This window comes from Haematobia irritans, chromosome 4, assembly GCF_050003625.1.
Source record: "Haematobia irritans isolate KBUSLIRL chromosome 4, ASM5000362v1, whole genome shotgun sequence".
NCBI lineage: Eukaryota > Metazoa > Arthropoda > Insecta > Diptera > Muscidae > Haematobia > Haematobia irritans.
Genome location: NC_134400.1, coordinates 139,914,351 through 139,986,439, shown reverse-complemented (window position 1 = coordinate 139,986,439; position 72,089 = coordinate 139,914,351). Strand labels below are relative to the sequence as shown.

General features: G+C 33.3%; 2 protein-coding genes across 2 annotated transcripts; both read right to left on the bottom strand.

Moving 5' to 3' along the window:
* Nucleotides 1–48,312: 48,312 nt before the first annotated feature.
* Nucleotides 48,313–49,543, bottom strand: LOC142235787 (uncharacterized). The gene is made up of 2 exons (XM_075307045.1): nucleotides 48,638–49,543; nucleotides 48,313–48,435 (listed from the first exon to the last, which is right to left on the bottom strand). Exons 1-2 carry the CDS (start codon nucleotides 49,541–49,543, stop codon nucleotides 48,313–48,315), a joined length of 1,029 nt encoding a protein of 342 aa, XP_075163160.1.
* A 135-nt stretch (nucleotides 49,544–49,678) lies between these two features.
* Nucleotides 49,679–53,602, bottom strand: LOC142235786 (uncharacterized). The gene is made up of 2 exons (XM_075307044.1): nucleotides 51,586–53,602; nucleotides 49,679–51,531 (listed from the first exon to the last, which is right to left on the bottom strand). The coding sequence occupies exons 1-2, from the start codon at nucleotides 53,600–53,602 to the stop codon at nucleotides 49,679–49,681; spliced, it is 3,870 nt and encodes a 1,289-aa protein (XP_075163159.1).
* Between the last annotated feature and the right edge of the window lie 18,487 nt (nucleotides 53,603–72,089).

The following is a 72,089-nucleotide window of genomic DNA, read 5'->3' as shown; positions in this document are numbered from 1 at the left end:
AAAAATTGAAAAATCCACCCAAAACCTAAAAAAATTGAAATTTTTATATGAAAAACTTCTTTTGCCCATATCTCCTTAAATATGCGTCCTAGAGCGAAAAGGACTTTAATTCATGACCACCCCAAAAAATTGAAAAATCCACCCAAAACCTAAAAAAATTGAAATTTTTATATGAAAAACTTCTTTTGCCCATATCTCCTTAAATATGCGTCCTAGAGCGAAAAGGACTTTAATTCGTGACCACCCCCAAAAAATTGAAAAATCCACCCAAAACCTAAAAAAATTGAAATTTTTATATGAAAAACTTCTTTTGCCCATATCTCCTAAACTAAGCGTCCTAGAGCGAAAAGGACTTTAATTCGTGACCACCCCCAAAAAATTTAAAAATCCACCCAAAACCAAAAAAATTGCAATTTTTATATGAAAAACTTCTTTTGCCCATATCTCCTTAAATATGCGTCCTAGAGCGAAAAGGACTTTAATTCGTGACCACCCCCAAAAAATTGAAAAATCCACCCAAATCCTAAAAAAATTGCAATTTTTATATGAAAAACTTCTTTTGCCCATATCTCCTTAAATATGCGTCCTAGAGCGAAAAGGACTTTAATTCGTGACCACCCCCAAAAAATTGAAAAATCCACCCAAAACCTAAAAAAAATTGAAATTTTTGTATGAAAAACTTCTTTTGCCCATATCTCCTTAAATATGCGTCCTAGAGCGAAAAGGACTTTAATTCGTGACCACCCCCAAAAAATTGAAAAATCCACCCAAAACCTAACAAAATTGAAATTTTTATATGAAAAACTTATTTTGCCCATATCTCCTTAAATATGCGTCCTAGAGCGAAAAGGACTTTAATTCGTGACCACCCCCAAAAAATTGAAAAATCCACCCAAAACCTAAAAAAATTGAAATTTTTATAGGAAAAACTTCTTTTGCCCATATCTCCTTAAATATGCGTCCTAGAGCGAAAAGGACTTTAATTCGTGACCACCCCCAAAAAATTTAAAAATCCACCCAAAACCTAAAAAAATTGAAATTTTTATATGAAAAACTTCTTTTGCCCATATCTCCTAAACTAAGCGTCCTAGAGCGAAAAGGACTTTAATTCGTGACCACCCCCAAAAAATTTTAAAAATCCACCCAAAACCTAAAAAAATTGAAATTTTTATATGAAAAACTTCTTTTGCCCATATCTCCTTAAATATGCGTCCTAGAGCGAAAAGGACTTTAATTCGTGACCACCCCCAAAAAATTGAAAAATCCACCTAAAACCTAAAAAAATTTAAATTTTTATATGAAAAACTTCTTTTGCCCATATCTCCTTAAATATGCGTCCTAGAGCGAAAAGGACTTTAATTCGTGACCACCCCCAAAAAATTGAAAAATCCACCCAAAACCTAAAAAAATTGAAATTTTTATATGAAAAACTTCTTTTGCCCATATCTCCTTAAATATGCGTCCTAGAGCGAAAAGGAATTTAATTCGTGACCACCCCAAAAAATTGAAAAATCCACCCAAAACCTAAAAAAATTAAAATTTTTATATGAAAAACTTCTTTTGCCCATATCTCCTTAAATATGCGTCCTAGAGCGAAAAGGACTTTAATTCGTGACCACCCCCAAAAAATTGAAAAATCCACCCAAAACCTAAAAAAATTGAAATTTTTATATGAAAAACTTCTTTTGCCCATATCTCCTAAACTAAGCGTCCTAGAGCGAAAAGGACTTTAATTCGTGACCACCCCCAAAAAATTTAAAAATCCACCCAAAACCAAAAAAATTGCAATTTTTATATGAAAAACTTCTTTTGCCCATATCTCCTTAAATATGCGTCCTAGAGCGAAAAGGACTTTAATTCGTGACCACCCCCAAAAAATTGAAAAATCCACCCAAATCCTAAAAAAATTGCAATTTTTATATGAAAAACTTCTTTTGCCCATATCTCCTTAAATATGCGTCCTAGAGCGAAAAGGACTTTAATTCGTGACCACCCCCAAAAAATTGAAAAATCCACCCAAAACCTAAAAAAATTGAAATTTTTGTATGAAAAACTTCTTTTGCCCATATCTCCTTAAATATGCGTCCTAGAGCGAAAAGGACTTTAATTCGTGACCACCCCCAAAAAATTGAAAAATCCACCCAAAACCTAAAAAAATTGAAATTTTTATATGAAAAACTTATTTTGCCCATATCTCCTTAAATATGCGTCCTAGAGCGAAAAGGACTTTAATTCGTGACCACCCCCAAAAAATTGAAAAATCCACCCAAAACCTAAAAAATTGAAATTTTTATAGGAAAAACTTCTTTTGCCCATATCTCCTTAAATATGCGTCCTAGAGCGAAAAGGACTTTAATTCGTGACCACCCCCAAAAAATTGAAAAATTTCAATTTTTCAATTTTTGAATTCGTCTTTATTAGTCTTCATTTCTCATTATAATTACAATGTTTGGATGAGATTTTATCTTTTAGATATTGCTACAAATAAAATTATTCATCAGAGATATTAACAATATGTTTCAATCTATATTTATCTATATATTTTTAAAGGGAAAATTAGGATAAAACCTTTATATACACTATCATAATCAGTTCAAATATTTTGGAATATGTATGACTATACAGGGATATTGCGGGAATAGCCACGATAAACATACGACTTCCAATTTGATAATTCTAATGATTGAAGTATTAATAAAAGTCTTATTCGCAGCAAGACCTTATCAGCGGATAAGGAGAATATTTTGCTTTGTTCATGTAATTAGAATTAAGCATGGCAAGAAATTCTTCCAATTTCATGTATCCTGTTTCGTTGTGGAGTATAGATGTAGAGTATCTCCAATGCTTATTATTTCCCAAAAAATTGAAAAATCCACCCAAAACCTAAAAAAATTGAAATTTTTATATGAAAAACTTCATTTGCACATATCTCCTTAAAAATGCGTCCTAGAGCGAAAAGGACTTTAATTCGTGACCACCCCCAAAAAATTTAAAAATCCACCCAAAACCTAAAAAAATTGAAATTTTTATATGAAAAACTTCTTCTGCCCATATCTCCTAAACTAAGCGTCCTAGAGCGAAAAGGACTTTAATTCGTGACCACCCCCAAAAAATTGAAAAATCCACCCAAAACCAAAAAAATTGAAATTTTTACATGAAAAACTTCTTTTGCCCATATCTCCTTAAATATGCGTCCTAGAGCGAAAAGGACTTTAATTCGTGACCACCCCCAAAAAATTGAAAAATCCACCCAAAACCTAAAAAAATTGAAATTTTTATATGAAAAACTTCTTTTGCCCATATCTCCTAAACTAAGAGTCCTAGAGCGAAAAGGACTTTAATTCGTGACCACCCCCAAAAAATTTAAAAATCCACCCAAAACCAAAAAAATTGCAATTTTTATATGAAAAACTTCTTTTGCCCATATCTGCTTAAATATGCGTCCTAGAGCGAAAAGGACTTTAATTCGTGACCACCCCCAAAAAATTGAAAAATCCACCCAAAACCTAAAAAAATTGAAATTTTTATAGGAAAAACTTCTTTTGCCCATATCTCCTAAACTAAGCGTCCTAGAGCGAAAAGGACTTTAATTCGTGACCACCCCCAAAAAATTTAAAAATCCACCCAAAACCTAAACAAATTGAAATTTTTATATGAAAAACTTCTTTTGCCCATATCTCCTAAACTATGCGTCCTAGAGCGAAAAGGACTTTAATTCGTGACCACCCCCAAAAAATTTAAAAATCCACCCAAAACCTAAAAAAATTGAAATTTTTATATGAAAAACTTCTTTTGCCCATATCTCCTAAACTAAGCGTCCTAGAGCGAAAAGGACTTTAATTCGTGACCACCCCCAAAAAATTGAAAAATCCACCCAAAACCTAAAAAAATTGAAATTTTTATATGAAAAACTTCATTTGCACATATCTCCTTAAATATGCGTCCTAGAGCGAAAAGGACTTTAATTCGTGATCAACCCCAAAAAATTGAAAAATCCACCCAAAACCTAAAAAAATTGAAATTTTTATATGAAAAACTTCTTTTGCCCATATCTCCTTAAATATGCGTCCTAGAGCGAAAAGGACTTTATTTCGTGACCACCCCCAAAAAATTGAATAATCCACCCAAAACCTAAAAAACTTAAAATTTTTATATGAAAAACTTCTTTTGCCCATATCTCCTAAACTAAGCATCCTAGAGCGAAAAGGACTTTAATTCGTGACCACCCCCAAAAAATTGAAAAATCCACCCAAAACCTAAAAAAATTGAAATTTTTATATGAAAAACTTCTTTTTCCCATATCTCCTAAAATAAGCGTCCTAGAGCGAAAAGGACTTTAATTCGTGACCACCCCTAAAAAATTGAAAAATCCACCCAAAATCTAAAAAAATTGAAATTTTTATATGAAAAACTTCTTTTGCCCATATCTCCTTAAATATGTGTCCTAGAGTGAAAAGGACTTTAATTCGTGACCATCCCCAAAAAATTGAAAAATCCACCCAAAACCTAAAAAAATTTAAATTTTTATATGAAAAACTTCTTTTGCCCATATCTCCTAAACTAAGCATCCTAGAGCGAAAACGACTTTAATTCGTGACCACCCCCAAAAAATTTAAAAATCCACCCAAAACCTAAAAAAATTGAAATTTTTATATGAAAAACTTCTTTTGCCCATATCTCCTAAACTAAGCGTCCTAGAGCGAAAAGGACTTTAATTCGTGACCACCCCCAAAAAATTTAAAAATCCACCCAAAACCAAAAAAATTGCAATTTTTATATGAAAAACTTCTTTTGCCCATATCTCCTTAAATATGCGTCCTAGAGCGAAAAGGACTTTAATTCGTGACCACCCCCAAAAAATTGAAAAATCCACCCAAAACCAAAAAAATTGCAATTTTTATATGAAAAACTGCTTTTGCCCATATCTCCTTAAATATGCGTCCTAGAGCGAAAAGGACTTTAATTCGTGACCACCCCCAAAAAATTGAAAAATCCACCCAAAACCTAAAAAAATTGAAATTTTTATATGAAAAACTTCTTTTGCCCATATCTCCTTAAATATGCGTCCTAGAGCGAAAAGGACTTTAATTCATGACCACCCCAAAAAATTGAAAAATCCACCCAAAACCTAAAAAAATTGAAATTTTTATATGAAAAACTTCTTTTGCCCATATCTCCTTAAATATGCGTCCTAGAGCGAAAAGGACTTTAATTCGTGACCACCCCCAAAAAATTGAAAAATCCACCCAAAACCTAAAAAAATTGAAATTTTTATATGAAAAACTTCTTTTGCCCATATCTCCTAAACTAAGCGTCCTAGAGCGAAAAGGACTTTAATTCGTGACCACCCCCAAAAAATTTAAAAATCCACCCAAAACCAAAAAAATTGCAATTTTTATATGAAAAACTTCTTTTGCCCATATCTCCTTAAATATGCGTCCTAGAGCGAAAAGGACTTTAATTCGTGACCACCCCCAAAAAATTGAAAAATCCACCCAAATCCTAAAAAAATTGCAATTTTTATATGAAAAACTTCTTTTGCCCATATCTCCTTAAATATGCGTCCTAGAGCGAAAAGGACTTTAATTCGTGACCACCCCCAAAAAATTGAAAAATCCACCCAAAACCTAAAAAAAATTGAAATTTTTGTATGAAAAACTTCTTTTGCCCATATCTCCTTAAATATGCGTCCTAGAGCGAAAAGGACTTTAATTCGTGACCACCCCCAAAAAATTGAAAAATCCACCCAAAACCTAAAAAAATTGAAATTTTTATATGAAAAACTTATTTTGCCCATATCTCCTTAAATATGCGTCCTAGAGCGAAAAGGACTTTAATTCGTGACCACCCCCAAAAAATTGAAAAATCCACCCAAAACCTAAAAAAATTGAAATTTTTATAGGAAAAACTTCTTTTGCCCATATCTCCTTAAATATGCGTCCTAGAGCGAAAAGGACTTTAATTCGTGACCACCCCCAAAAAATTTAAAAATCCACCCAAAACCTAAAAAAATTGAAATTTTTATATGAAAAACTTCTTTTGCCCATATCTCCTAAACTAAGCGTCCTAGAGCGAAAAGGACTTTAATTCGTGACCACCCCCAAAAAATTTAAAAATCCACCCAAAACCTAAAAAAATTGAAATTTTTATATGAAAAACTTCTTTTGCCCATATCTCCTTAAATATGCGTCCTAGAGCGAAAAGGACTTTAATTCGTGACCACCCCCAAAAAATTGAAAAATCCACCTAAAACCTAAAAAAATTTAAATTTTTATATGAAAAACTTCTTTTGCCCATATCTCCTTAAATATGCGTCCTAGAGCGAAAAGGACTTTAATTCGTGACCACCCCCAAAAAATTGAAAAATCCACCCAAAACCTAAAAAAATTGAAATTTTTATATGAAAAACTTCTTTTGCCCATATCTCCTTAAATATGCGTCCTAGAGCGAAAAGGAATTTAATTCGTGACCACCCCAAAAAATTGAAAAATCCACCCAAAACCTAAACAAATTAAAATTTTTATATGAAAAACTTCTTTTGCCCATATCTCCTTAAATATGCGTCCTAGAGCGAAAAGGACTTTAATTCGTGACCACCCCAAAAAATTGAAAAATCCACCCAAAACCTAAAAAAATTGAAATTTTTATATGAAAAACTTCTTTTGCCCATATCTCCTTAAATATGCGTCCTAGAGCGAAAAGGACTTTAATTCGTGACCACCCCCAAAAAATTGAAAAATCCACCCAAAACCTAAAAAAATTGAAATTTTTATATGAAAAACTTATTTTGCCCATATCTCCTTAAATATGCGTCCTAGAGCGAAAAGGACTTTAATTCGTGACCACCCCCAAAAAATTGAAAAATCCACCCAAAACCTAAAAAATTGAAATTTTTATAGGAAAAACTTCTTTTGCCCATATCTCCTTAAATATGCGTCCTAGAGCGAAAAGGACTTTAATTCGTGACCACCCCCAAAAAATTGAAAAATCCACCCAAAACCTAAAAAAATTGAAATTTTTATATGAAAAACTTCATTTGCACATATCTCCTTAAATATGCGTCCTAGAGCGAAAAGGACTTTAATTCGTGACCACCCCCAAAAAATTTAAAAATCCACCCAAAACCTAAAAAAATTGAAATTTTTATATGAAAAACTTCTTCTGCCCATATCTCCTAAACTAAGCGTCCTAGAGCGAAAAGGACTTTAATTCGTGACCACCCCCAAAAAATTGAAAAATCCACCCAAAACCAAAAAAATTGAAATTTTTACATGAAAAACTTCTTTTGCCCATATCTCCTTAAATATGCGTCCTAGAGCGAAAAGGACTTTAATTCGTGACCACCCCCAAAAAAATTGAAAAATCCACCCAAAACCTAAAAAAATTGCAATTTTTATATGAAAAACTTCTTTTGCCCATATCTCCTAAACTAAGCGTCCTAGAGCGAAAAGGTCTTTAATTCGTGACCACCCCCAAAAAATTTAAAAATCCACCCAAAACCTAAAAAAATTGAAATTTTTATATGAAAAACTTCTTTTGCCCATATCTCCTAAACTAAGCGTCCTAGAGCGAAAAGGACTTTAATTCGTGACCACCCCCAAAAAATTGAAAAATCCACCCAAAACCTAAAAAAATTGAAATTTTTATAGGAAAAACTTCTTTTGCCCATATCTCCTTAAATATGCGTCCTAGAGCGAAAAGGACTTTAATTCGTGACCACCCCCAAAAAATTTAAAAATCCACCCAAAACCTAAAAAAATTGAAATTTTTATATGAAAAACTTCTTTTGCCCATATCTCCTAAACTAAGCGTCCTAGAGCGAAAAGGACTTTAATTCGTGACCACCCCCAAAAAATTTAAAAATCCACCCAAAACCTAAAAAAATTGAAATTTTTATATGAAAAACTTCTTTTGCCCATATCTCCTTAAATATGCGTCCTAGAGCGAAAAGGACTTTAATTCGTGACCACCCCCAAAAAATTGAAAAATCCACCCAAAACCTAAAAAAATTGAAATTTTTATATGAAAAACTTCTTTTGCCCATATCTCCTAAACTAAGCGTCCTAGAGCGAAAAGGACTTTAATTCGTGACCACCCCCAAAAAATTGAAAAATCCACCCAAAACCAAAAAAATTTCAATTTTTATATGAAAAACTTCTTTTGCCCATATCTCCTTAAATATGCGTCCTAGAGCGAAAAGGACTTTAATTCGTGACCACCCCCAAAAAATTGAAAAATCCACCCAAAACCTAAAAAAATTGAAATTTTTATATGAAAAACTTCTTTTGCCCATATCTCCTTAAATATGCGTCCTAGAGCGAAAAGGACTTTAATTCGTGACCACCCCAAAAAATTGAAAAATCCACCCAAAACCTAAAAAAATTGAAATTTTTATATGAAAAACTTCTTTTGCCCATATCTCCTTAAATATGCGTCCTAGAGCGAAAAGGACTTTAATTCGTGACCACCCCCAAAAAATTGAAAAATCCACCCAAAACCTAAAAAAATTGAAATTTTTATATGAAAAACTTCTTTTGCCCATATCTCCTAAACTAAGCGTCCTAGAGCGAAAAGGACTTTAATTCATGACCACCCCCAAAAAATTTAAAAATCCACCCAAAACCAAAAAAATTGCAATTTTTATATGAAAAACTTCTTTTGCCCATATCTCCTTAAATATGCGTCCTAGAGCGAAAAGGACTTTAATTCGTGACCACCCCCAAAAAATTGAAAAATCCTCCCAAATCCTAAAAAAATTGCAATTTTTATATGAAAAACTTCTTTTGCCCATATCTCCTTAAATATGCGTCCTAGAGCGAAAAGGACTTTAATTCGTGACCACCCCCAAAAAATTGAAAAATCCACCCAAAACCTAAAAAAATTGAAATTTTTGTATGAAAAACTTCTTTTGCCCATATCTCCTTAAATATGCGTCCTAGAGCGAAAAGGACTTTATTTCGTGACCACCCCCAAAAAATTGAAAAATCCACCCAAAACCTAAAAAAATTGAAATTTTTATATGAAAAACTTATTTTGCCCATATCTCCTTAAATATGCGTCCTAGAGCGAAAAGGACTTTAATTCGTGACCACCCCCAAAAAATTGAAAAATCCACCCAAAACCTAAAAAATTGAAATTTTTATAGGAAAAACTTCTTTTGCCCATATCTCCTTAAATATGCGTCCTAGAGCGAAAAGGACTTTAATTCGTGACCACCCCCAAAAAATTTAAAAATCCACCCAAAACCTAAAAAAATTGAAATTTTTATATGAAAAACTTCTTTTGCCCATATCTCCTAAACTAAGCGTCCTAGAGCGAAAAGGACTTTAATTCGTGACCACCCCCAAAAAATTTAAAAATCCACCCAAAACCTAAAAAAATTGAAATTTTTATATGAAAAACTTCTTTTGCCCATATCTCCTAAACTAAGCGTCCTAGAGCGAAAAGGACTTTAATTCGTGACCACCCCCAAAAAATTGAAAAATCCACCCAAAACCTAAAAAAATTGAAATTTTTATATGAAAAACTTCATTTGCACATATCTCCTTAAATATGCGTCCTAGAGCGAAAAGGACTTTAATTCGTGACCACCCCCAAAAAATTGAAAAATCCACCCAAAACCTAAAAAAATTGAAATTTTTATATGAAAAACTTCTTCTGCCCATATCTCCTAAACTAAGCGTCCTAGAGCGAAAAGGACTTTGATTCGTGACCACCCCCAAAAAATTGAAAAATCCACCCAAAACCAAAAAAATTGAAATTTTTACATGAAAAACTTCTTTTGCCCATATCTCCTTAAATATGCGTCCTAGAGCGAAAAGGACTTTAATTCGTGACCACCCCCAAAAAAATTGAAAAATCCACCCAAAACCTAAAAAAATTGCAATTTTTATATGAAAAACTTCTTTTGCCCATATCTCCTAAACTAAGCGTCCTAGAGCGAAAAGGTCTTTAATTCGTGACCACCCCCAAAAAATTTAAAAATCCACCCAAAACCTAAAAAAATTGAAATTTTTATATGAAAAACTTCTTTTGCCCATATCTCCTTAAATATGCGTCCTAGAGCGAAAAGGACTTTAATTCGTGACCACCCCAAAAAATTTGAAAAATCCACCCAAAATCTTAAAAAATTTAAATTTTTATATGAAAAACTTCTTTTGCCCATATCTCCTTAAATATGCGTCCTAGAGCGAAAAGGACTTTAATTCGTGACCACCCCCAAAAAATTGAAAAATCCACCCAAACCTTAAAAAATTGAAATTTTTATATGAAAAACTTCTTTTGCCCATATCTCCTAAACTAAGCGTCCTAGAGCGAAAAGGACTTTAATTCGTAACCACCCTCAAAAAATTGAAAAATCCACCCAAAACCTAAAAAAATTGAAATTTTTATATGAAAAACTTCTTTTGCCCATATCTCCTTAAATATGCGTCCTAGAGCGAAAAGGACTTTAATTCGTGACCACCCCCAAAAAAATTGAAAAATCCACCCAAAACCTAAAAAAATTGAAATTTTTATATGAAAAACTTCTTTTGCCCATATCTCCTAAACTAAGCGTCCTAGAGCGAAAAGGACTTTAATTCGTGACCACCCCCAAAAAATTGAAAAATCCACCCAAAACCTAAAAAAATTGAAATTTTTATATGAAAAACTTCTTTTGCCCATATCTCCTTAAATATGCGTCCTAGAGCGAAAAGGACTTTAATTCGTGACCACCCCCAAAAAATTGAAAAATCCACCCAAAACCTAAAAAAAATGAAATTTTTATATGAAAAACTTCTTTTGCCCATATCTCCTTAAATATGCGTCCTAGAGCGAAAAGGACTTTAATTCGTGACCACCCCCAAAAAATTTAAAAATCCACCCAAAACCTAAAAAAATTGAAATTTTTATATGAAAAACTTCTTTTGCCCATATCTCCTAAACTAAGCGTCCTAGAGCGAAAAGGACTTTAACTCGTGACCACCCCCAAAAAATTGAAAAATCCACCCAAAACCTAAAAAAATTGAAATTTTTATATGAAAAACTTCATTTGCACATATCTCCTTAAATATGCGTCCTAGAGCGAAAAGGTCTTTAATTCGTGACCACCCCCAAAAAATTGAAAAATCCACCCAAATCCTAAAAAAATTGAAATTTTTGTATGAAAAACTTCTTTTGCCCATATCTCCTTAAATATGCGTCCTAGAGCGAAAAGGACTTTATTTCGTGACCACCCCCAAAAAATTGAAAAATCCACCCAAAACCTAAAAAAATTGAAATTTTTATATGAAAAACTTCTTTTGCCCATATCTCCTAAACTAAGCGTCCTAGAGCGAAAAGGACTTTAATTCGTGACCACCCCCAAAAAATTTAAAAATCCACCCAAAACCTAAAAAAATTGAAATTTTTATATGAAAAACTTCTTTTGCCCATATCTCCTAAACTAAGCGTCCTAGAGCGAAAAGGACTTTAATTCGTGACCACCCCCAAAAAATTGAAAAATCCACCCAAAACCTAAAAAAATTTAAATTTTTATATGAAAAACTTCATTTGCACATATCTCCTTAAATATGCGTCCTAGAGCGAAAAGGACTTTAATTCGTGACCACCCCCAAAAAATTTAAAAATCCACCCAAAACCTAAAAAAATTGAAATTTTTATATGAAAAACTTCTTCTGCCCATATCTCCTAAACTAAGCGTCCTAGAGCGAAAAGGACTTTGATTCGTGACCACCCCCAAAAAATTGAAAAATCCACCCAAAACCAAAAAAATTGAAATTTTTACATGAAAAACTTCTTTTGCCCATATCTCCTTAAATATGCGTCCTAGAGCGAAAAGGACTTTAATTCGTGACCACCCCCAAAAAAATTGAAAAATCCACCCAAAACCTAAAAAAATTGCAATTTTTATATGAAAAACTTCTTTTGCCCATATCTCCTAAACTAAGCGTCCTAGAGCGAAAAGGTCTTTAATTCGTGACCACCCCCAAAAAATTGAAAAATCCACCCAAAACCTAAAAAAATTGAAATTTTTATATGAAAAACTTCTTTTGCCCATATCTCCTTAAATATGCGTCCTAGAGCGAAAAGGACTTTAATTCGTGACCACCCCAAAAAATTTGAAAAATCCACCCAAAATCTTAAAAAATTTAAATTTTTATATGAAAAACTTCTTTTGCCCATATCTCCTTAAATATGCGTCCTAGAGCGAAAAGGACTTTAATTCGTGACCACCCCCAAAAAATTGAAAAATCCACCCAAACCTTAAAAAATTGAAATTTTTATATGAAAAACTTCTTTTGCCCATATCTCCTAAACTAAGCGTCCTAGAGCGAAAAGGACTTTAATTCGTAACCACCCTCAAAAAATTGAAAAATCCACCCAAAACCTAAAAAAATTGAAATTTTTATATGAAAAACTTCTTTTGCCCATATCTCCTTAAATATGCGTCCTAGAGCGAAAAGGACTTTAATTCGTGACCACCCCCAAAAAAATTGAAAAATCCACCCAAAACCTAAAAAAATTGCAATTTTTATATGAAAAACTTCTTTTGCCCATATCTCCTAAACTAAGCGTCCTAGAGCGAAAAGGACTTTAATTCGTGACCACCCCCAAAAAATTGAAAAATCCACCCAAAACCTAAAAAAATTGAAATTTTTATATGAAAAACTTCTTTTGCCCATATCTCCTTAAATATGCGTCCTAGAGCGAAAAGGACTTTAATTCGTGACCACCCCCAAAAAATTGAAAAATCCACCCAAAACCTAAAAAAAAATGAAATTTTTATATGAAAAACTTCTTTTGCCCATATCTCCTTAAATATGCGTCCTAGAGCGAAAAGGACTTTAATTCGTGACCACCCCCAAAAAATTTAAAAATCCACCCAAAACCTAAAAAAATTGAAATTTTTATATGAAAAACTTCTTTTGCCCATATCTCCTAAACTAAGCGTCCTAGAGCGAAAAGGACTTTAACTCGTGACCACCCCCAAAAAATTGAAAAATCCACCCAAAACCTAAAAAAATTGAAATTTTTATATGAAAAACTTCATTTGCACATATCTCCTTAAATATGCGTCCTAGAGCGAAAAGGTCTTTAATTCGTGACCACCCCCAAAAAATTGAAAAATCCACCCAAATCCTAAAAAAATTGCAATTTTTATATGAAAAACTTCTTTTGCCCATATCTCCTTAAATATGCGTCCTAGAGCGAAAAGGACTTTAATTCGTGACCACCCCCAAAAAATTGAAAAATCCACCCAAAACCTAAAAAAATTGAAATTTTTGTATGAAAAACTTCTTTTGCCCATATCTCCTTAAATATGCGTCCTAGAGCGAAAAGGACTTTATTTCGTGACCACCCCCAAAAAATTGAAAAATCCACCCAAAACCTAAAAAAATTGAAATTTTTATATGAAAAACTTATTTTGCCCATATCTCCTTAAATATGCGTCCTAGAGCGAAAAGGACTTTAATTCGTGACCACCCCCAAAAAATTGAAAAATCCACCCAAAACCTAAAAAAATTGAAATTTTTATATGAAAAACTTATTTTGCCCATATCTCCTTAAATATGCGTCCTAGAGCGAAAAGGACTTTAATTCGTGACCACCCCCAAAAAATTGAAAAATCCACCCAAAACCTAAAAAATTGAAATTTTTATAGGAAAAACTTCTTTTGTCCATATCTCCTTAAATATGCGTCCTAGAGCGAAAAGGACTTTAATTCGTGACCACCCCCAAAAAATTTAAAAATCCACCCAAAACCTAAAAAAATTGAAATTTTTATATGAAAAACTTCTTTTGCCCATATCTCCTAAACTAAGCGTCCTAGAGCGAAAAGGACTTTAATTCGTGACCACCCCCAAAAAATTTAAAAATCCACCCAAAACCTAAAAAAATTGAAATTTTTATATGAAAAACTTCTTTTGCCCATATCTCCTAAACTAAGCGTCCTAGAGCGAAAAGGACTTTAATTCGTGACCACCCCCAAAAAATTGAAAAATCCACCCAAAACCTAAAAAAATTGAAATTTTTATATGAAAAACTTCATTTGCACATATCTCCTTAAATATGCGTCCTAGAGCGAAAAGGACTTTAATTCGTGACCACCCCCAAAAAATTTAAAAATCCACCCAAAACCTAAAAAAATTGAAATTTTTATATGAAAAACTTCTTCTGCCCATATCTCCTAAACTAAGCGTCCTAGAGCGAAAAGGACTTTGATTCGTGACCACCCCCAAAAAATTGAAAAATCCACCCAAAACCAAAAAAATTGAAATTTTTACATGAAAAACTTCTTTTGCCCATATCTCCTTAAATATGCGTCCTAGAGCGAAAAGGACTTTAATTCGTGACCACCCCCAAAAAAATTGAAAAATCCACCCAAAACCTAAAAAAATTGCAATTTTTATATGAAAAACTTCTTTTGCCCATATCTCCTAAACTAAGCGTCCTAGAGCGAAAAGGTCTTTAATTCGTGACCACCCCCAAAAAATTGAAAAATCCACCCAAAACCTAAAAAAATTGACATTTTTATATGAAAAACTTCTTTTGCCCATATCTCCTTAAATATGCGTCCTAGAGCGAAAAGGACTTTAATTCGTGACCACCCCAAAAAATTTGAAAAATCCACCCAAAATCTTAAAAAATTTAAATTTTTATATGAAAAACTTCTTTTGCCCATATCTCCTTAAATATGCGTCCTAGAGCGAAAAGGACTTTAATTCGTGACCACCCCCAAAAAATTGAAAAATCCACCCAAACCTTAAAAAATTGAAATTTTTATATGAAAAACTTCTTTTGCCCATATCTCCTAAACTAAGCGTCCTAGAGCGAAAAGGACTTTAATTCGTAACCACCCTCAAAAAATTGAAAAATCCACCCAAAACCTAAAAAAATTGAAATTTTTATATGAAAAACTTCTTTTGCCCATATCTCCTTAAATATGCGTCCTAGAGCGAAAAGGACTTTAATTCGTGACCACCCCCAAAAAATTGAAAAATCCACCCAAAACCTAAAAAAATTGCAATTTTTATATGAAAAACTTCTTTTGCCCATATCTCCTAAACTAAGCGTCCTAGAGCGAAAAGGACTTTAATTCGTGACCACCCCCAAAAAATTGAAAAATCCACCCAAAACCTAAAAAAATTGAAATTTTTATATGAAAAACTTCATTTGCACATATCTCCTTAAATATGCGTCCTAGAGCGAAAAGGTCTTTAATTCGTGACCACCCCCAAAAAATTGAAAAATCCACCCAAAACCTAAAAAAATTGAAATTTTTGTATGAAAAACTTCTTTTGCCCATATCTCCTTAAATATGCGTCCTAGAGCGAAAAGGACTTTATTTCGTGACCACCCCCAAAAAATTGAAAAATCCACCCAAAACCTAAAAAAATTGAAATTTTTATATGAAAAACTTATTTTGCCCATATCTCCTTAAATATGCGTCCTAGAGCGAAAAGGACTTTAATTCGTGACCACCCCCAAAAAATTGAAAAATCCACCCAAAACCTAAAAAATTGAAATTTTTATAGGAAATACTTCTTTTGCCCATATCTCCTTAAATATGCGTCCTAGAGCGAAAAGGACTTTAATTCGTGACCACCCCCAAAAAATTTAAAAATCCACCCAAAACCTAAAAAAATTGAAATTTTTATATGAAAAACTTCTTTTGCCCATATCTCCTAAACTAAGCGTCCTAGAGCGAAAAGGACTTTAATTCGTGACCACCCCCAAAAAATTTAAAAATCCACCCAAAACCTAAAAAAATTGAAATTTTTATATGAAAAACTTCTTTTGCCCATATCTCCTAAACTAAGCGTCCTAGAGCGAAAAGGACTTTAATTCGTGACCACCCCCAAAAAATTGAAAAATCCACCCAAAACCTAAAAAAATTGAAATTTTTATATGAAAAACTTCATTTGCACATATCTCCTTAAATATGCGTCCTAGAGCGAAAAGGACTTTAATTCGTGACCACCCCCAAAAAATTTAAAAATCCACCCAAAACCTAAAAAAATTGAAATTTTTATATGAAAAACTTCTTCTGCCCATATCTCCTAAACTAAGCGTCCTAGAGCGAAAAGGACTTTGATTCGTGACCACCCCCAAAAAATTGAAAAATCCACCCAAAACCAAAAAAATTGAAATTTTTACATGAAAAACTTCTTTTGCCCATATCTCCTTAAATATGCGTCCTAGAGCGAAAAGGACTTTAATTCGTGACCACCCCCAAAAAAATTGAAAAATCCACCCAAAACCTAAAAAAATTGCAATTTTTATATGAAAAACTTCTTTTGCCCATATCTCCTAAACTAAGCGTCCTAGAGCGAAAAGGTCTTTAATTCGTGACCACCCCCAAAAAATTGAAAAATCCACCCAAAACCTAAAAAAATTGAAATTTTTATATGAAAAACTTCTTTTGCCCATATCTCCTTAAATATGCGTCCTAGAGCGAAAAGGACTTTAATTCGTGACCACCCCAAAAAATTTGAAAAATCCACCCAAAATCTTAAAAAATTTAAATTTTTATATGAAAAACTTCTTTTGCCCATATCTCCTTAAATATGCGTCCTAGAGCGAAAAGGACTTTAATTCGTGACCACCCCCAAAAAATTGAAAAATCCACCCAAACCTTAAAAAATTGAAATTTTTATATGAAAAACTTCTTTTGCCCATATCTCCTAAACTAAGCGTCCTAGAGCGAAAAGGACTTTAATTCGTAACCACCCTCAAAAAATTGAAAAATCCACCCAAAACCTAAAAAAATTGAAATTTTTATATGAAAAACTTCTTTTGCCCATATCTCCTTAAATATGCGTCCTAGAGCGAAAAGGACTTTAATTCGTGACCACCCCCAAAAAATTGAAAAATCCACCCAAAACCTAAAAAAATTGCAATTTTTATATGAAAAACTTCTTTTGCCCATATCTCCTAAACTAAGCGTCCTAGAGCGAAAAGGACTTTAATTCGTGACCACCCCCAAAAAATTGAAAAATCCACCCAAAACCTAAAAAAATTGAAATTTTTATATGAAAAACTTCTTTTGCCCATATCTCCTTAAATATGCGTCCTAGAGCGAAAAGGACTTTAATTCGTGACCACCCCCAAAAAATTGAAAAATCCACCCAAAACCTAAAAAAAATGAAATTTTTATATGAAAAACTTCTTTTGCCCATATCTCCTTAAATATGCGTCCTAGAGCGAAAAGGACTTTAATTCGTGACCACCCCCAAAAAATTTAAAAATCCACCCAAAACCTAAAAAAATTGAAATTTTTATATGAAAAACTTCTTTTGCCCATATCTCCTAAACTAAGCGTCCTAGAGCGAAAAGGACTTTAACTCGTGACCACCCCCAAAAAATTGAAAAATCCACCCAAAACCTAAAAAAATTGAAATTTTTATATGAAAAACTTCATTTGCACATATCTCCTTAAATATGCGTCCTAGAGCGAAAAGGTCTTTAATTCGTGACCACCCCCAAAAAATTTAAAAATCCACCCAAAACCTAAAAAAATTGAAATTTGTATATGAAAAACTTCTTTTGCCCATATCTCCTTAAATATGCGTCCTAGAGCGAAAAGGACTTTAATTCGTGACCACCCCCAAAAAATTGAAAAATCCACCCAAAACCTAAAAAAATTGAAATTTTTATATGAAAAACTTCTTTTGCCCATATCTCCTTAAATATGCGTCCTAGAGCGAAAAGGAATTTAATTCGTGACCACCCCAAAAAATTGAAAAATCCACCCAAAACCTAAAAAAATTAAAATTTTTATATGAAAAACTTCTTTTGCCCATATCTCCTAAACTAAGCGTCCTAGAGCGAAAAGGACTTTAATTCGTGACCACCCCCAAAAAATTTAAAAATCCACCCAAAACCTAAAAAAATTGAAATTTTTATATGAAAAACTTCTTTTGCCCATATCTCCTAAACTAAGCGTCCTAGAGCGAAAAGGACTTTAATTCGTGACCACCCCCAAAAAATTTAAAAATCCACCCAAAACCAAAAAAATTGCAATTTTTATATGAAAAACTTCTTTTGCCCATATCTCCTTAAATATGCGTCCTAGAGCGAAAAGGACTTTAATTCGTGACCACCCCCAAAAAAATTGAAAAATCCACCCAAATCCTAAAAAAATTGCAATTTTTATATGAAAAACTTCTTTTGCCCATATCTCCTTAAATATGCGTCCTAGAGCGAAAAGGACTTTAATTCGTGACCACCCCCAAAAAATTGAAAAATCCACCCAAAACCTAAAAAAATTGAAATTTTTGTATGAAAAACTTCTTTTGCACATATCTCCTTAAATATGCGTCCTAGAGCGAAAAGGACTTTAATTCGTGACCACCCCCAAAAAATTGAAAAATCCACCCAAAACCTAAAAAAATTGAAATTTTTATATGAAAAACTTATTTTGCCCATATCTCCTTAAATATGCGTCCTAGAGCGAAAAGGACTTTAATTCGTGACCACCCCCAAAAAATTGAAAAATCCACCCAAAACCTAAAAAATTGAAATTTTTATAGGAAAAACTTCTTTTGCCCATATCTCCTTAAATATGCGTCCTAGAGCGAAAAGGACTTTAATTCGTGACCACCCCCAAAAAATTTAAAAATCCACCCAAAACCTAAAAAAATTGAAATTTTTATATGAAAAACTTCTTTTGCCCATATCTCCTTAAATATGCGTCCTAGAGCGAAAAGGACTTTAATTCGTGACCACCCCCAAAAAATTTAAAAATCCACCCAAAACCTAAAAAAATTGAAATTTTTATATGAAAAACTTCTTTTGCCCATATCTCCTAAACTAAGCGTCCTAGAGCGAAAAGGACTTTAATTCGTGACCACCCCCAAAAAATTGAAAAATCCACCCAAAACCTAAAAAAATTGAAATTTTTATATGAAAAACTTCATTTGCACATATCTCCTTAAATATGCGTCCTAGAGCGAAAAGGACTTTAATTCGTGACCACCCCCAAAAAATTTAAAAATCCACCCAAAACCTAAAAAAATTGAAATTTTTATATGAAAAACTTCTTCTGCCCATATCTCCTAAACTAAGCGTCCTAGAGCGAAAAGGACTTTGATTCGTGACCACCCCCAAAAAATTGAAAAATCCACCCAAAACCAAAAAAATTGAAATTTTTACATGAAAAACTTCTTTTGCCCATATCTCCTTAAATATGCGTCCTAGAGCGAAAAGGACTTTAATTCGTGACCACCCCCAAAAAAATTGAAAAATCCACCCAAAACCTAAAAAAATTGCAATTTTTATATGAAAAACTTCTTTTGCCCATATCTCCTAAACTAAGCGTCCTAGAGCGAAAAGGTCTTTAATTCGTGACCACCCCCAAAAAATTGAAAAATCCACCCAAAACCTAAAAAAATTGAAATTTTTATATGAAAAACTTCTTTTGCCCATATCTCCTTAAATATGCGTCCTAGAGCGAAAAGGACTTTAATTCGTGACCACCCCAAAAAATTTGAAAAATCCACCCAAAATCTTAAAAAATTTAAATTTTTATATGAAAAACTTCTTTTGCCCATATCTCCTTAAATATGCGTCCTAGAGCGAAAAGGACTTTAATTCGTGACCACCCCCAAAAAATTGAAAAATCCACCCAAACCTTAAAAAATTGAAATTTTTATATGAAAAACTTCTTTTGCCCATATCTCCTAAACTAAGCGTCCTAGAGCGAAAAGGACTTTAATTCGTAACCACCCTCAAAAAATTGAAAAATCCACCCAAAACCTAAAAAAATTGAAATTTTTATATGAAAAACTTCTTTTGCCCATATCTCCTTAAATATGCGTCCTAGAGCGAAAAGGACTTTAATTCGTGACCACCCCCAAAAAATTGAAAAATCCACCCAAAACCTAAAAAAATTGCAATTTTTATATGAAAAACTTCTTTTGCCCATATCTCCTAAACTAAGCGTCCTAGAGCGAAAAGGACTTTAATTCGTGACCACCCCCAAAAAATTTAAAAATCCACCCAAAACCTAAAAAAATTGAAATTTTTATATGAAAAACTTCTTTTGCCCATATCTCCTAAACTAAGCGTCCTAGAGCGAAAAGGACTTTAACTCGTGACCACCCCCAAAAAATTGAAAAATCCACCCAAAACCTAAAAAAATTGAAATTTTTATATGAAAAACTTCATTTGCACATATCTCCTTAAATATGCGTCCTAGAGCGAAAAGGACTTTAATTCGTGACCACCCCCAAAAAATTGAAAAATCCACCCAAAACCTAAAAAAATTGAAATTTGTATATGAAAAACTTCTTTTGCCCATATCTCCTTAAATATGCGTCCTAGAGCGAAAAGGACTTTAATTCGTGACCACCCCCAAAAAATTGAAAAATCCACCCAAAACCTAAAAAAATTGAAATTTTTATATGAAAAACTTCTTTTGCCCATATCTCCTTAAATATGCGTCCTAGAGCGAAAAGGAATTTAATTCGTGACCACCCCAAAAAATTGAAAAATCCACCCAAAACCTAAAAAAATTAAAATTTTTATATGAAAAACTTCTTTTGCCCATATCTCCTAAACTAAGCGTCCTAGAGCGAAAAGGACTTTAATTCGTGACCACCCCCAAAAAATTGAAAAATCCACCCAAAACCTAAAAAAATTGAAATTTTTATATGAAAAACTTCTTTTGCCCATATCTCCTAAACTAAGCGTCCTAGAGCGAAAAGGACTTTAATTCGTGACCACCCCCAAAAAATTTAAAAATCCACCCAAAACCAAAAAAATTGCAATTTTTATATGAAAAACTTCTTTTGCCCATATCTCCTTAAATATGCGTCCTAGAGCGAAAAGGACTTTAATTCGTGACCACCCCCAAAAAATTGAAAAATCCACCCAAAACCTAAAAAAATTGAAATTTTTATATGAAAAACTTATTTTGCCCATATCTCCTTAAATATGCGTCCTAGAGCGAAAAGGACTTTAATTCGTGACCACCCCCAAAAAATTTAAAAATCCACCCAAAACCTAAAAAAATTGAAATTTTTATATGAAAAACTTATTTTGCCCATATCTCCTTAAATATGCGTCCTAGAGCGAAAAGGACTTTAATTCGTGACCACCCCCAAAAAATTGAAAAATCCACCCAAAACCAAAAAAATTGCAATTTTTATATGAAAAACTTCTTTTGCCCATATCTCCTAAACTAAGCGTCCTAGAGCGAAAAGGTCTTTAATTCGTGACCACCCCCAAAAAATTTAAAAATCCACCCAAAACCTAAAAAAATTGAAATTTTTATATGAAAAACTTCTTTTGCCCATATCTCCTAAACTAAGCGTCCTAGAGCGAAAAGGACTTTAATTCGTGACCACCCCCAAAAAATTGAAAAATCCACCCAAAACCTAAAAAAATTGAAATTTTTATAGGAAAAACTTCTTTTGCCCATATCTCCTTAAATATGCGTCCTAGAGCGAAAAGGACTTTAATTCGTGACCACCCCCAAAAAATTTAAAAATCCACCCAAAACCTAAAAAAATTGAAATTTTTATATGAAAAACTTCTTTTGCCCATATCTCCTAAACTAAGCGTCCTAGAGCGAAAAGGACTTTAATTCGTGACCACCCCCAAAAAATTTAAAAATCCACCCAAAACCTAAAAAAATTGAAATTTTTATATGAAAAACTTCTTTTGCCCATATCTCCTTAAATATGCGTCCTAGAGCGAAAAGGACTTTAATTCGTGACCACCCCCAAAAAATTGAAAAATCCACCCAAAACCTAAAAAAATTGAAATTTTTATATGAAAAACTTCTTTTGCCCATATCTCCTAAACTAAGCGTCCTAGAGCGAAAAGGACTTTAATTCGTGACCACCCCCAAAAAATTGAAAAATCCACCCAAAACCTAAAAAAATTGAAATTTTTATATGAAAAACTTCTTTTGCCCATATCTCCTAAACTAAGCGTCCTAGAGCGAAAAGGACTTTAATTCGTGACCACCCCCAAAAAATTTAAAAATCCACCCAAAACCAAAAAAATTGCAATTTTTATATGAAAAACTTCTTTTGCCCATATCTCCTTAAATATGCGTCCTAGAGCGAAAAGGACTTTAATTCGTGACCACCCCCAAAAAATTGAAAAATCCACCCAAATCCTAAAAAAATTGCAATTTTTATATGAAAAACTTCTTTTGCCCATATCTCCTTAAATATGCGTCCTAGAGCGAAAAGGACTTTAATTCGTGACCACCCCCAAAAAATTGAAAAATCCACCCAAAACCTAAAAAAATTGAAATTTTTGTATGAAAAACTTCTTTTGCCCATATCTCCTTAAATATGCGTCCTAGAGCGAAAAGGACTTTATTTCGTGACCACCCCCAAAAAATTGAAAAATCCACCCAAAACCTAAAAAAATTGAAATTTTTATATGAAAAACTTATTTTGCCCATATCTCCTTAAATATGCGTCCTAGAGCGAAAAGGACTTTAATTCGTGACCACCCCCAAAAAATTGAAAAATCCACCCAAAACCTAAAAAATTGAAATTTTTATAGGAAAAACTTCTTTTGCCCATATCTCCTTAAATATGCGTCCTAGAGCGAAAAGGACTTTAATTCGTGACCACCCCCAAAAAATTTAAAAATCCACCCAAAACCTAAAAAAATTGAAATTTTTATATGAAAAACTTCTTTTGCCCATATCTCCTAAACTAAGCGTCCTAGAGCGAAAAGGACTTTAATTCGTGACCACCCCCAAAAAATTTAAAAATCCACCCAAAACCTAAAAAAATTGAAATTTTTATATGAAAAACTTCTTTTGCCCATATCTCCTAAACTAAGCGTCCTAGAACGAAAAGGACTTTAATTCGTGACCACCCCCAAAAAATTGAAAAATCCACCCAAAACCTAAAAAAATTGAAATTTTTATATGAAAAACTTCATTTGCACATATCTCCTTAAATATGCGTCCTAGAGCGAAAAGGACTTTAATTCGTGACCACCCCCAAAAAATTTAAAAATCCACCCAAAACCTAAAAAAATTGAAATTTTTATATGAAAAACTTCTTCTGCCCATATCTCCTAAACTAAGCGTCCTAGAGCGAAAAGGACTTTGATTCGTGACCACCCCCAAAAAATTGAAAAATCCACCCAAAACCAAAAAAATTGAAATTTTTACATGAAAAACTTCTTTTGCCCATATCTCCTTAAATATGCGTCCTAGAGCGAAAAGGACTTTAATTCGTGACCACCCCCAAAAAAATTGAAAAATCCACCCAAAACCTAAAAAAATTGCAATTTTTATATGAAAAACTTCTTTTGCCCATATCTCCTAAACTAAGCGTCCTAGAGCGAAAAGGTCTTTAATTCGTGACCACCCCCAAAAAATTGAAAAATCCACCCAAAACCTAAAAAAATTGAAATTTTTATATGAAAAACTTCTTTTGCCCATATCTCCTTAAATATGCGTCCTAGAGCGAAAAGGACTTTAATTCGTGACCACCCCAAAAAATTTGAAAAATCCACCCAAAATCTTAAAAAATTTAAATTTTTATATGAAAAACTTCTTTTGCCCATATCTCCTTAAATATGCGTCCTAGAGCGAAAAGGACTTTAATTCGTGACCACCCCCAAAAAATTGAAAAATCCACCCAAACCTTAAAAAATTGAAATTTTTATATGAAAAACTTCTTTTGCCCATATCTCCTAAACTAAGCGTCCTAGAGCGAAAAGGACTTTAATTCGTAACCACCCTCAAAAAATTGAAAAATCCACCCAAAACCTAAAAAAATTGAAATTTTTATATGAAAAACTTCTTTTGCCCATATCTCCTTAAATATGCGTCCTAGAGCGAAAAGGACTTTAATTCGTGACCACCCCCAAAAAATTGAAAAATCCACCCAAAACCTAAAAAAATTGCAATTTTTATATGAAAAACTTCTTTTGCCCATATCTCCTAAACTAAGCGTCCTAGAGCGAAAAGGACTTTAATTCGTGACCACCCCCAAAAAATTGAAAAATCCACCCAAAACCTAAAAAAATTGAAATTTTTATATGAAAAACTTCTTTTGCCCATATCTCCTTAAATATGCGTCCTAGAGCGAAAAGGACTTTAATTCGTGACCACCCCCAAAAAATTGAAAAATCCACCCAAAACCTAAAAAAAATGAAATTTTTATATGAAAAACTTCTTTTGCACATATCTCCTTAAATATGCGTCCTAGAGCGAAAAGGACTTTAATTCGTGACCACCCCCAAAAAATTGAATAATCCACCCAAAACCTAAAAAACTTAAAATTTTTATATGAAAACTTCTTTTGCCCATATCTCCTTGAATATGTGTCCTAGAGTGAAAAGGACTTTAATTCGTGACCACCCCCAAAAAATTTAAAAATCCACCCAAAACCTAAAAAAATAGAAATTTTTATATGAAAAACTTCTTTTGCCCATATCTCCTTAAATATGCGTCCTAGAGCGAAAAGGACTTTAATTCGTGACCACCCCCAAAAAATTTAAAAATCCACCCAAAACCTAAAAAAATTGAAATTTGTATATGAAAAACTTCTTTTGCCCATATCTCCTTAAATATGCGTCCTAGAGCGAAAAGGACTTTAATTCGTGACCACCCCCAAAAAATTTAAAAATCCACCCAAAACCTAAGAAAATAGAAATTTTTATATGAAAAACTTCTTTTGCCCATATCTCCTTAAATATGCGTCCTAGAGCGAAAAGAACTTTAATTCGTGACCACCCCCAAAAAATTGAATAATCCACCCAAAACCTAAAAAACTTAAAATTTTTATATGAAAACTTCTTTTGCCCATATCTCCTTGAATATGTGTCCTAGAGTGAAAAGCACTTTAACTCGTGACCACCCCCAAAAAATTGAAAAATCCACCCAAAACCTAAAAAAATTGAAATTTTTATATGAAAAACTTCATTTGCACATATCTCCTTAAATATGCGTCCTAGAGCGAAAAGGTCTTTAATTCGTGACCACCCCCAAAAAATTTAAAAATCCACCCAAAACCTAAAAAAATTGAAATTTGTATATGAAAAACTTATTTTGCCCATATCTCCTTAAATATGCGTCCTAGAGCGAAAAGGACTTTAATTCGTGACCACCCCCAAAAAAATTGAAAAATCCACCCAAAACCTAAAAAAATTGAAATTTGTATATGAAAAACTTCTTTTGCCCATATCTCCTTGAATATGTGTCCTAGAGTGAAAAGCACTTTAACTCGTGACCACCCCCAAAAAATTGAAAAATCCACCCAAAACCTAAAAAAATTGAAATTTTTATATGAAAAACTTCATTTGCACATATCTCCTTAAATATGCGTCCTAGAGCGAAAAGGACTTTAATTCGTAACCACCCTCAAAAAATTGAAAAATCCACCCAAAACCTAAAAAAATTGAAATTTTTATATGAAAAACTTCTTTTGCCCATATCTCCTTAAATATGCGTCCTAGAGCGAAAAGGACTTTAATTCGTGACCACCCCCAAAAAATTTAAAAATCCACCCAAAACCTAAAAAAATTGAAATTTTTATATGAAAAACTTCTTTTGCCCATATCTCCTTAAATATGCGTCCTAGAGCGAAAAGGACTTTAATTCGTGACCACCCCCAAAAAATTTAAAAATCCACCCAAAACCTAAAAAAATAGAAATTTTTATATGAAAAACTTCTTTTGCCCATATCTCCTTAAATATGCGTCCTAGAGCGAAAAGGACTTTAATTCGTGATCAACCCCAAAAAATTGAAAAATCCACCCAAAACCTCAAAAAAATGAAATTTTTATATGAAAAACTTCTTTTGCCCATATCTCCTTAAATATGCATCCTAGAGCGAAAAGGACTTTAATTCGGGACCACCCCCAAAAAATTGAATAATCCACCCAAAACCTAAAAAACTTAAAATTTTTATATGAAAACTTCTTTTGCCCATATCTCCTTGAATATGTGTCCTAGAGTGAAAAGGACTTTAATTCGTGACCATCCCCAAAAAATTGAAAAATCCACCCAAAACCTAAAAAAATTGAAATTTTTATATGAAAAACTTCTTTTGCCCATATCTCCTAAACTAAGCATCCTGAGCGAAAAGGACTTTAATTCGTGACCACCCCCAAAAAATTGAAAAATCCACCCAAAACCTAAAAAAATTGAAATTTTTATATGAAAAACTTCTTTTGCACATATCTCCTAAATTAAGTGTCCTAGAGCGAAAAGGACTTTAATTCGTGACCACCACCAAAAAAATTGAAAAATCCACCCAAAACCTACAAAAATTGAAATTTTTATATGAAAAACTTCTTTTTCCCATATCTCCTAAAATAAGCGTCCTAGAGCGAAAAGGACTTTAATTCGTGACCACCCCTAAAAAATTGAAAAATCCACCCAAAATCTAAAAAAATTGAAATTTTTATATGAAAAACTTCTTTTGCCCATATCTCCTTAAATATGTGTCCTAGAGTGAAAAGGACTTTAATTCGTGACCACCCCCAAAAAATTGAAAAATCCACCCAAAACCTAAAAAAATTGAAATTTTTATATGAAAAACTTATTTTGCCCATATCTCCTTAAATATGCGTCCTAGAGCGAAAAGGATTTTAATTCGTGACCACCCCCAAAAAATTGCAAAATCCACCCAAAACCTAAAAAAAATTGAAATTTTTATATGAAAAACTTCTTTTGCCCATATCTCCTAAACTAAGCGTCCTAGAGCGAAAAGGACTTTAATTCGTGACCACCCCCAAAAAATTGAAAAATCCACCCAAAACCTAAAAAAATTGTAATTTTTATATGAAAAACTTCTTTTGCCCATATCTCCTAAACTAAGCGTCCTAGAGCGAAAAGGACTTTAATTCGTGACCACCCCCAAAAAATTGAAAAATCCACCCCAGACCTAAAAAAATTGAAATTTTTGTATGAAAAACTTCTTTTGCCCATATCTCCTTAAATATGCGTCCTAGAGCGAAAAAGACTTTAATTCGTTACCACCCCCAAAAAATTTAAAAATACACCCAAAACCTAAAAAAAATTAAATTTTTATATGAAAAACTTCTTTTGCCCATATCTCCCAAACTAAGCGTCCTAGAGCGAAAAGGACTTTAATTCGTGACCACCCCCAAAAAATTGAGAAATCCACCCAAAACCTAAAAAAATTGAAATTTTTATATGAAAAACTTCTTTTGCCCATATCTCCTAAACTAAGAGTCCTAGCGCGAAAAGGACTTTAATTCGTGACCACCCCCAAAAAATTGAATAATCCAACCAAAACCTAAAAAACTTAAAATTTTTATATGAAAAACTTCTTTTGCCCATATCTCCTTAAATATGCGTCCTAGAGCGAAAAGGACTTTAATTCGTGACCACCCCCAAAAAATTGAAAAATCCACCCAAAACCTAAAAAAATTGAAATTTTTATATGAAAAACTTCTTTTGCCCATATCTCCTAAACTAAGCGTCCTAGCGCGAAAAGGACTTTAATTCGTGACCACCCCCAAAAAATTGAAAAATCCACCCAAAACCTAAAAAAATTTCAATTTTTATATGAAAAACTTATTTTGCCCATATCTCCTTAAATATGCGTCCTAGAGCGAAAAGGATTTTAATTCGTGACCACCCCCAAAAAATTGCAAAATCCACCCAAAACCTAAAAAAAATTGAACTTTTTATATGAAAAACTTCTTTTGCCCATATCTCCTAAACTAAGCGTCCTAGAGCGAAAAGGACTTTAATTCGTGACCACCCCCAAAAAATTGAAAAATCCACCCAAAACCTAAAAAAATTGTAATTTTTATATGAAAAACTTCTTTTGCCCATATCTCCTAAACTAAGCGTCCTAGAGCGAAAAGGACTTTAATTCGTGACCACCCCCAAAAAATTGAAAAATCCACCCAAAACCTAAAAAAATTGAAATTTTTGTATGAAAAACTTCTTTTGCCCATATCTCATTAAATATGCGTCCTAGAGCGAAAAGGACTTTAATTCGTGACCACCCCCAAAAAATTGAAAAATCCACCCAAAACCTAAAAAAATTGAAATTTTTGTATGAAAAACTTCTTTTGCCCATATCTCCTTAAATATGCGTCCTAGAGCGAAAAAGACTTTAATTCGTTACCACCCCCAAAAAATTTAAAAATACACCCAAAACCTAAAAAAAAAATTAAATTTTTATATGAAAAACTTCTTTTGCCCATATCTCCCAAACTAAGCGTCCTAGAGCGAAAAGGACTTTAATTCGTGACCACCCCCAAAAAATTGAGAAATCCACCCAAAACCTAAAAAAATTGAAATTTTTATATGAAAAACTTCTTTTGCCCATATCTCCTTAAATATGCGTCCTAGAGCGAAAAGGACTTTAATTCGTGACCACCCCCAAAAAATTGAAAAATCCACCCAAAACCTAAAAAAATTGCAATTTTTATATGAAAAACTTCTTTTGCCCATATCTCCTTAAATATGCGTCCTAGAGCGAAAAGGACTTTGATTCGTGACCACCCCCAAAAAATTGAAAATCCACCCAAAACCTAAAAAAATTGAAATTTTTATATGAAAAACTTCTTTTGCCCATATCTCCTAAACTAAGAGTCCTAGCGCGAAAAGGACTTTAATTCGTGACCACCCCCAAAAAATTGAATAATCCACCCAAAACCTAAAAAACTTAAAATTTTTATATGAAAAACTTCTTTTGCCCATATCTCCTTAAATATGCGTCCTAGAGCGAAAAGGACTTTAATTCGTGACCACCCCCAAAAAATTGAAAAATCCACCCAAAATCTAAAAAAATTGAAATTTTTATATGAAAGACTTCTTTTGCCCATATCTCCTAAACTAAGCATCCTAGAGCGAAAAGGACTTTAATTCGTGACCACCCCCAAAAAATTGAAAAATCCACCCAAAACCTAAAAAAATTGAAATTTTTATATGAAAAACTTCTTTTGCCCATATCTCCTTAAATATGCGTCCTAGAGCGAAAAGGACTTTGATTCGTGACCACCCCCAAAAAATTGAAAATCCACCCAAAACCTAAAAAAATTGAAATTTTTATATGAAAAACTTCTTTTGCCCATATCTCCTAAACTAAGAGTCCTAGCGCGAAAAGGACTTTAATTCGTGACCACCCCCAAAAAATTGAATAATCCACCCAAAACCTAAAAAACTTAAAATTTTTATATGAAAAACTTCTTTTGCCCATATCTCCTTAAATATGCGTCCTAGAGCGAAAAGGACTTTAATTCGTGACCACCCCCAAAAAATTGAAAAATCCACCCAAAATCTAAAAAAATTGAAATTTTTATATGAAAAACTTCTTTTGCCCATATCTCCTAAACTAAGCATCCTAGAGCGAAAAGGACTTTAATTCGTGACCACCCCCAAAAAATTGAAAAATCCACCCAAAACCTAAAAAAATTGAAATTTTTATATGAAAAACTTCTTTTGCCCATATCTCCTAAACTAAGCGCCCTAGCGCGAAAAGGACTTTAATTCGTGACCACCCCCAAAAAATTGAAAAATCCACCCAAAACCTAAAAAAATTGACATTTTTATATGAAAAACTTCTTTTGCCCATATCTCCTTAAATATGCGTCCTAGAGCGAAAAGGACTTTAATTCGTGACCACCCCCAAAAAATTGAAAAATCCACCCAAAATCTAAAAAAATTGAAATTTTTATATGAAAAACTTCTTTTGCCCATATCTCCTAAACTAAGCGTCCTAGAGCGAAAAGGACTTTAATTCGTGACCACCCCCAAAAAATTGAGAAATCCACCCAAAACCTAAAAAAATTGAAATTTTTATATGAAAAACTTCTTTTGCCCATATCTCCTAAACTAAGAGTCCTAGCGCGAAAAGGACTTTAATTCGTGACCACCCCCAAAAAATTGAATAATCCACCCAAAACCTAAAAAACTTAAAATTTTTATATGAAAAACTTCTTTTGCCCATATCTCCTTAAATATGCGTCCTAGAGCGAAAAGGACTTTAATTCGTGACCACCCCCAAAAAATTGAAAAATCCACCCAAAACCTAAAAAAATTGAAATTTTTATATGAAAAACTTCTTTTGCCCATATCTCCTAAACTAAGCGTCCTAGCGCGAAAAGGACTTTAATTCGTGACCACCCCCAAAAAATTGAAAAATCCACCCAAAACCTAAAAAAATTTCAATTTTTATATGAAAAACTTATTTTGCCCATATCTCCTTAAATATGCGTCCTAGAGCGAAAAGGATTTTAATTCGTGACCACCCCCAAAAAATTGCAAAATCCACCCAAAACCCAAAAAAAATTGAAATTTTTATATGAAAAACTTCTTTTGCCCATATCTCCTAAACTAAGCGTCCTAGAGCGAAAAGGACTTTAATTCGTGACCACCCCCAAAAAATTGAAAAATCCACCCAAAACCTAAAAAAATTGTAATTTTTATATGAAAAACTTCTTTTGCCCATATCTCCTAAACTAAGCGTCCTAGAGCGAAAAGGACTTTAATTCGTGACCACCCCCAAAAAATTGAAAAATCCACCCAAAACCTAAAAAAATTGAAATTTTTGTATGAAAAACTTCTTTTGCCCATATCTCATTAAATATGCGTCCTAGAGCGAAAAGGACTTTAATTCGTGACCACCCCCAAAAAATTGCAAAATCCACCCAAAACCTAAAAAAAATTGAAATTTTTATATGAAAAACTTCTTTTGCCCATATCTCCTAAACTAAGCGTCCTAGAGCGAAAAGGACTTTAATTCGTGACCACCCCCAAAAAATTGAAAAATCCACCCAAAACCTAAAAAAATTGAAATTTTTGTATGAAAAACTTCTTTTGCCCATATCTCATTAAATATGCGTCCTAGAGCGAAAAGGACTTTAATTCGTGACCACCCCCAAAAAATTGAAAAATCCACCCCAGACCTAAAAAAATTGAAATTTTTGTATGAAAAACTTCTTTTGCCCATATCTCCTTAAATATGCGTCCTAGAGCGAAAAAGACTTTAATTCGTTACCACCCCCAAAAAATTTAAAAATACACCCAAAACCTAAAAAAAATTAAATTTTTATATGAAAAACTTCTTTTGCCCATATCTCCCAAACTAAGCGTCCTAGAGCGAAAAGGACTTTAATTCGTGACCACCCCCAAAAAATTGAGAAATCCACCCAAAACCTAAAAAAATTGAAATTTTTATATGAAAAACTTCTTTTGCCCATATCTCCTAAACTAAGAGTCCTAGCGCGAAAAGGACTTTAATTCGTGACCACCCCCAAAAAATTGAATAATCCAACCAAAACCTAAAAAACTTAAAATTTTTATATGAAAAACTTCTTTTGCCCATATCTCCTTAAATATGCGTCCTAGAGCGAAAAGGACTTTAATTCGTGACCACCCCCAAAAAATTGAAAAATCCACCCAAAACCTAAAAAAATTGAAATTTTTATATGAAAAACTTCTTTTGCCCATATCTCCTAAACTAAGCGTCCTAGCGCGAAAAGGACTTTAATTCGTGACCACCCCCAAAAAATTGAAAAATCCACCCAAAACCTAAAAAAATTTCAATTTTTATATGAAAAACTTATTTTGCCCATATCTCCTTAAATATGCGTCCTAGAGCGAAAAGGATTTTAATTCGTGACCACCCCCAAAAAATTGCAAAATCCACCCAAAACCTAAAAAAAATTGAAATTTTTATATGAAAAACTTCTTTTGCCCATATCTCCTAAACTAAGCGTCCTAGAGCGAAAAGGACTTTAATTCGTGACCACCCCCAAAAAATTGAAACATCCACCCAAAACCTAAAAAAATTGTAATTTTTATATGAAAAACTTCTTTTGCCCATATCTCCTAAACTAAGCGTCCTAGAGCGAAAAGGACTTTAATTCGTGACCACCCCCAAAAAATTGAAAAATCCACCCAAAACCTAAAAAAATTGAAATTTTTGTATGAAAAACTTCTTTTGCCCATATCTCATTAAATATGCGTCCTAGAGCGAAAAGGACTTTAATTCGTGACCACCCCCAAAAAATTGAAAAATCCACCCAAAACCTAAAAAAATTGAAATTTTTGTATGAAAAACTTCTTTTGCCCATATCTCCTTAAATATGCGTCCTAGAGCGAAAAAGACTTTAATTCGTTACCACCCCCAAAAAATTTAAAAATACACCCAAAACCTAAAAAAAAAATTAAATTTTTATATGAAAAACTTCTTTTGCCCATATCTCCCAAACTAAGCGTCCTAGAGCGAAAAGGACTTTAATTCGTGACCACCCCCAAAAAATTGAGAAATCCACCCAAAACCTAAAAAAATTGAAATTTTTATATGAAAAACTTCTTTTGCCCATATCTCCTTAAATATGCGTCCTAGAGCGAAAAGGACTTTAATTCGTGACCACCCCCAAAAAATTGAAAAATCCACCCAAAACCTAAAAAAATTGCAATTTTTATATGAAAAACTTCTTTTGCCCATATCTCCTTAAATATGCGTCCTAGAGCGAAAAGGACTTTGATTCGTGACCACCCCCAAAAAATTGAAAATCCACCCAAAACCTAAAAAAATTGAAATTTTTATATGAAAAACTTCTTTTGCCCATATCTCCTAAACTAAGAGTCCTAGCGCGAAAAGGACTTTAATTCGTGACCACCCCCAAAAAATTGAATAATCCACCCAAAACCTAAAAAACTTAAAATTTTTATATGAAAAACTTCTTTTGCCCATATCTCCTTAAATATGCGTCCTAGAGCGAAAAGGACTTTAATTCGTGACCACCCCCAAAAAATTGAAAAATCCACCCAAAATCTAAAAAAATTGAAATTTTTATATGAAAGACTTCTTTTGCCCATATCTCCTAAACTAAGCATCCTAGAGCGAAAAGGACTTTAATTCGTGACCACCCCCAAAAAATTGAAAAATCCACCCAAAACCTAAAAAAATTGAAATTTTTATATGAAAAACTTCTTTTGCCCATATCTCCTTAAATATGCGTCCTAGAGCGAAAAGGACTTTGATTCGTGACCACCCCCAAAAAATTGAAAATCCACCCAAAACCTAAAAAAATTGAAATTTTTATATGAAAAACTTCTTTTGCCCATATCTCCTAAACTAAGAGTCCTAGCGCGAAAAGGACTTTAATTCGTGACCACCCCCAAAAAATTGAATAATCCACCCAAAACCTAAAAAACTTAAAATTTTTATATGAAAAACTTCTTTTGCCCATATCTCCTTAAATATGCGTCCTAGAGCGAAAAGGACTTTAATTCGTGACCACCCCCAAAAAATTGAAAAATCCACCCAAAATCTAAAAAAATTGAAATTTTTATATGAAAAACTTCTTTTGCCCATATCTCCTAAACTAAGCATCCTAGAGCGAAAAGGACTTTAATTCGTGACCACCCCCAAAAAATTGAAAAATCCACCCAAAACCTAAAAAAATTGAAATTTTTATATGAAAAACTTCTTTTGCCCATATCTCCTAAACTAAGCGCCCTAGCGCGAAAAGGACTTTAATTCGTGACCACTCCCAAAAAATTGAAAAATCCACCCAAAACCTAAAAAAATTGACATTTTTATATGAAAAACTTCTTTTGCCCATATCTCCTTAAATATGCGTCCTAGAGCGAAAAGGACTTTAATTCGTGACCACCCCCAAAAAATTGAAAAATCCACCCAAAATCTAAAAAAATTGAAATTTTTATATGAAAAACTTCTTTTGCCCATATCTCCTAAACTAAGCGTCCTAGAGCGAAAAGGACTTTAATTCGTGACCACCCCCAAAAAATTGAGAAATCCACCCAAAACCTAAAAAAATTGAAATTTTTATATGAAAAACTTCTTTTGCCCATATCTCCTAAACTAAGAGTCCTAGCGCGAAAAGGACTTTAATTCGTGACCACCCCCAAAAAATTGAATAATCCACCCAAAACCTAAAAAACTTAAAATTTTTATATGAAAAACTTCTTTTGCCCATATCTCCTTAAATATGCGTCCTAGAGCGAAAAGGACTTTAATTCGTGACCACCCCCAAAAAATTGAAAAATCCACCCAAAACCTAAAAAAATTGAAATTTTTATATGAAAAACTTCTTTTGCCCATATCTCCTAAACTAAGCGTCCTAGCGCGAAAAGGACTTTAATTCGTGACCACCCCCAAAAAATTGAAAAATCCACCCAAAACCTAAAAAAATTTCAATTTTTATATGAAAAACTTATTTTGCCCATATCTCCTTAAATATGCGTCCTAGAGCGAAAAGGATTTTAATTCGTGACCACCCCCAAAAAATTGCAAAATCCACCCAAAACCCAAAAAAAATTGAAATTTTTATATGAAAAACTTCTTTTGCCCATATCTCCTAAACTAAGCGTCCTAGAGCGAAAAGGACTTTAATTCGTGACCACCCCCAAAAAATTGAAAAATCCACCCAAAACCTAAAAAAATTGTAATTTTTATATGAAAAACTTCTTTTGCCCATATCTCCTAAACTAAGCGTCCTAGAGCGAAAAGGACTTTAATTCGTGACCACCCCCAAAAAATTGAAAAATCCACCCAAAACCTAAAAAAATTGAAATTTTTGTATGAAAAACTTCTTTTGCCCATATCTCATTAAATATGCGTCCTAGAGCGAAAAGGACTTTAATTCGTGACCACCCCCAAAAAATTGAAAAATCCACCCAAAACCTAAAAAAATTGAAATTTTTGTATGAAAAACTTCTTTTGCCCATATCTCCTTAAATATGCGTCCTAGAGCGAAAAAGACTTTAATTCGTTACCACCCCTAAAAAATTTAAAAATACACCCAAAACCTAAAAAAAAAATTAAATTTTTATATGAAAAACTTCTTTTGCCCATATCTCCCAAACTAAGCGTCCTAGAGCGAAAAGGACTTTAATTCGTGACCACCCCCAAAAAATTGAGAAATCCACCCAAAACCTAAAAAAATTGAAATTTTTATATGAAAAACTTCTTTTGCCCATATCTCCTTAAATATGCGTCCTAGAGCGAAAAGGACTTTAATTCGTGACCACCCCCAAAAAATTGAAAAATCCACCCAAAACCTAAAAAAATTGAAATTTTTATATGAAAAACTTCTTTTGCCCATATCTCCTTAAATATGCGTCCTAGAGCGAAAAGGACTTTGATTCGTGACCACCCCCAAAAAATTGAAAATCCACCCAAAACCTAAAAAAATTGAAATTTTTATATGAAAAACTTCTTTTGCCCATATCTCCTAAACTAAGAGTCCTAGCGCGAAAAGGACTTTAATTCGTGACCACCCCCAAAAAATTGAATAATCCACCCAAAACTTAAAAAACTTAAAATTTTTATATGAAAAACTTCTTTTGCCCATATCTCCTTAAATATGCGTCCTAGAGCGAAAAGGACTTTAATTCGTGACCACCCCCAAAAAATTGAAAAATCCACCCAAAATCTAAAAAAAATGAAATTTTTATATGAAAAACTTCTTTTGCCCATATCTCCTAAACTAAGCGTCCTAGCGCGAAAAGGACTTTAATTCGTGACCACCCCCAAAAAATTGAATAATCCACCCAAAACCTAAAAAACTTAAAATTTTTATATGAAAAATTTCTTTTGCCCATATCTCCTTAAATATGCGTCCTAGAGCGAAAAGGACTTTAATTCGTGACCATCCCCAAAAAATTGAAAAATCCACCCAAAACCTAAAAAAATTGAAATTTTTATATGAAAAACTTCTTTTGCCCATATCTCCTAAACTAAGCATCCTAGAGCGAAAAGGACTTTAATTCGTGACCACCCCCAAAAAATTGAAAAATCCACCCAAAACCTAAAAAAATTGAAATTTTTATATGAAAAACTTCTTTTGCCCATATCTCCCTAAATATACGTCCTAGAGCGAAAAGGACTTTAATTCGTGACCACCACCAAAAAAATTGAAAAATCCACCCAAAACCTAAAAAAAATTGAAATTTTTATATGAAAAACTTCTTTTTCCCATATCTCCTAAAATAAGCGTCCTAGAGCGAAAAGGACTTTAATTCGTGACCACCCCTAAAAAATTGAAAAATCCACCCAAAATCTAAAAAAATTGAAATTTTTATATGAAAAACTTCTTTTGCCCATATCTCCTTAAATATGTGTCCTAGAGTGAAAAGGACTTTAATTCGTGACCATCCCCAAAAAATTGAAAAATCCACCCAAAACCTAAAAAAATTTAAATTTTTATATGAAAAACTTCTTTTGCCCATATCTCCTAAACTAAGCGTCCTAGAGCGAAAAGGACTTTAATTCGTGACCACCCCCAAAAAATTGAAAAATCCACCTAAAAACCTAAAAAAATTTAAATTTTTATATGAAAAACTTCTTTTGCCCATATCTCCTTAAATATGCGTCCTAGAGCGAAAAGGACTTTAATTCGTGACCACCCCCAAAAAATTGCAAAATCCACCCAAACCCTAAAAAAATTGAAATTTTTATATGAAAAACTTCTTTTGCCCATATCTCCTAAACTAAGCGTCCTAGAGCGAAAAGGACTTTAATTCGTGACCACCCCCAAAAATTTGAAAAATCCACCCAAAACCTAAAAAAATTGAAATTTTTGTATGAAAAACTTCTTTTGCCCATATCTCCTTAAATATGCGTCCTAGAGCGAAAAGGACTTTAATTCGTGACCACCCCCCAAAAAAATTGAAAAATCCACCCAAAACCTAAAAAAATTGCAATTTTTATATGAAAAACTTCTTTTGCCCATATCTCCTAAACTAAGCGTCCTAGAGCGAAAAGGTCTTTAATTCGTGACCACCCCCAAAAAATTGAAAAATCCACCCAAAACCTACAAAAATTGAAATTTTTATATGAAAAACTTCTTTTGCCCATATCTCCTAAAATATGCGTCCTAGAGCGAAAAGGACTTTAATTCGTGACCACCCCCAAAAAATTGAAAAATCCACCCAAAACCTAAAAAAATTTAAATTTTTATATGAAAAACTTTTTTTGCCCATATCTCCTTAAATATGCGTCCTAGAGCGAAAAGGACTTTAATTCGTGACCACCCCCAAAAAATTGAAAAATCCACCCAAAACCTTAAAAAATTGAAATTTTTATATGAAAAACTTCTTTTGCCCATATCTCCTAAACTAAGCGTCCTAGAGCGAAAAGGACTTTAATTCGTAACCACCCTCAAAAAATTGAAAAATCCACCCAAAACCTAAAAAAATTGAAATTTTTATATGAAAAACTTCTTTTGCCCATATCTCCTTAAATATGCGTCCTAGAGCGAAAAGGACTTTAATTCGTGACCACCCCCAAAAAATTGAAAAATCCACCCAAAACCTAAAAAAATTGAAATTTGTATATGAAAAACTTCTTTTGCCCATATCTCCTTAAATATGCGTCCTAGAGCGAAAAGGACTTTAATTCGTGACCACCCCCAAAAAATTTAAAAATCCACCCAAAACCTAAAAAATAGAAATTTTTTTATGAAAAACTTCTTTTGCCCATATCTCCTTAAATATGCGTCCTAGAGCGAAAAGGACTTTAATTCGTGACCACCCCCAAAAAATTGAAAAATCCACCCAAAACCTAAAAAAAATGAAATTTTTATATGAAAAACTTCTTTTGCCCATATCTCCTTAAATATGCGTCCTAGAGCGAAAAGGACTTTAATTCGTGACCACCCCCAAAAAATTGAAAAATCCACCTAAAACCTAAAAAAATTGAAATTTTTATATGAAAAACTTCTTTTGCCCATATCTCCTTAAATATGCGTCCTAGAGCGAAAAGGACTTTAATTCGTGACCACCCCCAAAAAAATGAAAAATCCACCCAAAACCTAAAAAAATTGAAATTTTTGTATGAAAAACTTCTTTTGCCCATATCTCCTTAAATATGCGTCCTAGAGCGACAAGGACTTTAATTCGTGACCACCCCCAAAAAATTGTAAAATCCACCCAAAACCTAAAAAAATTGACATTTTTATATGAAAAACTTCTTTTGCCCATATCTCCTAAACTAAGCGTCCTAGAGCGAAAAGGACTTTAATTCGTGACCACCCCCAAAAAATTTAAAAATCCACCCAAAACCTAAAAAAATTGAAATTTTTATATGAAAAACTTCTTTTGCCCATATCTCCTAAACTAAGCGTCCTAGAGCGAAAAGGACTTTAATTCGTGACCACCCCCAAAAAATTGAAAAATCCACCCAAAACCTAAAAAAATTGAAATTTTTATATGAAAAACTTCTTTTGCACATATCTCCTTAAATATGCGTCCTAGAGCGAAAAGGACTTTAATTCGTGATCAACCCCAAAAAATTGAAAAATCCACGCAAAACCTAAAAAAATTGAAATTTTTATATGAAAAACTTCTTTTGCCCATATCTCCTAAACTAAGCGTCCTAGAGCGAAAAGGACTTTAATTCGTGACCACCCCCAAAAAATTGAAAAATCCACCCAAAACCTAAAAAAATTGAAATTTTTATATGAAAAACTTCTTTTGCTCATATCTCCTAAACTAAGCGTCCTAGAGCGAAAAGGACTTTAATTCGTGACCACCCCCAAAAAATTGAAAAATCCACCCAAAACCTAAAAAAATTGAAATTTTTATATGAAAAACTTCTTTTGCACATATCTCCTTAAATATGCGTCCTAGAGCGAAAAGGACTTTAATTCGTGACCACCCCCCAAAAAAATTGAAAAATCCACCCAAAACCTAAAAAAATTGCAATTTTTATATGAAAAACTTCTTTTGCCCATATCTCCTAAACTAAGCGTCCTAGAGCGAAAAGGTCTTTAATTCGTGACCACCCCCAAAAAATTGAAAAATCCACCCAAAACCTACAAAAATTGAAATTTTTATATGAAAAACTTCTTTTGCCCATATCTCCTAAAATATGCGTCCTAGAGCGAAAAGGACTTTAATTCGTGACCACCCCCAAAAAATTGAAAAATCCACCCAAAACCTAAAAAAATTTAAATTTTTATATGAAAAACTTTTTTTGCCCATATCTCCTTAAATATGCGTCCTAGAGCGAAAAGGACTTTAATTCGTGACCACCCCCAAAAAATTGAAAAATCCACCCAAAACCTTAAAAAATTGAAATTTTTATATGAAAAACTTCTTTTGCCCATATCTCCTAAACTAAGCGTCCTAGAGCGAAAAGGACTTTAATTCGTAACCACCCTCAAAAAATTGAAAAATCCACCCAAAACCTAAAAAAATTGAAATTTTTATATGAAAAACTTCTTTTGCCCATATCTCCTTAAATATGCGTCCTAGAGCGAAAAGGACTTTAATTCGTGACCACCCCCAAAAAATTGAAAAATCCACCCAAAACCTAAAAAAATTGAAATTTGTATATGAAAAACTTCTTTTGCCCATATCTCCTTAAATATGCGTCCTAGAGCGAAAAGGACTTTAATTCGTGACCACCCCCAAAAAATTTAAAAATCCACCCAAAACCTAAAAAATAGAAATTTTTTTATGAAAAACTTCTTTTGCCCATATCTCCTTAAATATGCGTCCTAGAGCGAAAAGGACTTTAATTCGTGACCACCCCCAAAAAATTGAAAAATCCACCCAAAACCTAAAAAAAATGAAATTTTTATATGAAAAACTTCTTTTGCCCATATCTCCTTAAATATGCGTCCTAGAGCGAAAAGGACTTTAATTCGTGACCACCCCCAAAAAATTGAAAAATCCACCTAAAACCTAAAAAAATTGAAATTTTTATATGAAAAACTTCTTTTGCCCATATCTCCTTAAATATGCGTCCTAGAGCGAAAAGGACTTTAATTCGTGACCACCCCCAAAAAAATGAAAAATCCACCCAAAACCTAAAAAAATTGAAATTTTTGTATGAAAAACTTCTTTTGCCCATATCTCCTTAAATATGCGTCCTAGAGCGACAAGGACTTTAATTCGTGACCACCCCCAAAAAAATTGAAAAATCCACCCAAAACCTAAAAAAATTGACATTTTTATATGAAAAACTTCTTTTGCCCATATCTCCTAAACTAAGCGTCCTAGAGCGAAAAGGACTTTAATTCGTGACCACCCCCAAAAAATTTAAAAATCCACCCAAAACCTAAAAAAATTGAAATTTTTATATGAAAAACTTCTTTTGCCCATATCTCCTAAACTAAGCGTCCTAGAGCGAAAAGGACTTTAATTCGTGACCACCCCCAAAAAATTGAAAAATCCACCCAAAACCTAAAAAAATTGAAATTTTTATATGAAAAACTTCTTTTGCACATATCTCCTTAAATATGCGTCCTAGAGCGAAAAGGACTTTAATTCGTGATCAACCCCAAAAAATTGAAAAATCCACGCAAAACCTAAAAAAATTGAAATTTTTATATGAAAAACTTCTTTTGCCCATATCTCCTAAACTAAGCGTCCTAGAGCGAAAAGGACTTTAATTCGTGACCACCCCCAAAAAATTGAAAAATCCACCCAAAACCTAAAAAAATTGAAACTTTTATATGAAAAACTTCTTTTGCTCATATCTCCTAAACTAAGCGTCCTAGAGCGAAAAGGACTTTAATTCGTAACCACCCCCAAAAAATTGAAAAATCCACCCAAAACCTAAAAAAATTGAAATTTTTATATGAAAAACTTCTTTTGCCCATATCTCCTTAAATATGCGTCCTAGAGCGAAAAGGACTTTAATTCGTGACCACCCCCAAAAAATTGAAAAATCCACCCAAAAACTAAAAAAATTGAAATTTTTATATGAAAAACTTCTTTTGCCCATATCTCCTTAAATATGCGTCCTAGAGCGAAAAAGACTTTAATTCGTGACCACCCCCAAAACATTTAAAAATACACCCAAAACCTAAAAAAATTTAAATTTTTATATGAAAAACTTCTTTTGCCCATATCTCCTAAACTAAGCGTCCTAGAGCGAAAAGGACTTTAATTCGTGACCACCCCCAAAAAATTGAAAAATCCACCCAAAATCTAAAAAAATTGAAATTTTTATATGAAAAACTTCTTTTGCCCATTTCTCCTTAAATATGCGTCCTAGAGCGAAAAGGACTTTAATTCGTGACCACCCCCAAAAAATTGAGAAATCCACCCAAAACCTAAAAAAATTTAAATTTTTATATGAAAAACTTCTTTTGCCCATATCTCCTTAAATATGCGTCCTAGAGCGAAAAGGACTTTAATTCGTGACCACCCCAAAAAAATTGAAAAATCCACCCAAAACCTAAAAAAAATTGAAATTTTTATATGAAAACCTTCTTTTGCCCATATCTCCTTAAATATGCGTCCTAGAGCGAAAAGGACTTTGATTCGTGACCACCCCCAAACAATTGAAAAATCCACCCAAAACCTAAAAAAATTGAAAACCTAAAAAAAAATAAATTTTTTATATGAAAAACTTCTTTTGTCCATATCTCCTTAAATATGCGTCCTAGAGCGAAAAAGACTTTAATTCGTGACCACCCCCAAAAAATTTAAAAATACACCCAAAACCTAAAAAAATTTAAATTTTATATGAAAAACTTCTTTTGCCCATATTTCCTAAACTCAGCGTCCTAGAGCGAAAAGGACTTTAATTCGTGACCACCCCCAAAAAATTGAAAAATCCACCCAAAATCTAAAAAAATTGAAATTTTTATATGAAAAACTTCTTTTGCCCATATCTCCTTAAATATGCGTCCTAGAGCGAAAAGGACTTTAATTCGTGACCACCCCCAAAAAATTGAAAAATCCACCCAAAACCTAAAAAAATTGAAATTTTTATATGAAAAACTTCTTTTGCCCATATCTCCTTAAATATGCGTCCTAGAGCGAAAAGGACTTTAATTCGTGACCACCCCCAAAAAATTGAAAAATCCACCCAAAACCTAAAAAAAATTGAAATTTTTATATGAAAAACTTCTTTTGCCCATATCTCCTTAAATATGCGTCCTAGAGCGAAAAGGACTTTAATTCGTGAACACCCCCAAAAAATTGAAAAATCCACCCAAAACCTAAAAAAAATTGAAATTTTTATATGAAAAACCTCTTTTGCCCATATCTCCTTAAATATGCGTCCTAGAGCGAAAAGGACTTTAATTCGTGACCACCCCCAAAAAATTGAAAAATCCACCCAAAATCTAAAAAAATTGAAATTTTTATATGAAAAACCTCTTTTGCCCATTTCTCCTTAAATATGCGTCCTAGAGCGAAAAGGACTTTAATTCGTGACCACCCCCAAAAAATTGAGAAATCCACCCAAAACCTAAAAAAATTGCAATTTTTATATGAAAAACTTCTTTTGCCCATATCTCCTTAAATATGCGTCCTAGAGCGAAAAGGACTTTAATTCGTGACCACCACCAAAAAAATTGAAAAAATCCACCCAAAACCTAAAAAAATTGAAATTTTTATATGAAAAACTTCTTTTGCCCATATCTCCTAAAATAAGCGTCCTAGAGCGAAAAGGACTTTAATTCGTGACCACCCCCAAAAAATTGAAAAATACTCAAAACCTAAAAAAATTTAAATTTTTATATGAAAAACTTCTTTTGCCCATATCGCCTAAACTAAGCGTCCTAGAGCGAAAAGGACTTTAATTCGTGACCACCCCCAAAAAATTTAAAAATCCACCCAAAACCAAAAAAAATTGGAATTTTTATATGAAAAATTTCTTTTGCCCATATCTCCTTAAATATGCGTCCTAGAGCGAAAAGGACTTTAATTCGTGACCACCCCCAAAAAATTGAAAAATCCACCCAAAACCTAAAAAAATTGACATTTTTATATGAAAAACTTCTATTGCCCATATCTCTTTAAATATGCGTCCTAGAGCGAAAAGGACTTTAATTCGTGACCACCCCCAAAACCTAAAAAAATTTAAATTTTTATATGAAAAACTTCTTTTGCCCATATCTCCTTAAATATGCGTCCTAGAGCGAAAACGACTTTAATTCGTGACCACCCCCAAAAAATTGAAAAATCCACCCAAAACCTAAAAAAATTGAAATTTTTATATGAAAAACTTCTTTCGCCCATATCTCCTAAACTAAGCGTCCTAGAGCGAAAAGGACTTTAATTCGTAACCACCCCCAAAAAATTGAAAAATCCACCCAAAACCTAAAAAAATTGAAATTTTTATATGAAAAACTTCTTTTGCCCATATCTCCTTAAATATGCGTCCTAGAGCGAAAAGGACTTTAATTCGTGACCACCCCCAAAAAAATGAAAAATCCACCCAAAACCTAAAAAAATTTAAATTTTTATATGAAAAACTTCTTTTGCCCATATCTCCTTAAATATGCGTCCTAGAGCGAAAATGACTTTAATTCGTGACCACCCCCAAAAAATTGAAAAATCCACCCAAAACCTAAAAAAAATTGAAATTTTTATATGAAAAACTTCTTTTGCCCATATCTCCTAAACTAAGCGTCCTAGAGCGAAAAGGACTTTAATTCGTGACCACCCCCAAAAAAATGAAAAATCCACCCAAAACCTAAAAAAATTGAAATTTTTATATGAAAAACTTCTTTTGCCCATATCTCCTTAAATATGCGTCCTAGAGCGAAAAGGACTTTAATTCGTGACCACCCCCAAAAAATTGAAAAATCCACCCAAAACCTAAAAAAATTAAAATTTTTATATGAAAAACTTCTTTTGCCCATATCTCCTTAAATATGCGCCCTAGAGCGAAAAAGACTTTAATTCGCGACCACCCCCAAAAAATTTAAAAATACACCCAAAACCTAAAAAAATTGAAATTTTTATATGAAAAACTTCTTTTGCCCATATTTCCTAAACTAAGCGTCCTAGAGCGAAAAGGACTTTAATTCGTGACCACCCCCAAAAAATTGAAAAATCCACCCAAAATCTAAAAAAATTGAAATTTTTATATGAAAAACTTCTTTTGCCCATATCTCCTTAAATATGCGTCCTAGAGCGAAAAGGACTTTAATTCGTGACCACCCCCAAAAAATTGAAAAATCCACCCAAAATCTAAAAAAATTGAAATTTTTATATGAAAAACTTCTTTTGCCCATATCTCCTTAAATATGCGTCCTAGAGCGAAAATGACTTTAATTCGTGACCACCCCCAAAAAATTGAAAAATCCACCCAAAACCTAAAAAAATTGAAATTTTTATATGAAAAACTTCTTTTGCCCATATCTCCTAAACTAAGCGTCCTAGAGCGAAAAGGACTTTAATTCGTAACCACCCCCAAAAAATTGAAAAATCCACCCAAAACCTAAAAAAATTGAAATTTTTATATGAAAAACTTCTTTTGCCCATATCTCCTTAAATATGCGTCCTAGAGCGAAAAGGACTTTAATTCGTGACCACCCCCAAAAAATTGAAAAATCCACCCAAAACCTAAAAAAATTAAAATTTTTATATGAAAAACTTCTTTTGCCCATATCTCCTTAAATATGCGTCCTAGAGCGAAAAAGACTTTAATTCGTGACCACCCCCAAAAAATTTAAAAATACACCCAAAACCTAAAAAAATTTAAATTTTTATATGAAAAACTTCTTTCGCCCATATCTCCTAAACTAAGCGTCCTAGAGCGAAAAGGACTTTAATTCGTAACCACCCCCAAAAAATTGAAAAATCCACCCAAAACCTAAAAAAATTGAAATTTTTATATGAAAAACTTCTTGTGCCCATATCTCCTTAAATATGCGTCCTAGAGCGAAAATGACTTTAATTCGTGACCACCCCCAAAAAATTGAAAAATCCACCCAAAACCTAAAAAAATTGAAATTTTTATATGAAAAACTTGTTTTGCCAATATCTCCTAAACTAAGCGTCCTAGAGCGAAAAGGACTTTAATTCGTGACCACCCCCAAAAAATTTAAAAATCCACCGAAAACCTAAAAAAATTGAAATTTTTATATGAAAAACTTCTTTTGCCCATATCTCCTTAAATATGCGTCCTAGAGCGAAAAGGACTTTAATTCGTGACCACCCCCAAAAAAATGAAAAATCCACCCAAAACCTAAAAAAATTTAAATTTTTATATGAAAAACTTCTTTTGCCCATATCTCCTTAAATATGCGTCCTAGAGCGAAAATGACTTTAATTCGTGACCACCCCCAAAAAATTGAAAAATCCACCCAAAACCTAAAAAAATTGAAATTTTTATATGAAAAACTTCTTTTGCCCATATCTCCTTAACTAAGCGTCCTAGAGCGAAAAGGACTTTAATTCGTGACCACCCCCAAAAAAATGAAAAATCCACCCAAAACCTAAAAAAATTTAAATTTTTATATGAAAAACTTCTTTTGCCCATATCTCCTTAAATATGCGTCCTAGAGCGAAAACGACTTTAATTCGTGACCACCCCCAAAAAATTGAAAAATCCACCCAAAACCTAAAAAAATTGAAATTTTTATATGAAAAACTTCTTTTGCCCATATCTCCTAAACTAAGCGTCCTAGAGCGAAAAGGACTTTAATTCGTAACCACCCCCAAAAAATTGAAAAATCCACCCAAAACCTAAAAAAATTGAAATTTTTATATGAAAAACTTCTTTTGCCCATATCTCCTTAAATATGCGTCCTAGAGCGAAAAGGACTTTAATTCCTGACCACCCCCAAAAAATTGAAAAATCCACCCAAAACCTAAAAAAATTAAAATTTTTATATGAAAAACTTCTTTTGCCCATATCTCCTTAAATATGCGTCCTAGAGCGAAAAAGACTTTAATTCGTGACCACCCCAAAAAATTTAAAAATACACCCAAAACCTAAAAAAATTTAAATTTTTATATGAAAAACTTCTTTTGCCCATATTTCCTAAACTAAGCGTCCTAGAGCGAAAAGGACTTTAATTCGTGACCACCCCCAAAAAATTGAAAAATCCACCCAAAATCTAAAAAAATTGAAATTTTTATATGAAAAACTTCTTTTGCCCATATCTCCTTAAATATGCGTCCTAGAGCGAAAAGGACTTTAATTCGTGACCACCCCCAAAAAATTGAAAAATCCACCCAAAACCTAAAAAAATTGAAATTTTTATATGAAAAACTTCTTCGCGGGTCATCGAATAACAAACCTCTTTGATTCTGAATAACCGTATAGAAAATTCAAAGTCATCGCGTTTATTAATTCGTTATAATCCAATCAAAATAATATATCTTTTATTACAAACATATTATTTAATCCTTAATTTTACTTTTGAAACATCACTGTCACTAATTATGGTTTATAAAAGGGTTTCTTGTTTAACATGACAATACAGCACTTTGTTCTATTCGTCTCACACCGTTTCGCTTTTTTCACCGATTACCGCGTTTGCTATAACTGTGCCATCAAGTTCTTTTTGCTTTTTTGAAAAAAACCCAGGAGAACAAACAATATATAAAAAAGAAGGAAGAAAAATACTTACTGGAATATACCCGTTGTATGTCTGTCCAATTTATTTACAAAAATGATCTTTGATTGTATTAGTGTGTGTGTGAGCATAGAAACATTACAAAGCATACGAGATATTACGAACGGCGTTTAATAAGAACGTTAACGACGGGAACATACCCGTGCCATTACAATGAAAGCGGTTTATGTTGTTGCGGTTTGCGTTTGACGTGAACATACCGCCTCCCTTGCATTATGTGATGCAAAAAATAAGAATAGTGTTGATAATGAGACGAATAGAACAATGAAGCTAGAAAAAAGCACTTAAACTTAAAATATTAATTTTATTAATTCAATTTCGTGAGCAAAGGAAATTTCAATTCAAATTTTTTGAACATTAAATGTTTAATATCACATAACAAGTGGAATTCAGTATGTAGTAATATATAAAGTATAAGGCTTATGTTAAGATTTAATACACATTTGAATAAAGTAAATTAAAAAAAAATGAAATAAAAATTCTAAGGAACACTTCTTGAGGTAGATTTCTTCATTGACTTGGTAAACTGGACTAGTTGATGTCAGGATGGACTGAGCCAAAATATGCGTAGCCAAAAATGGTGTCTTGTAGCATGATCTGCTTTCGACCGTGGTGTGGTCGACTACAAATCACCGCTCCTGCAGCGTCAGCACCCAGTATAAGATGACTACACGCAAAGAAAAAAAACGTTTGGAAAACGTGTACCGAAAACGTTTTTCTTTTGTTAGAGTTTTTTGAATTGCTTCGAAAATTTTAAACTTTTATCAACAAAAATATTCGTTTGTTACAAAATTTTTATTTTTTCAATAAAAAAAGTTATTTTTGGAACAACAACACAGTCCATTTCGTTTATATCAAACACTGTTCTTTTCTGACTTTAGGTCTTTAATAAGACACTTTTTACAGTTCAAAATTTAATATACTACAATGTAATGTTGAACATTTTTTCGGAATCTTCCGAACATATCTGGAATATATGTAAAAAAAAAAAAAAAAAAAAAACTTTGGTCGAAGCAGGGATCGAACCCACGACCCTTGGCATGCAAGTCGGACGTAGCAACCACTGCTCCACGGTGCCAAACTAAATGTTTGTTTCTGTTAAATAAACTTTGTTTATTCGGTTCGTGGGCGCCGCAAGCTATGCTATATAAATATAACTTATATGGATATTTATCTATTGATGACCATAACAGGTACATAGCTCAGTGGTTAGTGTGTTGGCTTACAAAGTGCATGGTCCGCGGTTCGATTCTCCGTCCAGGCGAAAGGTAAAAAAATTTTAAAAATTTATAAAATCGTATAATTTCTTCTACATTGTTCGTATTACAGGAAAAGGTGTTAAGAACTAAAAACCTCGTGGATGTGAGAAAGATGTGAGGGAAAATGCAATTGCAAGAAAACAATGTTTTTTTTTTGTTTAGTTTGTCTTCATGAAATTGTTTTTACATCCTGGAAAAGAATAAACGTTTATCACAAAAAGTATATACTTTTCTTCCAAATACACTTCCTTACAGCGAAAAGCAAATGAGAAACGAACTTTGTTTGTCTAAAATTTCGTTTGGTAGGAAAGAATTATTTTTTTGCGTGTAGGAAATTTGCAATGCCAAAACGGATCAGCTGCCTCTTGGATGGAGAAATGGTCCTTTAGTTGTTCTGGTTTCAGGTCAAAAGGGGGTGTTTCTATGGAGCTCGTTGAATCGATAAGGCATTCAACGGTGATACGATTGCGACAAGGAATACCCGTACGGGGTAAAATCATCACATTAATTTTGTTATGCACGCCCTGTTGTAGTTGAGTGGCCAGTTCACGGGTTATAGTTGATCGTGGTCTTCTGGGATCAATTATGATTCTGCGGTGTGCTCCTTCTTTAGAACTTGGGTTTCGAATCTCTACGTAAGCAGTCATTGCAAACCATACCCGTCCTGGGTCGGTTGGATGAAGCAAAGTGTGATGAGTGCATTGACAAATGTGACAGCGGCCACGAGAGCGACACTCATGAAATGGATGTGTTTGAGCCAAGCAATTAGAACATAGATAGTGGCGCTCTAAAAGTCGTTGTCTTTCCTCAGGGGTGTTGATGAGAAATCGAGCACAGTGCCGAATAGAATGGCGACCATGGCATAAAAGGCATTTGTACGCGTCATCAAATGGCCGTATTGGTAACATTTCTGCAAGAAGATATGATTAGAGATGTGCAGATTAGTGAAGTATAATTAAGAATAAGTATAGACGTAATTTAAGCAGTGCGAGGTGTTTTTTTTTTTTTTTTTTTTTTTTAATTTTTGGAGTCTGGGGCATCAAGCGGCAACACCACAAGTTTATGTATGGGTCTGGTAAGAGTTCCGCTTTGGGTTTTGACGCGACTCGTACTCTATCGTCTGAGCCACGAACAGTTTCAATTACCCTTCCCAATTGCCATTCGGTGGGACAGGTGAAATCCTTATGAATGATAACCAAGTCATTTGGTTGAACATCTTTTTGGGGGGGTTTCCATTTATTACGTTTTTGTAGTTCATGGAGATATTCTGTTTTCCATCTGCGGCAGAATTCTTGGTTCATGGCCTTAACTTTTCTCCATCGGCTAAGCAGTGAATAGTTCAATGAAATTTCTTCAGGTTCAGCAGGACTAAGTAGAGTGGATCCAATTAAAAAATGTGCTGGTGTTAGGGGTGACAAATCTTCAATGTTGTTTGACATGGAACATAAAGGCCGTGAATTAAGACAGGCCTCGATACTAGCCAATAATGTACAAAATTCCTCGAAGGTGTAACGAATTTGGCCGGCGGTTTTCTTTAAGTGAGACTTAAAGCTTTTCACGCCCGCCTCCCATAAACCGCCCATATGAGGGGCAGATGCGGGAATAAAGTGCCATGACAGGTTTTGGTGACCATAATGTGAGACAACATTGTCTTTTAAGGTGATAATATGTTGTTTGAAGTTTCTTTCTAGTTCTCGAGCGGCTCCTAGAAAATTTCTCCCATTATCAGAATAAACTTTGTTGGGACATCCACGTCTGGATATAAAGCGGGAGAATGCGGCAAGAAAGCAGGAAGTTGTTAGGTCACTAGTCATTTCTAAATGTATGGCCTTAGTGGCAAAGCATATGAATATACAAACATATCCTTTAGTTGTCCTACAGCAACGACCCGCTAAGCTTTTTACGTCAAAGGGGCCGGCAAAGTCGACGCCTGTATTGACGAAAGGGCGACTAATTGTGACGCGTTCAATTGGTAGCTGAGCCATAATTTGAGTTTGTAATTTACGACGATGAATCATACAGACTTTGCAATTATAAATTACTGTTTTTATCAGATTTTTGAGCTTTAATATCCAGCATTCTCGTCTGATTATGTTCAACATGAGTCGATGACCTCCGTGGAAGGTTATTTTATGAACAAACTCAACATAAAGTCAAGATAATCTGCTATTATATGCGAGAATAATTGGATGTCGCTCATTGTGAGACATACATGTAGCAGCTGCTAAACGTCCATTCGCACGTATTATTTTTCTATCGTCCAAATATGGATTTAGTGATATTATAGAACTGTGGGCTGGTATTGGTTTATTTTGAGACAAACACCAATATTCTTCGGAGAAGGACAACTTTTGAGAAAGGTGGAATAACCGGTTCCTGGCAGTTTTTATTTCATGATATTCGAGGTTACATGAAGTATAAGTGATATTGTGACGGTAGGAAGGGTGTGAATTGTTGTAGAATCGAAAGATAAATGCCAGTACACGAATTGCACGATTCAAACTTGAGAAACGAGTGAGGATATCTACCTTTTCTGACGATCTGGTAAAATATACTTTGATATTCTTTTTTTCTTCGGTGGTTTCTATATCATTGGGACATGACGGCCAAATAAAATTTTTCTCATGAAGCCATGTAGGTCCGTTCCACCATAACCTGTTATCTTTTAATTCCGAAGGAGTCAGCCCCCGCGTTGCCAGATCGGCGGGGTTGTGATGAGTATCGACATGAGCCCAACATTTGTTTCCGACTTTTTGTAGAATAATGCTGACTCGGTTTGCGACAAACGTTGTCCAAGTACAGGGGGGTTTCTTGAGCCATGCTAAGACAATGGTTGAGTCCGTCCAAAGAAATAAGTAATATTTTTTGATGTTGAATTTGACTAATTCAGCGAGCAATACTGCGCCACATAGTTCTAAGCGGGGGAGCGATTGTTTTTTAATGGGTGCCACTTTAGTTTTGGCGACTAGTAAGTGAACAAAAATTTCATTATCCATATATATTCTGACATAAATGGTAGCGGAGTAAGCCAACTCCGATGAGTCACAAAACCCGTGGAACGAAACATCACATTCTGGCGAATAATGAACCCATCTAGGGATAGTAATAGAATCCAAATCGTTGTATGTATAAATAAATTGTTGCCATTCGCACAGGGATTGAGGCTTTAGGTAATCATCCCAAGCAAGATCATCAAGCCACAACTGTTGCATAAAAATTTTTGCCTTTACAACGACAGGAGCCAGCCAACCCGCGGGGTCGAATAGCCTGGCGATTATAGAGAGCACTTCCCTTTTCGTGTAAGACGATTTTTTAGGAAATTTTTCGGAAACAAAAAAGAAACTGTCGACTGAGGCGTTCCACCGTACACCCAAAGTTTTAGTTGTGCTGTTATCGTCGAGACATACAAAACTTTCATTTAATAAATGTTCTCTAGGTAGGTCAGATAATATATCAGGTGAATTTGCAATCCATTTGCGCAATTGAAATCCCGCGGAGTTTAGTATATTTCTAAGTTGATTTTTGGTTTCTAAAGTCTCTTTCAAAGTGTGAGCTCCTGTGAGGACATCGTCCACATACATGTCGTTTAATAGAACTTTAGCTCCTAAAGGATAATTTTCTTCTTCATCAGTTGCAAGTTGATGTAGCGTGCGCAGGGCTAAAAACGGCGCACAATTCAATCCGAAAGTAACCGTTTTTAGCTGGAAATCTTGAATGTATTCTTCAGAGGATTTACGGAACAAAAGCCGCTGGTATGGGGTGTGGTCTGGATGTATTAAGATTTGTCTATACATTTGACTTATATCGGCATTAAAAACAAGAGAGATAGATAGATAGAAATGGGTTGGGTTGTCACTGTTTACCGGAACATCAACCGGCTCCATATGGTTTTGACTTAAGTAATCGTTTATTACTTCTTCATATAGTTTCTTGTATTCTGGATTACGATTCAAAGATTTTTCGTTTCGTAAAAATTGTGTAAGTGCAATATGTCTGCTAGAGCCCACTCTTAATGTAGTAGAGCAAATTCGTTTGAATGGTAGTTAGACCATATATCTACCATTTTCTAGACGCTTGGTAGTAGATGCATAAATCTTCTCACACTCTTTGTCATCCTCGGACAAAATAGGTTGCTGAGAGATTTCTTCAAGTTTCCAAAATTTTTCCAGTTGCTCATTTATTGAATCTTGGGTAAAATGGGATAATCTTGTCTCACGAAAAGTGTTACTATTGGGGGCTGGACCTGTTAATATCCAGCCGAAAATTGTTTTTTGAGCAATCAAGGAACCAAAAACACCATGTTGAATTCCTTCTTGTACTATGGTTGGATACAAATCTCCTCCAAGAAGAATTTCGATGGGATTGCTCTGGAAAAATTGTGGATCAGCAAGTTCCAAATGTGATAAATTTTCCATCTGTGGTGGAGTGAAAGAATATGTAGGTATTTTCCCTGTCACTTCTTTTACCACGAGAGCCTCAGCATTGATTTGTAGTTGAGGTCGATTAATTGAAGATATGGAAAATGTAGCTAACTTCTCTGATTTGGTTATCACCATGCCTCCAACACCGACTATTTCTGCGGAAATTGGTTTAGTTGGTAATTTCAAACGTTTTTGTAAACTTTCTGTGATAAATGAATCGTCAGAGCAAGGATCTATAAGCACGCGAGCTTTGTAAGAGACATCAAGGTGATTGATGTTTACCCACGCAGTTGCAAGAACCACCTTCTTGCCGACTGAAGTTGCATGAGTTTGGACTCTTTCAGAATCTGAGGTATTTGCTGTTGTGGACTGTATATTCATGGTAGAGGGTTGTATTTGAGTGACATGTGAAGCATGAGCCTGTTGATTTGGATTTATACGAGCTTCAGATGATGTTGGCTTTGGGTTATCATCATATTCTCTATGCAAGAGACTGTGGTGTTTAAGACGACATGTAGAACAGGTGTTAGAACTTTTGCAGTTGGGGACTAGATGACCCGGGGAAAGGCAATTTAAACAAAGTTTAAATTTTTTTACTAATTTCGATCGATTTTTAACGTCCATGTTTAAAAATTGGGAACATGATCGAATTGAATGTGATTCGTGGCATAAATGACATTTTTGAAGATCCACTTTAGTATGATGAGATTTGAAGCGATTGTGCGGTGGCGGGTTTGGTACCTTAGTGGTTTGGCGGTAGGTCGATTTTGTAGAGAGATTAATTAAGTCGGCGACACTTTCTAGGGCCAAAAAGCGTTCGGTTAAAAATGAATTAAAATCTTCCCATTTGGGTAAAGATGTTTTATCTTTTACGGATTGTTCCCATAATGTCAATGTGTGTTTAGGAAGCCGAGTGGAACATAAAAATACGAATATTGGGTCCCAAGACTCGGTCTTGATGTCATATAATTGTAATACAGAAATACAGTTATTTATTTCTCTTTGTAAACGTTTTAAATTTGGGGCAGTCTCTTGAGAAATAATTGGTAAATTAAATAGAATCTTTAATTGTGAATTTACCAGTATTCGTTTATTCTCGTATTGTGACCTCAAGTTCTCCCAAGCGATTCGAAATCCCTCATCTGTCATTGGAACATTCCTGTTAATTTCCCGAGCTTCTCCCTCGGTTTTCTTTAACAGATGATAAAGTTTTTCTACCGGGCTGAGATTTGCATTATTGATATATATGGCGACAAATAAATCCCGAAATGTGGGCCATGATACATAGTCTCCATAAAAAATTCCCGTATCGCATGGAGGGACTGAGACATTCGAAACTTTCTTAGTCTCTGGTGTGACAGTGGAAACATCCAAATTTTTTATGGCTTGGTTTATTATACGATTACATCTGATATAGCATTGATGGTTATTTTCTTGTTTGTTAACAGCACTAAGAGCGTCATTGCCGTCTAATTTGTATTTTCCTACAATACAAACTTTGTAGGCATTTTCGCATCTCTCCCATTTTTTCATTAATTCTTGCCTTTCTAATATCCAATCATCTTCTAAATATTCCTTGCGATCTATTCTATTTAAATATTCCTCAAATTTTACAAGCTCATCAGCATAGGCGGTGAAATCATCGAGGACAGTCATTGTGACAAATTATTGTATATGTTTGGTTTATATATAAAGTAATGAGACAGCCAACCTTCGTTGTAGGTATAAATGCGGAGCAGCACATTCTAAATTGTTGTTGCAAAAAGGGGAATTTTCTCACCTTATGTGAGAATGTAGAGATATGGTTTCTTGCTCTTGTGCAAAGAGAACCAGAAATTGGAATGGAAGTTTCTCTTTTTGTTTTATGCGGCGAAAATTGAACGGTATCTGTCCAATTACGGTATCGAAAGTTCGCGAAAATTTTAAGACATAAATGATTATGTAATAATTATGTTGTGTAATTCATGTGACGTGTGATGTGAGCGGGTATATCGTTTAGGATCGACATATAAATAAATATAAAGGAAATCAGAGTACGCACCTTGTGATTTCAGCTCTGTTTATTTATACCTGTTGTATGTTATTGTGGGACATACTAGTTCTGTTGCAGTTAGGTTCCTCTTTCTTATATTTGTATTTTGTGTGTATCATCACTGCTTGTATTTTTTTTGTTTTTGTTAGATTGTCACTCCACTTTTCACTTGGAATATTTTTTTTTTTGTTTTATACATAAGTTTTTATGTATTCACTTTATATGCGTTTGCGTTATTATTGTTATTTATTTAGTTATTTATTTTATAAGGTTTTCATACACGTATGCATATTCATTTTCCGAATGTTTTATTCCTATATTTGAGCCATACACGGCTTTATGAAAGATTTTGTTATTATTTTTTTCCACAATGTTTTTTTTCCATTACATTTTTATGGTAATTAATTTTCACTGTCTTTTTTGTCACTTGCACTTTAATCCGGTTCCGATGGATCATGTTTATGTTCATAGCGTTGGTGGTTTCGCGGGTCATCGAATAACAAACCTCTTTGATTCTGAATAACCGTATAGAAAATTCAAAGTCATCGCGTTTATTAATTCGTTATAATCCAATCAAAATAATATATCTTTTATTACAAACATATTATTTAATCCTTAATTTTACTTTTGAAACATCACTGTCACTAATTATGGTTTATAAAAGGGTTTCTTGTTTAACTGACAATACACCACTTTGTTCTATTCGTCTCACACCGTTTCGCTTTTTTCACCGATTACCGCGTTTGCAATATGGTCACCAACTAACTGTGCCATCAAGTTCTTTTTACTTTTTTGAAAAAAACCCAGGAGAACAAACAATATATAAAAAAGAAGGAAGAAAAATACTTACTGGAATATACCCGTTGTATGTCTGTCCAATTTATTTACAAAAATGATCTTTGATTGTATTAGTGTGTGTGTGAGCATAGAAACATTACAAAGCATACGAGATATTACGAACGGCGTTTAATAAGAACGTTAACGACGGGAACATACCCGTGCCATTACAATGAAAGCGGTTTATGTTGTTGCGGTTTGCGTTTGACGTGAACACCCATATCTCCTTAAATATGCGTCCTAGAGCGAAAAGGACTTTAATTCGTGACCACCCCCAAAAAATTGAAAAATCCACCCAAAACCTAAAAAAAATTGAAATTTTTATATGAAAAACTTCTTTTGCCCATATCTCCTTAAATATGCGTCCTAGAGCGAAAAGGACTTTAATTCGTGAACACCCCCAAAAAATTGAAAAATCCACCCAAAACCTAAAAAAATTGAAATTTTTATATGAAAAACTTCTTTTGCCCATATCTCCTTAAATATGCGTCCTAGAGCGAAAAGGACTTTAATTCGTGACCACCCCCAAAAAAATTGAAAAATCCACCCAAAACCTAAAAAAATTGCAATTTTTATATGAAAAACTTCTTTTGCCCATATCTCCTTAAATATGCGTCCTAGAGCGAAAAGGACTTTAATTCGTGACCACCACCAAAAAAATTGAAAAATCCACCCAAAACCTAAAAAAATTGAAATTTTTATATGAAAAACTTCTTTTGCCCATATCTCCTAAAATAAGCGTCCTAGAGCGAAAAGGACTTTAATTCGTGACCACCCCCCAAAAATTGAAAAATCCACTCAAAACCTAAAAAAATTGAAATTTTTATATGAAAACCTTCTTTTGCCCATATCTCCTAAACTAAGCGTCCTAGAGCGAAAAGGACTTTAATTCGTGACCAGCCCCAAAAAATTGAAAAATCCACCCAAAACCTAAAAAATTGAAATTTTTATATGAAAAACTTCTTTTGCCCATATCTCCTTAAATATGCGTCCTAGAGCGAAAAGGACCTTAATTCGTGACCACCCCCAAAAAATTGAAAAATCCACCCAAAACCTAAAAAAATTGAAATTTTTATATGAAAAACTTCTTTTGCCCATATCTCCCTAAATATGCGTCCTAGAGCGAAAAGGACTTTAATTCGTGACCACCCCCAAAAAATTGAAAAATCCACCCAAAACCTAAAAAAATTGCAATTTTTATATGAACAACTTCTTTTGCCCATATCTCCTTAAATATGCGTCCTAGAGCGAAAAGGACTTTAATTCGTGACCACCCCCAAAAAATTGAAAAATCCACCCAAAACCTAAAAAAATTGAAATTTTTATATGAAAAACTTCTTTTGCCCATATCTCCTTAAATATGCGTCCTAGAGCGAAAAGGACTTTAATTCGTGACCACCCCCAAAAAATTTTAAAATCCACCCAAAACCTAAAAAAATTGAAATTTTTATATGAAAAACTTCTTTTGCCCATATCTCCTTAAATATGCGTCCTAGAGCGAAAAGGACTTTAATTCGTGACCACCCCCAAAAAATTGAAAAATCCACCCAAAACCTAAAAAAATTGAAATTTTTATATGAAAAACTTCTTTTGCCCATATCTCCTAAACTAAGCGTCCTAGAGCGAAAAGGACTTTAATTCGTGACCACCCCCAAAAAATTTAAAAATCCACCCAAAACCTCGGTCTTGATGTCATATAATTGTAATACAGAAATACAGTTATTTATTTCTCTTTGTATACGTTTTAAATTTGGGGCAGTCTCTTGAGAAATAATTGCTAAATTAAATAGAATCTTTAATTGTGAATTTACCAGTATTCGTTTATTCTCGTATTGTGACCTCAAGTTCTCCCAAGCGATTCGAAATCCCTCATCTGTCATTGGAACATTCCTGTTAATTTCCCGAGCTTCTCCCTCGGTTTTCTTTAACAGATGATAAAGTTTTTCTACCGGGCTGAGATTTGCATTATTGATATATATGGCGACAAATAAATCCCGAAATGTGGGCCATGATACATAGTCTCCATAAAAAATTCCCGTATCGCATGGAGGGACTGAGACATTCGAAACTTTCTTAGTTTCTGGTGTGACAGTGGAAACACCCAAATTTTTTATGGCTTGGTTTATTATACGATTACATCTGATATAGCATTGATGGTTATTTTCTTGTTTGTTAACAGCACTAAGAGCGTCATTGCCGTCTAATTTGTATTTTCCTACAATACAAACTTTGTAGGCATTTTCGCATCTCTCCCATTTTTTCATTAATTCTTGCCTTTCTAATATCCAATCATCTTCTAAATATTCCTTGCGATCTATTCTATTTAAATATTCCTCAAATTTTACAAGCTCATCAGCATAGGCGGTGAAATCATCGAGGACAGTCATTGTGACAAATTATTGTATATGTTTGGTTTATATATAAAGTAATGAGAAAGCCAACCTTCGTTGTAAGTATAAATGCGGAGCAGCACATTCTAAATTGTTGTTGCAAACAGGGGAATTTTCTCACCTTATGTGAGAATGTAGAGATATGGTTTCTTGCTCTTGTGCAAAGAGAACCAGAAATTGGAATGGAAGTTTCTCTTTTTGTTTTATGCGGCGAAAATTGAACGGTATCTGTCCAATTACGGTATCGAAAGTTCGCGAAAATTTTAAGACATAAATGATTATGTAATAATTATGTTGTGTAATTCATGTGACGTGTGATGTGAGCGGGTATATCGTTTAGGATCGACATATAAATAAATATAAAGGAAATCAGAGTACGCACCTTGTGATTTCAGCTCTGTTTATTTATACCTGTTGTATGTTATTGTGGGACATACTAGTTCTGTTGCAGTTAGGTTCCTCTTTCTTATATTTGTATTTTGTGTGTATCATCACTGCTTGTATTTTTTTTGTTTTTGTTAGATTGTCACTCCACTTTTCACTTGGAATATTTTTTTTTTGTTTTATACATAAGTTTTTATGTATTCACTTTATATGCGTTTGCGTTATTATTGTTATTTATTTATTTATTTATTTTATAAGGTTTTCATACACGTATGCATATTCATTTTTCGAATGTTTTATTCCTATATTTGAGCCATACACGGCTTTATGAAAGATTTTGTTATTATTTTTTTCCACAATGTTTTTTTTCCATTACATTTTTATGGTAATTAATTTTCACTGTCTTTTTTGTCACTTGCACTTTAATCCGGTTCCGATGGATCATGTTTATGTTCATAGCGTTGGTGGTTTCGCGGGTCATCGAATAACAAACCTCTTTGATTCTGAATAACCGTATAGAAAATTCAAAGTCATCGCGTTTATTAATTCGTTATAATCCAATCAAAATAATATATCTTTTATTACAAACATATTATTTAATCCTTAATTTTACTTTTGAAACATCACTGTCACTAATTATGGTTTATAAAAGGGTTTCTTGTTTAACATGACAATACACCACTTTGTTCTATTCGTCTCACACCGTTTCGCTTTTTTCACCGATTACCGCGTTTGCTATATGGTCACCAACTAACTGTGCCATCAAGTTCTTTTTACTTTTTTGAAAAAAACCCAGGAGAACAAACAATATATAAAAAAGAAGGAAGAAAAATACTTACTGGAATATACCCGTTGTATGTCTGTCCAATTTATTTACAAAAATGATCTTTGATTGTATTAGTGTGTGTGTGAGCATAGAAACATTACAAAGCATACGAGATATTACGAACGGCGTTTAATAAGAACGTTAACGACGGGAACATACCCGTGCCATTACAATGAAAGCGGTTTATGTTGTTGCGGTTTGCGTTTGACGTGAACACCCATATCTCCTTAAATATGCGTCCTAGAGCGAAAAGGACTTTAATTCGTGACCACCCCCAAAAAATTGAAAAATCCACCCAAAACCTAAAAAAAATTGAAATTTTTATATGAAAAACTTCTTTTGCCCATATCTCCTTAAATATGCGTCCTAGAGCGAAAAGGACTTTAATTCGTGACCACCCCCAAAAAATTGAAAAATCCACCCAAAACCTAAAAAAATTGAAATTTTTATATGAAAAATTTCTTTTGCCCATATCTCCTTAAATATGCGTCCTAGAGCGAAAAGGACTTTAATTCGTGACCACCCCCAAAAAATTGAAAAATCCACCCAAAACCTAAAAAAAAATTGAAATTTTTATATGAAAAACTTCTTGTGTCCTAGAGCGAAAAGGACTTTAATTCGTGACCACCACCAAAAAAATTGAAAAATCCACCCAAAACCTAAAAAAATTGAAATTTTTATATGAAAAACTTCTTTTGCCCATATCTCCTAAAATAAGCGTCCTAGAGCGAAAAGGACTTTAATTCGTGACCACCCCCAAAAAATTGAAAAATCCACCCAAAACCTAAATAAATTGAAATTTTTATATGAAAAACTTCTTTTGCCCATATCTCCTAAACTAAGCGTCCTAGAGCGAAAAGGACTTTAATTCGTGACCACCCCCAAAAAATTGAAAAATCCACCCAAAACCTAAATAAATTGAAATTTTTATATGAAAAACTTCTTTTGCCCATATCTCCTAAACTAAGCGTCCTAGAGCGAAAAGGACTTTAATTCGTGACAACCCCCAAAAAATTCAAAAATCCACCCAAAACCTAAAAAAATTGAAATTTTTATATGAAAAACTTCTTTTGCCCATATCTCCTTAAATATGCGTCCTAGAGCGAAAAGGACTTTAATTCGTGACCACCCCCAAAAAATTGAAAAATCCACCCAAAACCTAAAAAAATTGCAATTTTTATATGAAAAACTTCTTTTGCCCTCCTTAAATATGCGTCCTAGAGCGAAAAGGACTTTAACTCGTGACCACCCCCGAAAAATTGAAAAATCCACCCAAAACCTAAAAAAATTGAAATTTTTATATGAAAAACTCCTTTTGCCCATATCTCCTAAACTAAGCGTCCTAGAGCGAAAAGGACTTTAATTCGTGACCACCCCCAAAAAATTGAAAAATCCACCCAAAACCTAAAAAAATTTAAATTTTTATATGAAAAACTTCTTTTGCCCATATCTCCCTAAATATGCGTCCTAGAGCGAAAAGGACTTTAATTCGTGACCACCCCTAAAAATTGAAAAATCCACCCAAAACCTAAAAAAATTGCAATTTTTATATGAACAACTTCTTTTGCCCATATCTCTTTAAATATGCGTCCTAGAGCGAAAAGGACTTTAATTCGTGACCACCCCCAAAAAATTTAAAAATCCACCCAAAATCTAAAAAAATTGAAATTTTTATAGGAAAAACTTCTTTTGCCCATATCTCCTTAAATATGCGTCCTAGAGCGAAAAGGACTTTAATTCGTGACCACCCCCAAAAAATTGAAAAATCCACCCAAAACCTAAAAAAATTGAAATTTTTATATGAAAAACTTCTTTTGCCCATATCTCCTAAACTAAGCGTCCTAGAGCAAAAAGGACTTTAATTCGTGACCACCCCCAAAAAATTTAAAAATCCACCCAAAACCTAAAAAATTGAAATTTTTATATGAAAAACTTCTTTTGCCCATATCTCCTTAAATATGCGTCCTAGAGCGAAAAGGACTTTAATTCGTAACCACCCCCAAAAAATTGAAAAATCTACCCAAAATCTAAAAACATTGAAATTTTTATATGAAAAACTTCTTTTGCCCATATCTCCTTAAATATGCGTCCTAGAGCGAAAAGGACTTTAATTCGTGACCACCCCCAAAAAATTTAAAAATCCACCCAAAACCTAAAAAAATTGAAATTTTTATATGAAAAACTTCTTTTGCCCATATCTCCTTAAATATGCGTCCTAGAGCGAAAAGGACTTTAATTCGTGACCACCCCCAAAAAATTGAAAAATCCACCCAAAACCTAAAAAAATTGAAATTTTTATATGAAAAACTTCTTTTGCCCATATCTCCTAAAGTAAGCGTCCTAGAGCGAAAAGGACTTTAATTCGTGACCACCCCCAAAAAATTTAAAAATCCACCCAAAACCTCGGTCTTGATGTCATATAATTGTAATACAGAAATACAGTTATTTATTTCTCTTTGTAAACGTTTTAAATTTGGGGCAGTCTCTTGAGAAATAATTGCTAAATTAAATAGAATCTTTAATTGTGAATTTACCAGTATTCGTTTATTCTCGTATTGTGACCTCAAGTTCTCCCAAGCGATTCGAAATCCCTCATCTGTCATTGGAACATTCCTGTTAATTTCCCGAGCTTCTCCCTCGGTTTTCTTTAACAGATGATAAAGTTTTTCTACCGGGCTGAGATTTGCATTATTGATATATATGGCGACAAATAAATCCCGAAATGTGGGCCATGATACATAGTCTCCATAAAAAATTCCCGTATCGCATGGAGGGACTGAGACATTCGAAACTTTCTTAGTTTCTGGTGTGACAGTGGAAACACCCAAATTTTTCATGGCTTGGTTTATTATACGATTACATCTGATATAGCATTGATGGTTATTTTCTTGTTTGTTAACAGCACTAAGAGCGTCATTGCCGTCTAATTTGTATTTTCCTACAATACAAACTTTGTAGGCATTTTCGCATCTCTCCCATTTTTTCATTAATTCTTGCCTTTCTAATATCCAATCATCTTCTAAATATTCCTTGCGATCTATTCTATTTAAATATTCCTCAAATTTTACAAGCTCATCAGCATAGGCGGTGAAATCATCGAGGACAGTCATTGTGACAAATTATTGTATATGTTTGGTTTATATATAAAGTAATGAGAAAGCCAACCTTCGTTGTAAGTATAAATGCGGAGCAGCACATTCTAAATTGTTGTTGCAAAAAGGGGAATTTTCTCACCTTATGTGAGAATGTAGAGATATGGTTTCTTGCTCTTGTGCAAAGAGAACCAGAAATTGGAATGGAAGTTTCTCTTTTTGTTTTATGCGGCGAAAATTGAACGGTATCTGTCCAATTACGGTATCGAAAGTTCGCGAAAATTTTAAGACATAAATGATTATGTAATAATTATGTTGTGTAATTCATGTGACGTGTGATGTGAGCGGGTATATCGTTTAGGATCGACATATAAATAAATATAAAGGAAATCAGAGTACGCACCTTGTGATTTCAGCTCTGTTTATTTATACCTGTTGTATGTTATTGTGGGACATACTAGTTCTGTTGCAGTTAGGTTCCTCTTTCTTATATTTGTATTTTGTGTGTATCATCACTGCTTGTATTTTTTTTTGTTTTTGTTAGATTGTCACTCCACTTTTCACTTGGAATATTTTTTTTTTGTTTTATACATAAGTTTTTATGTATTCACTTTATATGCGTTTGCGTTATTATTGTTATTTATTTATTTATTTATTTTATAAGGTTTTCATACACGTATGCATATTCATTTTCCGAATGTTTTATTCCTATATTTGAGCCATACACGGCTTTATGAAAGATTTTGTTATTATTTTTTTCCACAATGTTTTTTTTCCATTACATTTTTATGGTAATTAATTTTCACTGTCTTTTTTGTCACTTGCACTTTAATCCGGTTCCGATGGATCATGTTTATGTTCATAGCGTTGGTGGTTTCGCGGGTCATCGAATAACAAACCTCTTTGATTCTGAATAACCGTATAGAAAATTCAAAGTCATCGCGTTTATTAATTCGTTATAATCCAATCAAAATAATATACCTTTTATTACAAACATATTATTTAATCCTTAATTTTACTTTTGAAACATCACTGTCACTAATTATGGTTTATAAAAGGGTTTCTTGTTTAACATGACAATACACCACTTTGTTCTATTCGTCTCACACCGTTTCGCTTTTTTCACCGATTACCGCGTTTGCTATATGGTCACCAACTAACTGTGCCATCAAGTTCTTTTTACTTTTTTGAAAAAAACCCAGGAGAACAAACAATATATAAAAAAGAAGGAAGAAAAATACTTACTGGAATATACCCGTTGTATGTCTGTCCAATTTATTTACAAAAATGATCTTTGATTGTATTAGTGTGTGTGTGAGCATAGAAACATTACAAAGCATACGAGATATTACGAACGGCGTTTAATAAGAACGTTAACGACGGGAACATACCCGTGCCATTACAATGAAAGCGGTTTATGTTGTTGCGGTTTGCGTTTGACGTGAACACCCATATCTCCTTAAATATGCGTCCTAGAGCGAAAAGGACTTTAATTCGTGACCACCCCCAAAAAATTGAAAAATCCACCCAAAACCTAAAAAAAATTGAAATTTTTATATGAAAAACTTCTTTTGCCCATATCTCCTTAAATATGCGTCCTAGAGCGAAAAGGACTTTAATTCGTGACCACCCCCAAAAAATTGAAAAATCCACCCAAAACCTAAAAAAATTGAAATTTTTATATGAAAAACTTCTTTTGCCCATATCTCCTTAAATATGCGTCCTAGAGCGAAAAGGACTTTAATTCGTGACCACCCCCAAAAAATTGAAAAATCCACCCAAAACCTAAAAAAAATTGAAATTTTTATATGAAAAACTTCTTGTGTCCTAGAGCGAAAAGGACTTTAATTCGTGACCACCACCAAAAAAATTGAAAAATCCACCCAAAACCTAAAAAAATTGAAATTTTTATATGAAAAACTTCTTTTGCCCATATCTCCTAAAATAAGCGTCCTAGAGCGAAAAGGACTTTAATTCGTGACCACCCCCAAAAAATTGAAAAATCCACCCAAAACCTAAATAAATTGAAATTTTTATATGAAAAACTTCTTTTGCCCATATCTCCTAAACTAAGCGTCCTAGAGCGAAAAGGACTTTAATTCGTGACCACCCCCAAAAAATTGAAAAATCCACCCAAAACCTAAATAAATTGAAATTTTTATATGAAAAACTTCTTTTGCCCATATCTCCTAAACTAAGCGTCCTAGAGCGAAAAGGACTTTAATTCGTGACAACCCCCAAAAAATTCAAAAATCCACCCAAAACCTAAAAAAATTGAAATTTTTATATGAAAAACTTCTTTTGCCCATATCTCCTTAAATATGCGTCCTAGAGCGAAAAGGACTTTAATTCGTGACCACCCCCAAAAAATTTAAAAATCCACCCAAAACCTAAAAAAATTGAAATTTTTATATGAAAAACTTCTTTTGCCCTCCTTAAATATGCGTCCTAGAGCGAAAAGGACTTTAACTCGTGACCACCCCCGAAAAATTGAAAAATCCACCCAAAACCTAAAAAAATTGAAATTTTTATATGAAAAACTCCTTTTGCCCATATCTCCTAAACTAAGCGTCCTAGAGCGAAAAGGACTTTAATTCGTGACCACCCCCAAAAAATTGAAAAATCCACCCAAAACCTAAAAAAATTGAAATTTTTATATGAAAAACTTCTTTTGCCCATATCTCCCTAAATATGCGTCCTAGAGCGAAAAGGACTTTAATTCGTGACCACCCCTAAAAATTGAAAAATCCACCCAAAACCTAAAAAAATTGCAATTTTTATATGAACAACTTCTTTTGCCCATATCTCTTTAAATATGCGTCCTAGAGCGAAAAGGACTTTAATTCGTAACCACACCCAAAAAATTGAAAAATCCACCCAAAACCTAAAAAAATTGAAATTTTTATATGAAAAACTTCTTTTGCCCATATCTCCTTAAATATGCGTCCTAGAGCGAAAAGGACTTTAATTCGTGACCACCCCCAAAAAATTTAAAAATCCACCCAAAATCTAAAAAAATTGAAATTTTTATAGGAAAAACTTCTTTTGCCCATATCTCCTTAAATATGCGTCCTAGAGCGAAAAGGACTTTAATTCGTGACCACCCCCAAAAAATTGAAAAATCCACCCAAAACCTAAAAAAATTGAAATTTTTATATGAAAAACTTCTTTTGCCCATATCTCCTAAACTAAGCGTCCTAGAGCAAAAAGGACTTTAATTCGTGACCACCCCCAAAAAATTTAAAAATCCACCCAAAACCTAAAAAATTGAAATTTTTATATGAAAAACTTCTTTTGCCCATATCTCCTTAAATATGCGTCCTAGAGCGAAAAGGACTTTAATTCGTAACCACCCCCAAAAAATTGAAAAATCTACCCAAAATCTAAAAACATTGAAATTTTTATATGAAAAACTTCTTTTGCCCTCCTTAAATATGCGTCCTAGAGCGAAAAGGACTTTAACTCGTGACCACCCCCGAAAAATTGAAAAATCCACCCAAAACCTAAAAAAAATGAAATTTTTATATGAAAAACTTCTTTTGCCCATATCTCCTAAACTAAGCGTCCTAGAGCGAAAAGGACTTTAATTCGTGACCACCCCCAAAAAATTGAAAAATCCACCCAAAACCTAAAAAAATTGAAATTTTTATATGAAAAACTTCTTTTGCCCATATCTCCTTAAATATGCGTCCTAGAGCGAAAAGGACTTTAATTCGTGACAACCCCAAAAAATTGCAAAATCCACCCAAACCCCAAAAAAATTTAAATTTTTATATGAAAAACTTCTTTTGCCCATATCTCCTAAACTAAGCGTCCTAGAACGAAAAGGACTTTAATTCGTGACCACCCCCAAAAAATTTAAAAATCCACCCAAAACCTAAAAAAATTGAAATTTTTATATGAAAAACTTCTTTTGCCCATATCTCCTAAACTAAGCGTCCTAGAGCGAAAAGGACTTTAATTCGTGACCACCCCCAAAAAATTGAAAAATCCACCCAAAACCTAAAAAAATTGAAATTTTTATATGAAAAACTTCTTTTGCCCATATCTCCTTAAATATGCGTCCTAGAGCGAAAAGGACTTTAATTCGTGACCACCCCCAAAAAAATTGAAAAATCCACCCAAAACCTAAAAAAATTGCAATTTTTATATGAAAAACTTCTTTTGCCCATATCTCCTTAAATATGCGTCCTAGAGCGAAAAGGACTTTAATTCGTGACCACCACCAAAAAAATTGAAAAATCCACCCAAAATCTAAAAAAATTGAAATTTTTATATGAAAAACTTCTTTTGCCCATATCTCCTTAAATATGCGTCCTAGAGCGAAAAGGACTTTAATTCGTGACAACCCCAAAAAATTGCAAAATCCACCCAAACCCCAAAAAAATTTAAATTTTTATATGAAAAACTTCTTTTGCCCATATCTCCTAAACTAAGCGTCCTAGAACGAAAAGGACTTTAATTCGTGACCACCCCCAAAAAATTGAAAAATCCACCCAAAACCTAAAAAAATTGAAATTTTTATATGAAAAACTTCTTTTGCCCATATCTCCTAAACTAAGCGTCCTAGAGCGAAAAGGACTTTAATTCGTGACCACCCCCAAAAAATTGAAAAATCCACCCAAAACCTAAAAAAATTGAAATTTTTATATGAAAAACTTCTTTTGCCCATATCTCCTTAAATATGCGTCCTAGAGCGAAAAGGACTTTAATTCGTGACCACCCCCAAAAAAATTGACAAATCCACCCAAAACCTAAAAAAATTGCAATTTTTATATGAAAAACTTCTTTTGCCCATATCTCCTTAAATATGCGTCCTAGAGCGAAAAGGACTTTAATTCGTGACCACCACCAAAAAAATTGAAAAATCCACCCAAAACCTAAAAAAATTGAAATTTTTATATGAAAAACTTCTTTTGCCCATATCTCCTAAAATAAGCGTCCTAGAACGAAAAGGACTTTAATTCGTGACCACCCCCCAAAAATTGAAAAATCCACTCAAAACCTAAAAAAATTGAAATTTTTATATGAAAACCTTCTTTTGCCCATATCTCCTAAACTAAGCGTCCTAGAGCGAAAAGGACTTTAATTCGTGACCAGCCCCAAAAAATCGAAAAATCCACCCAAAACCTAAAAAATTGAAATTTTTATATGAAAAACTTCTTTTGCCCATATCTCCTTAAATATGCGTCCTAGAGCGAAAAGGACCTTAATTCGTGACCACCCCCAAAAAATTGAAAAATCCACTCAAAACCTAAAAAAATTGAAATTTTTATATGAAAAACTTCTTTTGCCCATATCTCCCTAAATATGCGTCCTAGAGCGAAAAGGACTTTAATTCGTGACCACCCCCAAAAAATTGAAAAATCCACCAAAAACCTAAAAAATTGCAATTTTTATATGAACAACTTCTTTTGCCCATATCTCCTTAAATATGCGTCCTAGAGCGAAAAGGACTTTAATTCGTGACCACCCCCAAAAAATTGAAAAATCCACCCAAAACCTAAAAAAATTGAAATTTTTATATGAAAAACTTCTTTTGCCCATATCTCCTTAAATATGCGTCCTAGAGCGAAAAGGACTTTAATTCGTGACCACCCCCAAAAAATTTAAAAATCCACCCAAAACCTAAAAAAATTGAAATTTTTATATGAAAAACTTCTTTTGCCCATATCTCCTTAAATATGCGTCCTAGAGCGAAAAGGACTTTAATTCGTGACCACCCCCAAAAAATTGAAAAATCCACCCAAAACCTAAAAAAATTGAAATTTTTATATGAAAAACTTCTTTTGCCCATATCTCCTAAACTAAGCGTCCTAGAGCAAAAAGGACTTTAATTCGTAACCACCCCCAAAAAATTGAAAAATCCACCCAAAATCTAAAAACATTGAAATTTTTATATGAAAAACTTCTTTTGCCCTCCTTAAATATGCGTCCTAGAGCGAAAAGGACTTTAACTCGTGACCACCCCCGAAAAATTGAAAAATCCACCCAAAACCTAAAAAAATTGAAATTTTTATATGAAAAACTCCTTTTGCCCATATCTCCTAAACTAAGCGTCCTAGAGCGAAAAGGACTTTCATTCGTGACCACCCCCAAAAAATTGAAAAATCCACCCAAAACCTAAAAAAATTGAAATTTTTATATGAAAAACTTCTTTTGCCCATATCTCCCTAAATATGCGTCCTAGAGCGAAAAGGACTTTAATTCGTGACCACCCCTAAAAATTTAAAAATCCACCCAAAACCTAAAAAAATTGCAATTTTTATATGAACAACTTCTTTTGCCCATATCTCTTTAAATATGCGTCCTAGAGCGAAAAGGACTTTAATTCGTGACCACCCCCAAAAAATTGAAAAATCCACCCAAAACCTAAAAAAATTGAAATTTTTATATGAAAAACTTCTTTTGCCCATATCTCCTTAAATATGCGTCCTAGAGCGAAAAGGACTTTAATTCGTGACCACCCCCAAAAAATTTAAAAATCCACCCAAAATCTAAAAAAATTGAAATTTTTATAGGAAAAACTTCTTTTGCCCATATCTCCTTAAATATGCGTCCTAGAGCGAAAAGGACTTTAATTCGTGACCACCCCCAAAAAATTGAAAAATCCACCCAAAACCTAAAAAAATTGAAATTTTTATATGAAAAACTTCTTTTGCCCATATCTCCTAAACTAAGCGTCCTAGAGCAAAAAGGACTTTAATTCGTGACCACCCCCAAAAAATTTAAAAATCCACCCAAAACCTAAAAAATTGAAATTTTTATATGAAAAACTTCTTTTGCCCATATCTCCTTAAATATGCGTCCTAGAGCGAAAAGGACTTTAATTCGTAACCACCCCCAAAAAATTGAAAAATCTACCCAAAATCTAAAAACATTGAAATTTTTATATGAAAAACTTCTTTTGCCCTCCTTAAATATGCGTCCTAGAGCGAAAAGGACTTTAACTCGTGACCACCCCCGAAAAATTGAAAAATCCACCCAAAACCTAAAAAAAATGAAATTTTTATATGAAAAACTTCTTTTGCCCATATCTCCTAAACTAAGCGTCCTAGAGCGAAAAGGACTTTAATTCGTGACCACCCCCAAAAAATTGAAAAATCCACCCAAAATCTAAAAAAATTGAAATTTTTATATGAAAAACTTCTTTTGCCCATATCTCCTTAAATATGCGTCCTAGAGCGAAAAGGACTTTAATTCGTGACCACCCTCAAAAAATTGAGAAATCCACCCAAAACCTAAACAAATTGAAATTTTTATATGAAAAACTTCTTTTGCCCATATCTCCTTAAATATGCGTCCTAGAGCGAAAAGGACTTTAATTCGTGACCACCCCCAAAAAATTGAAAAATCCACCCAAAACCTAAAAAAAATTGAAATTTTTATATAAAAAACTTCTTTTGCCCATATCTCCTTAAATATGCGTCCTAGAGCGAAAAGGACTTTAACTCGTGACCACCCCCGAAAAATTGAAAAATCCACCCAAAACCTAAAAAAATTGAAATTTTTATATGAAAAACTTCTTTTGCCCATATCTCCTTAAATATGCGTCCTAGAGCGAAAAGGACTTTAATTCGTGACCACCCCCAAAAAATTGAAAAATCCACCCAAAACCTAAAAAAAATTAAAATTTTTATATGAAAAACTTCTTTTGCCCATATCTCCTAAACTAAGCGTCCTAGAGCGAAAAGGACTTTAATTCGTGACCACCCCCAAAAAATTGAAAAATCCACCCAAAACCTAAAAAAATTGAAATTTTTATATGAAAAACTTCTTTTGCCCATATCTCCTAAACTAAGCGTCCTAGAGCGAAAAGGACTTTAATTCGTGACCACCCCCAAAAAATTGAAAAATCCACCCAAAACCTAAAAAAAATGCAATTTTTATATGAAAAACTTATTTTGCCCATATCTCCTTAAATATGCGTCCTAGAGCGAAAAGGACTTTAATTCGTGACCACCCCCAAAAAATTGAAAAATCCACCCAAAACCTAAAAAAATTTAAATTTTTATATGAAAAACTTCTTTTGCCCATATCTCCTTAAATATGCGTCCTAGAGCGAAAAGGACTTTAATTCGTGACCACCCCCAAAAAATTTAAAAATCCACCAAAACCTAAAAAAATTGCAATTTTTATATGAAAAACTTCTTTTGCCCATATCTCCTTAAATATGCGTCCTAGAGCGAAAAGGACTTTAATTCGTGACCACCCCCAAAAAATTGAAAAATCCACCCAAAACCTAACAACATTGAAATTTTTGTATGAAAAACTTCTTTTGCCCATATCTCCTTAAATATGCGTCCTAGAGCGAAAAGGACTTTAATTCGTGACCACCCCCAAAAAATTGAAAAATCCACCCAAAACCTAAAAAAATTGAAATTTTTATATGAAAACTTCTTTTGTCCATATCTCCTTAAATATGCGTCCTAGAGCGAAAAGGACTTTAATTCGTGACCACCCCCAAAAAATTGAAAAATCCACCCAAAAACCTAAAAAAATTGAAATTTTTATATGAAAAACTTCTTTTGCCCATATCTCCTTAAATATGCGCCCTAGAGCGAAAAGGAGTTTAATTCGTGACCACCCCCAAAAAAATGAAAAATCCACCCAAAACCTAAAAAAATTTAAATTTTTATATGAAAAACTTCTTTTGCCCATATCTCCTAAACTAAGCGTCCTAGAGCGAAAAGGACTTTAATTCGTGACCACCCCCAAAAAAATTAAAAATCCACCCAAAACCTAAAAAAATTGAAATTTTTATATGAAAAACTTCTTTTGCCCATATCTCCTAAACTAAGCGTCCTAGAGCGAAAAGGACTTTAATTCGTGACCACCCCCAAAAAATTGAAAAATCCACCCAAAAACGTAAAAAATTGAAATTTTTATATGAAAAACTTCTTTTGCACATATCTCCTTAAATATGCGTCCTAGAGCGAAAAGGACTTTAATTCGTGACCAACCCCAAAAAATTGAAAAATCCACCCAAAACCTAAAAAAATTGCAATTTTTATATGAAAAACTTCTTTTGCCCATATCTCCTAAACTAAGCATCCTAGAGCGAAAAGTACTTTAATTCGTGACCACCCCCAAAAAATTGAAAAATGCACCCAAAACCTAAAAAAATTGAAATTTGTATATGAAAAACTTCTTTTGCCCATATCTCCTAAACTAAGCATCCTAGAGCGAAAAGGACTTTAATTCGTGACCACCCCCAAAAAATTGAAAAATCCACCCAAAACCTAAAAAACTTAAAATTTTTATATGAAAAACTTCTTTTGCCCGTATCTCCTAAACTAAGCGTCCTAGAGCGAAAAGGACTTTAATTCGTGACCACCCCCAAAAAATTGAAAAATCCACCCAAAACCTAAAAAAATTGAAATTTTTATATGAAAAACTTCTTTTGCCCATATCTCCTAAACTAAGCGTCTTAGAGCCAAAAGGACTTTAATTCGTGACCACCCCCAAAAAATTGAAAAATCCACCCAAAATCTAAAAAAATTTAAATTTTTATATGAAAAACTTCTTATGCCCATATCTCCTTCAATATGCGTCCTAGAGCGAAAAGGACTTTAATTCGTGACCACCCCCAAAAAATTGAGAAATCCACCCAAAACCAGGGATCCGGAGCCGTCCATTTTTTTCGCTCCGCTCCGCTCCCGCTCCGGAGAAAAAAAAATCGCTCCGCTCCTCGCTCCGCTCCGAGAAAAAAAAAATCGCTCCGCTCCGCTCCACGCTCCGCTCCTCTTCGAGAAAAATCGGGCGGTACATATATATTGGAGCTATAGCTAAATCTGGGAAAATCGGGCGATACATATATATGAGAGCTATATCTAAATCTGAACCGATTTGGATGAAATTTTGCAGACTTGAAGGGCGATGAAAAAGAAAACTCCCTGTATCAAATTTCATCAAAATCGGTTAATAATTGCCACCGGAATCCTGTGAACAACAAATACATGGACAGACGGAAGGACGGACGGACACCAAGCGCTAGATCGACTCAGGAGGTGATTCTGAGTCGATCGGTATATATTTTATGGGGTCTAAAATCAATATTTCTGGTAGGCACATTTTTTGGCAGATCAAATTTATTATACCCTAACCACAATGTGGTTTAGGGTATAATGACTTTAAAACAATGTGTTGAAACATTTTATTAATTTTGAAGATTTTTTCAGAAATATTAAATCCATTTTGACTTCATTAAAACGAAATTTTCATTCATGTTAGGATACACATTTTTATGTCGAATCACTTAGCTATAAGGACAAACTGACTTCATTGAAAAGTTTAGAGACTTTTAGACAAGGAAAAAACTTTATATCAGAGAAATACGTCTTCTATTCTAAGCAAAATTCGTATTCGTATTTTAAGCATGTGAAATATTTGGCCTCCCGACAGTATTCTTTGCGGTGCACCATCTACTATTTAATATGTGATAGAAACCAAATTTATGAAAATGGACCAAAATGGACCAAATTTAAAAATTAGAAATCTTTTGGACCAATTTTGGTCCGATCGGACCAAAACGGCAACGCTGATTGGAATTGAAAGTCTATACACAGAGTAGAAGTAACTA

What these genes read in the sequence shown, in the direction of transcription:
- LOC142235787 (XM_075307045.1), bottom strand. Translation starts at nt 49,543, where the DNA reads ATGATTCATCGTCGTAAATTACAAACTCAAATTATGGCTCAGCTACCA. An exon ending in TTCGTGGCTCAGACGATAGA is followed by an intron (nt 48,436 to 48,637) that starts GTACGAGTCGCG and finishes ATCTTCTTGCAG; the next exon opens with AAATGTTACCAATACGGCCA.
- LOC142235786 (XM_075307044.1), bottom strand. Translation starts at nt 53,602, where the DNA reads ATGACTGTCCTCGATGATTTCACCGCCTATGCTGATGAGCTTGTAAAA. An exon ending in TACCAAGCGTCTAGAAAATG is followed by an intron (nt 51,532 to 51,585) that starts GTAGATATATGG and finishes CTACATTAAGAG; the next exon opens with TGGGCTCTAGCAGACATATT.